The sequence below is a fragment of the Ochlerotatus camptorhynchus genome, unplaced genomic scaffold (genome assembly GCF_037179485.1).
Source record: "Ochlerotatus camptorhynchus isolate MF236.1 unplaced genomic scaffold, CSIRO-AGI_Acam_v1.1 ptg000086l, whole genome shotgun sequence".
Classification (NCBI taxonomy): Eukaryota; Metazoa; Arthropoda; class Insecta; order Diptera; family Culicidae; genus Ochlerotatus; species Ochlerotatus camptorhynchus.
Genome location: NW_027040576.1, coordinates 2,075,075 through 2,147,163, shown reverse-complemented (window position 1 = coordinate 2,147,163; position 72,089 = coordinate 2,075,075). Strand labels below are relative to the sequence as shown.

At 41.3% G+C, this 72,089-nt stretch overlaps 1 protein-coding gene across 1 annotated transcript; it reads right to left on the bottom strand.

The window, feature by feature from the left end:
- Positions 1 to 23,795: 23,795 nt before the first annotated feature.
- LOC135698427 (uncharacterized) lies at positions 23,796 to 40,510 on the bottom strand. The gene is made up of 9 exons (XM_065218403.1): positions 40,490 to 40,510; positions 40,386 to 40,423; positions 31,020 to 31,153; positions 30,510 to 30,960; positions 30,355 to 30,450; positions 29,976 to 30,283; positions 24,552 to 26,217; positions 23,997 to 24,489; positions 23,796 to 23,933 (listed from the first exon to the last, which is right to left on the bottom strand). The coding sequence occupies exons 1-9, from the start codon at positions 40,508 to 40,510 to the stop codon at positions 23,796 to 23,798; spliced, it is 3,345 nt and encodes a 1,114-aa protein (XP_065074475.1).
- Positions 40,511 to 72,089: the final 31,579 nt, after the last annotated feature.

The following is a 72,089-nucleotide window of genomic DNA, read 5'->3' as shown; positions in this document are numbered from 1 at the left end:
CAGACGGACGCCTTCAACTTCGCGGGCAACAACACGATGGCCAGCGAGGCCCTCCACTTTGCCGTTACGCAGGGACAGAAGCGCGATCGGCCCTCACCCTCGCCAGTAAAGGGCGCGGCACGCCCTAAGAGATGGAAAGTCTCTGCCCAAGTGGAGTGCGTGGCGGTGGCCCATCAGTCCACGGCAACAGTGGACGATCCGCAGAAGAGGGCTGAAATAGTGAATGGAAAATTAGTTGAGAAAAATGGTGGCTCCAAGCAGGGCGGTAAGCAGGGTGGTAAGCAGGGTGGTAAGCAGGGCGGTAAGAAGGGCACTACCCCGAAACCCCCGAAACCCCCGGACAAAACTTCCCCCAAGAGCAGCACTGCCCGGAACAGGAACAAGACGAAGGGCGAGGCTCTCATCTTTAAGACGGAAGCGTCAAAATATGCGGAAGTCTTGAAGAAGAAGAGAACGGACGAGCGTCTTGCGGAGATGGGCAGCAACGTGAGGTGCATCAGGCGCACTCGTACTGGCGAGATGCTCCTGGTGCTCAAGCGTGGCGTTAAAGACCAGGGATCGACCTACCAGAAACTGGCAAAGGAGGTCGTTGGTAATGGGGTGCAGGTGAAGTCGCTAGGCTCGACGATCACCATCCAGGTCAAGGACCTGGACGAAGTGACGGAGGCGACCGAGATAGTCACGGCGCTCAGGGAGCAGTGCCAAGTCGAGGTACCACAAACAGCGATTACCTTGAGGAAGGAACTGTTTTCCACCCACGTGGCTACCGTCAGGGTGCGAGTGGGCTGGTCGGTTCGCCCCGTGAGTATTCCCCGACCGGTTACAGCTTGCTTTAGGTGCTTCGGTCAGGGCCATGTGGCCCTGGACTGCAAGAACACCGACAGAAGTAAGCTGTGCAGATGGTGCGGCCAGTACGGGTTCCATAAGGGCAGATCCACGGTGGATGTCATCCGCGACGTCATCCAGACGGCAGAGGTGGTCCACCGGAAACGAAGGGGCATTCGTTACAGCGCGGTGGTAGTCTTAGATGTGAAGAGCGCGTTCAACAGCGTGTGCTGGGGGGTGATAGCCCGCTCGCTACACCAGCTCCAAATTCCCGGAGGGCTGTCCAAGATTCTGGAAAGCTGCTTCCAGAATCGTGCGTTGACGTACGACACAGAAGATGGCAAAAACTGCGTAAGAGTCACCGCAGGAGTGCCACAAGGCTCCATCCTGGGCCCGGTGCTATGGAACGTCATGTACGAAGGATTGTTGAGGATAAGATTCCCGGTAGGCGTGAAAATTGTAGGTTTTACCGACGATGTCACGCTGGTAGTCTATGGGGAATCTCTCGAGGAGGTAGAGCTGACAGCGGCTCACTGCGTCAAACTTGTGGAGGAATGGATGAGATCCAGGAAACTGGAGCTTGCCCATCACAAGACGGAAGTGGTCGTAGTCAACAATCGCATGTCGGTGCAGCAGGCGACGTTGACAGTCGGCGGAAGCACAATTTGGTCTGTGCGCTCTCTGAAACTCTTGGGGGTTATGCTCGATGATAAGCTCAGCATCGGCTGCCTCGTCGAGTACGCCTACAAGAGAGCGTCTACGGCTGTGGGGGCATTATCCCGCATGATGTCAAACAGCTCGACAGTGAATGCCAGTAAGCGCAGGCTCCTCGCTAGGGTCGTAGTATCTATCCTCAGATACAGTGGCCCTGCGTGGGCTGCGGTACTGGATATTGACTGTCACAGGCGGAAATTAGAGAGTACACACAGGCTAATGTGCTTGAGGGTGGCCAGTGCATACCGCACTATCTCGAGGGAGGCCGTCTGTGTCAATAGCAGGGATGATGCCAATCAGCCTCATCATTAAGGAGGACGTGGTGTGCTATGACGCGAGGACCGTTCGAGGGGTGCGCAACAACGCGCGAGCTGTGTCAACCGCGAGATGGCAGTTGGAGTGGGAAAACTCCACAAAGGGGAGGTGGACTTACCGCTTGATACCTTCCGTATTAAGCTGGGTCAACAGGCACCACGAGGAAGTAAACTTCAACCTGACACAGTTCCTATCAGGCCATGGCTGCTTTAGGAGCTACTTGTATAGGTTCGGACATGCAAGTACTCCCATCTGCCCCACGTGTGCTGGCGTCGAGGAGACCACCGAACACGTAGTGTTCGCCTGTCCACGCTTCGAGCCAGTATCGAGCGCTATGCTACCGATATGCGGAGCGGATATCAGTCCGGATAACATCGTCCCTAGGATGTGTGATACCACCGAGAACTGGAGCGCGGTGCTGACTACGGTCACCCACATAGTTTCGGAACTTCAACGACAGTGGCGTGCCGAGCAGCAGTTGCCTACTGCCCGACTAGATCGCTAGAGTATTGCTAGAGAAGCGCCATAGCGCTATAGCGGCCCCTCCCACGAAGTAATGCCTTCGGGCGGTTCCGGGGAGATCAAGGGCCAAGCACACAGGGTAAGGTTCAGTGGGTCGGGAGTGAAATTCTCACATCCCCACACCCTGAGTTCCTTCTCAGGTGTCTGTGAGCAGATTCCCACCGGTATATACAAAAAAAAAATATCCCCAGCAGGCCTGGGTACAATCCCAGTCGGCGCCGCCGGGCTGTTCTGAGGCATAACATCTCTAATCACGCTTTCCTTCGGGAAGTAAAGCCGTTGGTCTCCGGTTCATGAGTTGATGGGTCGATAGGTAGGGTCCAGGTGTGAGAGCTGCCTCCCTGGCGTCGGTAGCATTGGTGCTCAGCACGGAAAACAAAGTCGACGGAAAAAAAATCCTTAGAAGCTCTCAATTAGTAATTGTGGAACTGTGATCTAGTACACTAAGTTGAGAGCCGGAAAGCCTAAAAAGCCTAAAAAGCCTAGAAAAACATTAATTTCAGGACCTTAACAAAATTTCTGGTAGGTTTAAAAATCTTTACTTCACAAGGTTAGCTTTTTAATTTTTCCAACACTAAAGACTGGAACGCGCAAAAACTGGTCGACAAAAAATCGTTTCTTTCAGTCAAAGTTCATGTCACAAAAATCTTCTTATTTTGCTTTTGGTAGTTCAATTCATACATTTAAAGGAAAAAAATTCCGCTTATTCTTTTGGTTTGCCAAATCCGAACTGCCGTGCCTTCCGCTTAACTCCTTCCATTAAATTTTGCACAGTGGTCTAATCGACCTTATTCGCCGCCGAACGCCAGTTAGATTTAAACAGCTGCTCGTTTTCCATGGATTTATTAGTTTTTTTTTTAGATTCCATTTGACCAAGGTCCAATACCGTTCGATAGGGCGGAGTTCTGGGCTGTTGGGAGGGTTGAGTCTTTGGGTACCACAACCACGCTGTTCGCATCGTACCACTCGATATTTTTTCGGTAACTTCGATAGTTTGATGTTTTTGAAAATTTCAGCCACCTTCCCTTTTCCTGATGCGGTATAAAACTCCTGTCCCGGAAGCTGCACATCCAGCAATTTGGCCAACTTGGCGTGTGAGAACGTCTGATTTTCTTGCTGCGTGAGCAAAATTTTGACACGCTGCTTCTCTTGCTTGGACGTCACACTCAACTTCCAAATGCAGCATTTCAGGTTTTTTTTATGCATTTTTAACAGAAATTCGTTAATTTGAAGTTGGCCAATTTTTGCGCGTTCCAGACTTAAATTATAATTTTAAGAGTATTCGGCTCGTCTGCTTCTTCAAAAATCGTAATCCAACATCGGTTAACAAACGATGGAATTATGATTTTTGATCGCATTTTTTTGGAAATGAAAAATCAAAGTGTTTGAGTTATTGTGTACATTTGGTTGTATTCCTCATTTCCCTTATTAGTGTTGTTGATCTTACCAAAATTTCCTTTACATTGCTCCACCTAACAGAATACCAAGTTAAACTGAAACAAAATGCCAGAGACAATCGGCTAACAGCATCCAATGAATCTTTATTACTTTATTTGCATCAATTAGTGGAGTAAACTTTACCCCCCGAATACCCCCGGGACGCAATTGGTATTCAATTTAAGAGCTTTCTGTATTTTTTTTTTTTTCGAATGCAAACATTACTACCGATCACCCCCTGCAAGCCGCCATCCATCGAGGACGGCGGCGGGAAAAGGGTCGGGCGTGCGCCGTGAAAGGTTATGTAGCTACCACACTATAGCTAGATTCGAACACTGGAAGCCCTGAGCTCGGATCGTGACAAATAAAAGAAATCAATTTGGATGACATTTTATTGCGCGCGGGGAATTGCAAAACATCGGTTCTGGCCGCGCGCCGCTGTGAGACGTCGAGCAGCGAGCGTTCCCATCCGAATATGGTCCGTTTTGCATCTCGAGGTGGGGAAATCGGTTGCTAAAAAGGCCACGCTTCGGTTGATTTTGTTTTTATTGCCCGCGATGGCGGCAAACTTCTTCTAATTAGGAACACCACTACTTGCAAAGCAACCACCGTTTGTTGTCCCTTCGAATTCGGTGGGATTGCATAGTCACGACGGTCTGACACTTATTGGGTCATAAATTGTGAGCTGTCTTCCCGAATGTGGGTCCTAATGCTAACGACGTCGGAAAAAATGGGTCGCTGGTTGTACTGCTAACTAACCAGAATTTTAGCGGATGTCGAAACAAACTTGCTGCACTTTTCCTTTCGATTCCTATGCACGGTTGACAACCTGCATTCCTGCGACGACCACGGCCCGGGGGTTACAAATTATCTCCTCATTGAGCTTGTCGGCATGTCACTGAGCTGCATTTCTAAATAAAAAAAAAAAGTAAACTAACCTCGAGGGAGCCCGCTGCTGCTGCTGATAACCGGTGGCTGCCACCGAACAATTCTTAACATACTTTGAATTCCTGTCCCCGTCGGTCGCGCTTTGGTAATGGACAAACATATGCTGGTCGGCTGACCAGCTTTGTCCAACCTACATATTTCTCTGTCTGCCTGTCAAAGTGGTCATTTGTTAACCGAACCGAGTGTGTTTTGTATGAGCAGTTCAAGTGCAGCAATCCGAATGCACCTGGTGGTACCGCGGACAAACGATAGTTTGATGGCTTGCAACTCAACTCGCTTATGACAGGCTACTCATACCGATCACATATGGGTCCGTGAAATTGCTTTTTTTTTACCGTTAACATAGCTGAGGTTGCGGAATTATTGTTCGGGGGTTTGAATGGTGCGGAAAATCAATGCGATGCAATATTTGATATGAGGCATTCTGAGATATCAAAATGTATTTCAAGGGTCATGAACTAGTTAGGTAAAGACGTAAGCATGACATTATCCCATGATTGTTACCTCGATTGTGGAAAATTGATTTAATGTTAGATTTGTACTTGAAGCAAATAGTTTTTTTTTATTCAAATGATAATTATTACGTATGCAGTAAGGTGGAGCAAAATTTCACCCTTAGCTGAAAGATTCAAATCAAAGCTTTTTGGAGAATTTGGAGCTGGTTCCATACACCAGAGCCATTTTTTTTTTTTTTTTTTTTTTTTTTTTTTTTTTTTTTTTTTTTTTTTTAATTTTTTATTTGTTCTAAATTCAAAATAAATTACATTTCATTTTAACCTAGGTGCTCCAGTAACTGCAGTAACGTACCAGCCTTAATTGTTATGATATACATCTAAGTGTTTTTACATTGTTCATGTCTTGGCAATTCAGTATTTTAAACAGGTTTTTTAACCTGCATGTCAGTATAACAATTGATATCTTAAAACTAAAAACTAAAACTAAATCTTATCTAAGTATAAAGGGAATTAATCGTTGCAATTGAGGATTGCAACGATTTTTGCCTGAAATTATTAATTATTTTGTTGGACATTTGTGCTAAAGTCTCAACATTCGAAATTCTATGTACTTCGGTAGTACTGTACCAGGGAGGCAACTTCAAAATCATCTTCAGAATTTTGTTCTGAATCCTTTGAAATGCTTTTTTCCTGGTAGTGCAACAACTAGACCATATTGGCACAGCGTAAAGCATGGCTGGTCTAAAAACTTGTTTAAATATTAGAAGTTTATTCGTCAGGCAAAGTTTGGATTTCCTGTTTATAAGAGGATACAAATATTTTATATATTTGTTACATTTGGCTTGAATGCCCTCAATGTGATCTTTAAAAGTTAATTTTTGGTCAAGTATTAATCCAAGATATTTTACTTGGTTTGACCAGGAAATTGGAACTCCGTTCATAGTGACTATGTGACTACTACTAGGTTTCAAAAACGAAGCTCTAGGCTTATGTGGAAATATTATAAGTTGAGTTTTGGAAGCGTTGGGAGAAATCTTCCATTTTTGTAAATAAGAAGAGAAAATATCTAAACTTTTCTGAAGTCTGCTGCAAATAACACGAAGACTTCTTCCTTTAGCGGAAATGCCTGTGTCATCAGCGAACAAAGATTTGTGGCAACCCTGAGGCAAATCAGGGAGGTCCGAAGTGAAAATGTTATACAATACAGGCCCAAGAATGCTACCCTGAGGAACTCCTGCCCTAACAGGTAGTCGATTAGATTTGGAATTTTGATAATTTACTTGAAGAGTTCTGTCAGTTAAATAATTTTGAACTAATTTCATAATATAAAGTGGAAAATTAAACGTTTTCAATTTAGCAATCAAACCTTCATGCCAAACACTGTCGAATGCTTTTTCTATGTCTAGAAGAGCAACTCCAGTTGAGTGGCCTTCAGATTTGTTTGAACGAATTAAATTGTTAACTCTTAAGAGTTGATGAGTAGTTGAATGCCCATGGCGAAATCCAAACTGCTCATCTGCAAAAATTGAGTTGGTATTGATGTGAAGCATCATTCTATTTAAAATTATCTTTTCAAAAAGTTTACTTATTGAAGAAAGCAAACTTATTGGACGGTAGCTAGAAGCTTCAGCTGGATTTTTATCCGGCTTCAAAATTGGAACAACTTTTGCATTTTTCCATTTATCAGGAAAGTATGCCAAATGGAAACATCTGTTAAATAATTTTACCAAGAAAGACAAGGTAGGGAGTTTTTTGATGAGGATATAGAAAATTCCATCATCACCTGGAGCTTTCATATTAGGAATCATCAAAAATATTTTCCCGAGAGAAAATATTCAGAAAATCCCGAGCAACCTGATTCTCAATAGGACTAGTAAGACCCAAACTGAAATTATGGGAACTCTCGAATTGCTTAGCAAGTTTCTGAGCTTTTTCCAAATTTGTGATCAAAATTTTACCACCTTTTTTATGCGCTGGAATAGGCTTTAGGGGTTTTTTCAAAATTTTTGTGAGTTTCCAAAAGGGTTTGGAACTCGGGTTTAATTTAGAAACATTATTTTCAAAAGTTTTGTTCCTCAGGATAGAGAATGGTTTTTTAATTTGTTTTTGTAAATCCCGCCAGATAACTTTCATGGCAGGATCGCGTGTTCTTTGATATTGTCTCCTACGGACATTTTTAAGACGGATCAAGAGCTGAAGATCGTCGTCTATTATAATTGAATCGAATTTAACCTCGCATTTTGGTACTGAGGCAGCTCTTGCTTCAACTATAGAAGTAGTCAGAGATTCAAGAGCATAATTAATTTCATCTTTGGTTTGCAACGGAATGATTGGATCGTAGTTATATTCCATAAATGTTTGATATTGCTCCCAATCAGCTCTAATTGAAAGTAGAGCTGTTGGGATTAGAAATTATTTCTTGGGATATTTCAAAAGTTACTGGAAGGTGATCAGAACCGAAGTCAGCATGGGTAACCAATTGGCTACAAAGTTGACATGAATCAGTTAAGACCAAATCAATAGTGGAGGGATTTCTTGCAGAAGAAAAGCATGTTGGGCTGTTTGGATATTGAATAGTGTAATAACCTGCAGAACAATCACCAAACAGAATATTACCATTGGAATTGCTTTGAGCATTATTCCATGAGCGGTGTTTTGCATTAAAATCACCAATAATGAAGAATTTAGACCTATGACGGGTAAGTTTCTGGAGGTCACCCTTGAGAAAATTCTTTTGCTGGCCTACGCATTGGAATGGCAAATAGGCAGCTATAAACGTAAGTTGTGCAAATTTTGTTTCAACAGAAACCCCTAAAGTTTCAAAAACTTTGGTTTCAAATGAAGAAAGAATTTTATGTTTGATTCGTCTATGAATAATGATGGCAACGCCACCACAGAGCCCATCAAGACGATCATTTCTATAAATCAAGTAATTTGCGTCCTTCTTAACCTTATGGGCAGGTTTAAGGAACGTTTCAGTTATAACGGCAATATGCACGTTATGAGCTTTCAAAAAGTTAAATAGCTCGTCTTCATTATCTTTAAGAGATCGAGCATTCCAATTTAAAATATTGAATGCTTTAAAATCCATTACTGAATTTTAAAGTCATGACAATATTATTTGCAAATTTTACTCCAGTTTGAATAGCATCAAACATGGAGTTAGATTTAAGCATATCAGAAATCATGTCAATTAATGAATTCTGTAAAAATTCCATTTTAGGAGCAGTAATGCTTCCTAAGTCAAAATTGTCAAAATTTCCGTTAGAACGTTGGTTAGTATTTTGATTTCTACCCGCTGCAATAGCAGCATAGGTAGCTCCATTAACTCGCTGAACATTGTTAGCAGCGAGGGGAGTAGGTACAGATGAAAAATTTGAAGCAGGGGTGATATTTGTACCTACGGGTACGAATGTAGAATTTGTTCCTCGCTGACCGTTGTTAACAGCAGAGGAATTTGTACCTGGTCGGAAACGTGGAGCGTTTCCTACCTGTCGCTTAGAACGAGATTGTAGGATCGCTTTGCGAGTCTTACATTCCCACAAATTGGATTTGTGGTTTTCACCACAATTTTAACATTTAAATTTCTTAGGATCTTCCTTCACAGGACAGTCGTCCTTTGCGTGAGAGGAATCACCACAATTCATGCATTTAGCTGGCATGTAGCAATTTTTAGTTCCGTGACCCCATCCCTGGCACTTACGGCACTGGGTGAGGTTTTGGAAATTTCCTCCAGTCTTCCTGAAGTGTTCCCACTTCACTCGGACATGGAGCATAAGGCTAGCTTTTTCTAAGGCCTTAAGGTTGTTTAGTTCACTAGACTTGAAGTGAACTAAATAAAAATCATTAGAAATCCCGTTGCGCGAATCGCCAGGACGGGATTTCATTTTCATTTTGATTACTTGGAGTGGCACAACTCCAAGTAATTTTGCCAGTTCATCTTTGATCTGATCTAGGGATTCACCACTGGGCAGTCCTTTCATGACAACCTTGAACACACGTTCAGTTTTGGTGTCGTAAGTAAAAAATTTGTGCTTCTTCTCAGTAAGATACTTGAGAAGACATTTAAATCCGTCCAAGGTTTCAGCCAATACACGGCATTCACCCCGACGTCCAATTTGTAGTGAAAACTTAACTTTCACGAAATTCAAAAGTTCCATGCGAAGAGCATGGAAATCGGTAGTGGTTATCACAATAGGGGGAATCTTTTCCTTCTTGGCATTAAGCCGGGAAAGTTTACTAGAATTTTTCTTGGATGATGGATCATTCTCATCATCCGTGAGCAAATCAATTTGATTACTCAAATTAATTTCATCAGAAGGGGGGTCAAGAGTTTGCCCCTTTCTTTTGCGTTTAGGCGCCATGGCGGCAGTAAATTTTTATCCAAATCGACTTCCAAGCAGATTACTATAAGAATCTGAAGGATCGAAGAGGAATTTTCCAAATCGATATCCAAGAAGGATTACCTCGGGTAGGGTCCAAACAAGGATCGAAGAGGAATAAGAGTTGAACAAGGTAGAAAATTTTTACAGGTTGAGCACTGAAAAGTGCTGTTTAAATTTGTTGTAGCTTTAGGTAGTAGTAACACTTCCTTCAGCAAAAAGCAAATAGATCCGCACGGCAAGAGAGCACGATGCGGACTGATACACCAGAGCCATGATTCAAGGTTTACAACTTTTTCCTGCAGATCTTTGATGTATCTACAGTTAATTGGTAGATAGAACGATTTATCTGAAAAGTGTACTCAAAATGAACTTTCGCCCCACCTTTCTTTGTTTGATGATGGTTTAGATGTTTGATTTATAAGTGATACAGTACGACTTTCTCCACAGGATGTACACTTTGACACGGATACGTCTATTAACGTCTCTTTAAACTGTTCCCCTACAAGAGCAGAATTTAGTTCATTCGAGACGACTTTGACACGGGTAACTCCGACTCCGTATGGGAAATCACCCACCTGTTGTTTTCAGCCAAATTCCTTAAATACTTGCCATTCCTCCAACGCATTTCCCACGTATAAATCCTTCCAACACCTACAGCTCACACAGCCACACAGTCAATCCGCACCACGTGAGACCCGTTCAGCGGTGACCCGCTCGTAGCATACCAATTTATCTCCAAACCACCCGCGTACATCTGAACGTCCCAAGACTTTGGCTTTCTCATTACTTCAACATTTTTATTCATAACAAATTAACACATTTATTGATATCGCTTGCCTTCGGGCCTCCACACCTGAAGACCGGAGATTTATCGCTAGCGATGAATGGGTCCACCCGCCTTGCCTTGCATTCTCCTCTGCATGTACAATCACTCTGGCTCGCAGACTTAGCCGGCAAATCGACCGGCAAGCAACAAATTATGTATAAATATGCAAAACCACAAATTGAACAGTTGTTTTTTCGCATACGCAGTCATATTTCTTGCAACATGCTCATATCTGCGGTTGATAATTTGCCCCCGATCAGACAGCAGCGGGACTTGAAAACCCGATTCCGATTGGAACTACGGGCAGCACGTGTGTGACTGTCACTATCCATCTGCATCGCAGAGTTGCTGCATAGTTCGGTCGGTCCCAGTCTAAGTAAGTATCCCACAAAGGGAAACGTGGGCGCATGGGAAAAAGGCTTCCCACCGAGAACGTGCTGCAGACAGTAAATTACCTCTATCCACCCCCTCCTTCGCTTCCAGTTTACGGCGGTTTACTACCTCAATGATATGGACGTATCTGGTCAGCGGTTGGGTGCTTTAGAATACTACCAAAATGCTGCGTTAGCCAGCTAAAACAAAGCTCTCCAAAGCATCACCTCCATTGTTGACGTAGAACTACGAGATTACTTTTTGCTGCTCCGTTCAATAATATATTAATAACAAAATAAATGGTTTGGATTGTTAACTACAAAATGAACAATTAATTTTAGAAATTGTTGAAATTGGGCGGTTATTGAATAAATCCTTAAATTAACATTTAATTTTTGAAATTAAAAAATCAGTTCCTTTATGATTTATAATTAGATTTCAAACATTTTCACCCATCTTTCGGAAACTTACTAGTGTTAGCCATAGCCAGGGCTCTACATTTTGGACGTTCTAAAATGAACTCGAGTTTTGTTTCTTTCATAGACGAAAGCACGAAACGAAAATGAAAAAAGGAGAACGCTTAGAACGAAAGGCGAGCTGTGGATTTTCTCGTCGTTGCTTTGCTCACCCCTTTCAATGAAAGTATCGTCGGTTTTCGTGTTGAAACGAAGCCTCATTATGGCTTTCAATCCCTTTTAACCGGCATTTTCACCTGCTCTTTCAATTTCGTTACTTGTTTGACGTAGGACTACGTCTGTGATTTCTATATGGGGGTACACTTTGTGAAAACCAAAAGTGGAACATGTAACGAAATTTTGAAAGGTTTTGAACGTTCAGCTGCCCCTGGACCAATTTCAATAATTTAATCATCAATCTATCAGAAATATCCGACTGTTGATTTTGATTCTGACTGTTGAATAATTTTGATTGTTGAGAGGGTACCATCGCTTGATTTTATCACTACTTCATATGGACGCTAAGATTCAAATATACTGTGGTATGCTTTGGAATAATCTGTCAAAACCTCACCTATAATCACTTTTTCACAATTATTTTTTCATACATTGATTTCTCGCAAAAAATTTGTCCTAAACACTTTTAGAACTTTTGATGGCGCACATTTTTGCCGAAGTAATTAAGATACTATCGTTTTTGTTTGAAGAGTTATGGCAGTTTTTTTTAATATAAATATGAATTTAAAAAAATTAAATTAAATGCTTTAAACAAAAATCGCTCTCGCAGTTTGTTGGGGCCTTTTCCATCCAACCCACAACATCGAAAGGGGATAAAAGCCTCTGGTTGACATATATTTGCCCGGTGAAAATGGGGTCCAATATCCTGTCCTTCATGGTCTCTTACGGGAATGTTTCGGCCATCGTTGGTTACAAAAAACACGGGTTTTACATTACACGGACACTTCACAATAAAACTACTTTATTTAACGCACAACGTATTTACATTTATACATAAAACATTTGATATTGGCGCCCTAGTAGGGCCCTAGAATCCGTTTACCATACCAGGCAGATTGCAACTACTTTTCAGAATTTCCTACATCTACCCGATCACCCGTAATCATGAATCCATGACGCCACCGATCTCTCCAAACCGATCGATGATGTGTATCTTCTCTTGGTGTCCGTCGCAGAGAGTAGAGAGTTTATCTACCCAGGGTTGTATCCTTGGGTGGGTGGTATTCACGCTGCTCCCGAACACAGTTTGCCCACCATAAATGTACAAAATTGATTGTTCCGTAACTTTTCAGAACACTGCATTGGTCTATCTCAAACAACAAAAAAGTTCGCATTTCCAATTCACCAATTTCATGGACTACCCTAATTTCATTAACATGAAAAGATCGGCCAAAAAATATGAAGAAACTTTTCTGAAGACACCATATGCCTAAAACCAACTGTTTTAGCGCAAACATTTTTGTCTTGAAATAATGAAATTGGGTTGTTACCGGAATGCTTAAATAAAACAGCAAAAAAGGTTATCGTCCATTTTTTTTCCTTTGGTTTGTTTTTTTCCATCGATCTTGTTTTCCGTGCTGAGCACCAAAGCTATCGACGTGCCAAGGAAGGCAGCTCCCACACCTGGACCCTACCTATCGACCCATCAACTCATGAACCGGGGACCAACGGCTTTACTTCCCATCCGAAGGAAGGCGTGATCAGAGATGTTATGCCTCAGAACATCCCGGCGGCGCCGACTGGGATTGAACCCAGGCCTGCTGGGGTGAGAGGTAATCACGCTTACCACTACACCACCTGCGCCGTTAATTTATTGTCCATTTAATTTCACTTAATTAATTTTGATATCCATGACAGATACGTATTTCGACTACAATGTGCAGTCTTCATCAGTGTCATTCCCACTAAAGAACTTATCAAAATCTAAGTACTCATCCCCTAAATAAAAAAGTCAAGATCATAGGTATAAAAATGAAACTACCATGTCTTGAATCGGAAGCTGCCTAACTAAAAAAAACCAAAGATTTAAGTAAACTAAAGGAGAAAAATCTTCATTATTTCATTATGATGGTTACCAACCCAACTAACAATTTTCACAATGTAAACGCTTTACTCATTTCATTTATACAGTCTCAAGCTGTATTCAAACGTTATACGATATGAGGAAACCTTTACTCAACCTCTATACAAGCAAATCTGGCGAACTTAGCCAGCTACTTCTGGCTGTTGGAACGGTCGGGAGAAGCTCTTATTGCATATCCATTAACGCTTCTATACAGCTGTTATCCTGCTGTTTAGTTGTGTGTGTGAACTTGTAAGGCGCTTATTCAACCTTTTCCCGGTTATCCAATAATCACTACACAGCTTTCTCTGGAATACTGTTTACGCTTTTTTTTATGAAGGAATTTATTGAGTTTATTTTGCTGTGAATCAAATTAATCGAAATAAGTTACAAATCATCACCAAATAATTTACCCTGCACCGGAACCTGGAATCGAACTCGAGACGACCTCATTGGCAAACCTTGACACTACCAACTGTGCTACGCCAACACTTTGAACTTATGTAAACAAATCAACATTCCCTTCTACAACAAAATCGCTGAGTAGAGGCTTTATAATAGTGCACATGAATCACTTTTCTCGACTAGTTATAAAAGAGCAGAGTAAAAGCTGTAAAACTGCACACGTCTAAAAATAAACCTAGTTGACTGTGAAGTTGCTCTAACACAGTTTATAAGCTGAGTACAGGTTGTTTAGTTGTTGAAAAAGCACTTTTGATGTTTATGTTATTCAGCAAGAGTGGCTGGTTGTATAGAAGCCATCATATGAGTAATATATTCACTTTGTTAGCTTTGTTTTGCAGCTACAAGTTGAAAGTTGGGTAGTGTGTGTATAGAAGTGACACTAGCGTTTATTGGCTGATGTTATTCAGTGCGAGTGACAAATTGAATAATGGTTGTGAGAAAGTTGAGTAAACGCTCTCCAAAACTATTTTGCTAGCTTTTGCTTGTAGCTGTATCTGCAGCTTTTTTTCAGCTACCTTACAGCACAACGCTGGAAAAGTTGGCTTACAAAGCTGAAAATGTTAGTTGGGAAGCCTTTGGGGATTTTCCTTATTAGAGAGTTGTATAGATTTTTCTCCTTTAGTTTACTTAAATCTTTGGTTTTTATTAGTTAGGTAGGTTCCGATTCAACACATTGTAGTTTCATTTTTATACCTATGATCTTGACTTTTTTACCTAGGGGATCAGTACTTAAGGGGGTTAGATTTTGATAAGTTCTTTAGTGGGAATGACACTGATGAAGACTGCACATTGTAGTCGAAAAACGTTTCTGTCATGGATACCAAAATTAATTAAGTGGAATTAAATGGAAGATAACCTTTTTTTGCTGTTTTATTTTTGTCGTCCTAAATACGGCTATGGGACCATTGTGCACTGGCATGGTTACCAAAGTATGGTGATAGAGGAAATGCTTCACCAAACCAGAGCGTTTGCTCATCATGGAGGTACGGCTCAGATAGACGTCTGTTCTCTAAACATAGCTGTGTACGATGGACCCCCGGCGAGACAGTGGGTTGGGGCCGGCCCAACAAGCCGCCCTGCAAAAAATATAAAGTTGCAGATACCGAAGAGAGAAATACGGATCGGTACAATCGGCACAGACCTACGCGACGAAATAAGGACTACGATTGGAAACTCGGAACATGGAACTGCAAATCGCTCGGCTTCACTGGCTGCGATAGGGTAATCTATGACGAACTTCAACCACGCGACTTCGAAGTCGTAGCACTGCAGGAACTTTGCTGGACGGGACAAAAGGTATGGAAAAACCGGCTGCTGAGGTGCCCCGTTCGACACGAGGATAAGCGAACTGCATCGCACCGCAGGGTACAAGACGATTCAGGAGCGCATCGAAGACTCGATCAATAATTGATAGAATTGAATGGTAATTGATTTGTCTCTTAAATTGTTTGATGGGGATGATGATTCACATATCTTGTAACACTCCGACTTTACTTATTATTTTAATTAAATCCAGTTCTAACCCGTGCCATCCCGGACATTTTGTCAGTGTGGACCTTGATCCACGGTGGGTCAAACAAAATCGTCAAGCTGACCATTATGATGACAATGCGAACATTCTGGCCCTTATTACTGATGTCACTTCACGGTGAAGGGACAACTTATCACCCACGGTGTAGTGATTCCCATTTGATTTCCACGGCAATTACTTCACCGTGAGTGACAACTGGTCACTTCACTTCGTTTTCACCGTGAAGTGGCACCCGTAATAAGCAATCCTCTGCCAAGAAGGAGGGTTGCTGAAGCCACTACCATTGGTGGTGTCAGAACTGTAGTTTTTATGCTATGTTTATATGCGCATTGACGACGTGTATGCGATACAAAATCTTATGTGAATAATCATTAATGACACATGAATTTTTCATGATAAGCTTGCTTAATTTAAGAAACAAATCAAACATCTATGTGGATGGAGCATAATTTATCCAAGGGGCAAGACAACTGCACTCAGAGTTAATATATTAGCAGTGAGACATTTAGAGCTACTCATATTTACTCAAAAATAAACAAAGTAGCCATTTTTCATCAAACGATGTTCAAACAATCGCCGACTGACAGAATGTTTTGATTTCAAGATTTAGTTTTCATTCATTAAAAGATCCAAGTAAGATGGATCTTGTCCAGGCCAGCGGATGCTTAGGTATCTTTTGCTTTCTATAAATCCATGGGTAAAGTCTTTGAAGTTTTTGGTGGTGTGGTTATGTTTGTGTTTGAATATCCCAGCCATTTCTAGATACTCGGGAATCTGAAAATAACTGAAGACTCTTCCCGGAAATTCCCGGGAATTGGGAAATATCTTTAGCAAGTGGACCAGTTATAATTTACGGTAGTTATTTATTTAAATTTGAATGTCGCCAGAATTCCCTTCGGAAGATTTTTTCGAAATTTTCTGGAAGTTTCCCCTTGAAAATTTCGACTAGCATCTTTGGAAGGGTTCTAGGAGGTTTCGTCCGACTTTGTATGGAAGTTTCTTCCAACATGTCCCGGAAGTTTTTTTAAACTTGCCCTCGAAGAATCTTCCACCCTCTCCCGCAAATTTCTTCCATCGTTCAACAGAAGCTTCATCAACTGTCCGTTCCAACAGTATCCTCAGATTACCTTTAAAAGTCCTACTGGCTGCCGCTGCAAGTGGAAATTCTTTCCCATTTCACCAACTTCATAGTTGATTATATTCCTAAACTTATATGAAGTTTGTCAATGAGCGATTGCCGATGGGATGCAGGAACCACCACATCTAATTTTTTCATACTGGGACTGTCCAGAATTTTCTTTTGAATTAACTGGATTGTTTGGAATCCCCCCTGGACTGTCATGAATCCCCCTCAATATTGAGTGAAATCCTCCCTGGGATTGTCTGAAATCTCTCTTGGGATAGTCCATCTTCCCTCTTTGGATTGTCCGAAGTTCCCTTTAATATTGTTGGGAAGCTGCACTGGGATTGTCCATCAGAATCCGTACTATGCGGTTGCTAATGTTTGCAGTACACGAACGACGTCGACATGGCAGTAAAGGCAAACATCTCTGACTGTTCAGTAAGGTCACAATAAAAATCTTCCATCGATATTGAGGGGCAGCTTGTAGTTCCAGTCGTACACGTACAATACGAAAGTGCAATTGCCCTTCCATTGGCGAAAGTTGTTGAAATACGTAAATTTGCATTGCTTGACAGTATTGGTTGCTATGAGTTTTGAGCAACGCGAGTTACTCAAAATTAACTCATATATTACTCATGATCAAACGCTGTCCTGCCCCAAGAATTTATCAATGTTTGCATCAGCTGTCTTAGATTGACAGATAATCGAGCCAAAGAACCAACAAGCAAAATGTTGGTGGATGACGTTTCTGCCACCGGAGTGGAAATAAGGCCCTATCATACATCCTAGAAAAAGGGAAATGTGCTATCAATAACAGTGAGTTAGTAGTAGACTACGACGCTACGACTTTAGATATCTACATGGTGAAAAAACATCATGTTCATGTGAAGTGATTTGCTGTTTAGTTTGCACTACTTGGCAAACATTGCAAATCGATGTACAAATCCCTTGGAAGAGATCATATTGAAGCACGATGAAATCAACAGCAAATCACTTCATTTTAGATTGTATTGCACATCATTGTTGATGTGCCGTGCTTTGAAATCGAAATGTAAAGCATACTGGTATTAAAAATCTATCACTTCAAATTTAACTAATTTATCCTTGGAATTCATGTTTACTGAATATGACCATATCATATTACCACAGACAAAATATTACTACCCAGATCACATGTTTCCAAGTGATATTGAACAACATGTCAAGGCTTGTAGTAGTAGTAACATTGAGCAATCAATTTGATAAGTTTGACAATGTTTTGTAACGGCGCCGGTGGTGTAGTGGTAAGCGTGATTAGCTCTCACCCCAGCAGGCCTGGGTTCACTCCCAGTCGGCGCCGCCGGGATGTTCTGAGGCATAACATCTCTGATCACGCCTTCCTTCGGATGGGAAGTAAAGCCGTTGGTCCCCGGTTCATGAGTTGATGGGTCGATAGGTAGGGTCCAGGTGTGGGAGCTGCCTTCCTGGCACGTCGCTAGCATTGGTGCTCAGCACGGAAAACAAGATCGACGAAAAAAACAAACCAAAGGAAAAAAAAGACAATGTTTTGTAAAAGAACTTATGTGAATAATACACTGTTATTGAATTCAGCAACAATTTCTTAATACTCACACTCTAGAATGCAATTGATTCCGGGTGAAAATGGAGAATTATTGCTTTTTTGCTCCTAATTAATTTGTTGTTGACTTGCCATCTTCGCGTGTAATGTTTGGCATGTGCGTTTCCAAAAGCAAAACTAATCAAGTTCAATGGATGAAAAGAGTGGTGCCAATTCAAATGATAATCATTTTGATTTAAAGCTATTATACAGTACATATTTTTCAACGACAAATCACTTTCTAATCTAATCTAACACCAACACAGCCAGTTCTTGAAAGCATCCTGGAAAATAATGGATATACCTCCATAATTTTTCTTGTCTATTTGATACATGTTTCACATCGACGATGCGTCACAAATATCAAAACGGCCAGGCCTACAGTGCAGCATTTAAGGGTCAAGATGATTCAGAAGCATCGGGCCTGTTTAAATCGAAGATTTAAGCACGATGCTTCAGAATCCAATAAATGGATGAAACGTGGACATCTCGTACCGTACGTTCCGTTTTTGGTAATTATATGATTTGTTGGTCGTTGGAAGCATCAAAGCTAGAAAGGTTAAGTGATGCTCCATTTTCTTCTGACGGTTGGGGCATGAGCACTAACTCTTGTCCTAGCCTTTTATGACTTATGGCTATAGCGCCATTACTCGCTTTCTGAAAAGAGAAGAGGGGAAGGAAAAGGAGAAGGACAAAGGGAAAAGGATTATGTGAAATCTATGAACATAAACAATATTTTTGATTTGAAATATACAATATAGAAATGAAGAGCGCGGTGATCACTACCCGAGTCTCGTCACTATTATCAAGTCATAAAAGTAACAAGGGCTAAAATGTGACCTTTGATTACTGGAAAATCCTAATGCTTGGGACTAGCAATCATCCTCAATGTGTAAAAACTGGTAATCTTAAACTAGGCAATACCAGCACCGGCCGTGCCCTAACGTAGGCCAAGAAAGGAATAGGTAGAAATGTGTTGACGTGACACTCGCTTTGATGGAAGCCAAGAAATGCTCTGCACTTCCACGAGGAATCACTGGGATGTTGGGTAAGAGGGTTGGGTTTTCGCGAACAAGATTAGAAAACGTTTATTAACAAACTTTTAATCCACCTATTCCTTTGCAGCTGAATTTTACCCGTTCAAGTTTGGCAGCAAGCCCGAAAATTTAGTGTTGCCTTTATCGAACGGGCTTATTTTGAAATTCAATCTATGATTTAATTGACTGCGGACTTTATTAAAAGTTGTAATCACAAGGAGCAAAAACACAATATTTTCATATTCCGTTCAATCTTGGCACGTTGCCAAAATTAAACCCCGTGCCAAAAAATGAAAAGTTTTGTGATTTTGTTGCTAAAATCGAACCGTGCCTAAATCAAACGACTACTGTAAAAATATTTAAATTAAATAAATGGGAAGCTCTCAACAGATTTTGCAGTTGTTTGTGACCATTCAACACTGTTGACCATCATAATCACAAGTGTTAATAAGTAGGAACGAACTCACCAAATGAATCCATGAGCAATGTCAACAGAATGAAAATGCATGGCGCTACTGGTACTTTCATGGTCCACCTTACTTGCTTGAATCAGAATGATATCCACCTGGTACTATTCAACGAATTAACACGTTGCCTCTCCTTGAATACATTTTGATGCCTGGTGATTCCTTTTCTTCAGGGAGAATTTCCTGTAATCCTGTATCTCTTATCTTTTTGTAATTTTCACATTTTGATCATCCAGATCAGGTTCAGCTAATATGAAATATTACTAAAAGAGTCCCCAGGATCAGCCCTTGTGGTTCGCTTCTCCGTGCCGTCGTCGCAAACTAAATAACGTCGGGGCTTCACTGGAGGAGTTTGTTTTCGGAGCTGCTGCCCTCTGAAGCTCTGAAAAAACTTCATGACACGGGTTTTGTTGAGAGTCATGGAAAGACAGCCCCAAACTTGAATAACTTTAGAAATCACTATCATATTGGTTTTTTATACTGTTTCATTTCATTTGATTTGAAATCATTTCTCCGAAAAAAATAACAGCGCAGAAAATTCACGTCAAACTTGTTAAAAGGCAGAGCCTACTCCGGCAATTTTTTTAAACGACAAATCACTTTGTTTCAAAACGCAATGATAAATGAAAATCAATGATAAATCACTTCGATTCGTAGTGCCGTATGACAGACTGAGTCAAGTGAAAGAGCATTTGGATTAGATGTGAAAACTTTTTACAGTGTAAGCTTGGATACACTGATAAATTAAACTATTCCCATTTTGCTTGAAATTTAATCAATTTGACATTAAACTCAGTTTAATCATATAGAAAGATAAAAAAATAATACTCTCTTTCTAAAAACTAAGCATCTGATATTAATCCCAGTTTAATCATTGTAGATTATCTTTTTTGAATTAATTTTAATCATTTTTGATTCTATTTTAATAATTTTTGATTGAATTTTAATCTTTTTTGATAATATATCAGTTTTGAAAAAGAATAATGTTTAATACTGGAAAGATTATTTCGAATTTAATCAAGAATGACTACTGCCAAAGTAATCATGCTTCGGACCAGGGGTTGAAACTGTTGACGTTTTTTACTACACTCGCTTCGTTGTCGTGCACGACAGTCTGTTTTTATTCCTACACTCATGCTCTACCGTCATCTCTCTAACACAACACAACCGGTAGAATAACATTCGAGAGAAAAGAAAATTATCAAATAACTATCACATGACATGGGTAATTTCGGTCTAATTCCTCAATTTGGTGTAAATTAAACAATTTCTGATCAGAAATGTTATTCCTAGGACATCATTGCTTGCTATTTTCAGAATTCACACAAGCACAACATCAGCAACATTATTATGAGAAAAACTAAAATACATACATTCGTGACGGTCTTCGGCGACAGTGTCATATGACAGAGCCTGTCGTATGACATTTGTGTTTGGTACTGTACTATGATAGCTTTTTTTTTCCAAGTGTTGGAGGCAAAAGCAGTTGATTATCACAGAAAATGTGTCGACTACCGTGACCGCTTACAAGACTGCTTCGGACTCAATAAGGTGAAGCGGGAATCTGCATACTTTTTAAGCTTTTTTTTTATTTAATTTATCTTTGAGTGTAGAATAAATTGTGCATCTGGAAGAGTAAGACTTCTTTCTTTACTACTGTGTAAATCCGATTCCATGAAGTGAATTTTAAGTTGGTTCCTATTTCGGAGTACCCCAAAAACAACTGGTTAGTGTTAGCTCCACGTTACTTCAGGGATTCAAGAAACATATTCTAGTCATTTTCGGAAGATTTTTACATCAATAAAAATTTGACAAAAAACAACACTGAAAAAGTAGAAGGGTTTGTGTCTAGGGGCATGAACGGAAGCTTGACGTAGGACCGCTAGTGGACGGAATAAATGTGAAGAGCATTTAGTTCTTTTAATTGATCAATTATCTATTATCTCAACTCTTTCCATTTTTGAATTGTAGGCGTACCAAATTTGTAGTAATTTTTTTTCAAAGAGAAAGTTGATTAAGAGAATCAATCAAAATCACTTGCAATCCTGCTTCCAAGTTTGGTTACAAGATTACAACTCTGGAGAGCATTTTGTGTGGTCGTTGGGGGCTTGTGGTTCTGAATATGGGCAAACAAGCACCAGATAAATTCTATTTCAACTTTTTACTGATGTAAGCTTGATGGCCCTGAAAAGGGCCGTTTTATTGAGAGGTCATCCATGGCCACTTACGCTCGGCGTGTTTAGTGTAGGTGACAGCATCACGGACCTCATTTTCCAGGAACACCTTCAGAACACCTTGTAGACACCACCACGGCGAGCCAGACGACCGATGGCGGTTATCTCGAAGAACTTTGCGATGACGCTTGGCGCCTCCTTTACCAGACCTTTTCCTCATTTGCCACGACCAGTCAATTGTTGCTTGTTAGGTGTGAAGGAGTGGACTAGCCACCACCTTCCTACTGCTGCTTTTGCTATTCACCAAGCCGTCCGAAGCAAAAATGAGCTAATGCCATACAGCAGCGCTCTTCTATATATTTTCAGGTTAAAGCAGAATGATGCGCAACCAAGTGGTATAAAAGCTACAAAGACTCCTCCCATTATGAGTAGTTTGCTATCAAGTAGCGACACTGACTCTTTTCCTTTTGCGTACACGGCGAATGAGAACGACCCAAATTTGAGTTAGTTCACTCATAATCACCAAAACTGCAGGAACTCAACGATGAGTAAATTTGTCTCTTGGTTTCCTGTGGAAAACCTAAAAAAATCTGCCAGAAAATGAGGAAATTGACGAAAATTTTATTCAGTCTTGGAGTAGTACCAATAGACTGAGTGAACCAAATCTTTACTTTTCTCAAATTCGAGAATTTTTCCCTGGAAAATCCTGGGAAAACCTGGGAAAACATGAGGCAAATTTACTCATCGCTGAGTTCCTGCACTTTATTTCTTATTTCTGATATAACTAAACTCAAATTTGGGTCGTTCTCATTCGCCGTGATATCATCTTGAAAGATATCGGCGCCGGTGGTTAGCGTGATTACTTCTCACCCCAGCAGGCCTGGGTCCAATCTTAGTCGGCGCCACCGGCATGTTCTAAGGCATAACATCTCTGATCACGGCTTCCTTAGAGAAGTAAAGCCGTTGGTCCCCGGTTGAGTTGATGGGTCGATTGGTAGGGTCCAGGTGTGGGAGCTCAGCACGGAAAACAAATTTGGCGTCACTTTTCAATAGGTCCTATCTACATTGATCGATTCTCTTCATCAACACTCTCTTTCGTAAATAACTCGACTTCACAAATGTTTCCTGCCGTCTTCGTCGAATTAGATGCTAGATTGTCAAAGTTGTTCAAGGTTGATCAAAATAATTTGTATCCCTGCTTCCAGTTTGATTACATGAGCATTTTGTGTGATCGTTGGTTCTCAACATGGACAAACAGGCAGATGAATTCTATTCCTACTATTTACTGAAATAAGCTTGGTGGCCCTGAAAAGAGCAGTTTTGTTGCCAAAGTTGGTGATGATTCAACCTCCAAAACCAAACAGAGTGCGTCTCTGGCACTTCAAAACGTAGATGACATCCATGGCCGCTTACGCTTGGCGTGTTTTAGGTGACAGCATCACGGATCTCATTTTTCAGGAACACCTTCAGCACACCTCGTAAACCGCCACGGCGAGCCAGACGACGGATGGTAGTTATCTCGAAGAGCTTGCGTTTGGCTCTGAATATGGCGATGAGTGTGCAAAATATTACGCAATTCCATCCTCCCTATTCGCACGCGCCCGAGGATCAGAGGCGAATGCCACTTCGACTTGTTTCGTCTACATACTACTCTCTGACGACTGTGCCGGAGGAAGCAGCATATACATGTAGGTAATTGGGTGATTTGTTAGTTAATTCGACGCCTTTGGACAATGCTGGATATTTACCAGTTTTTCAATAGTTTCTTGTTGAAAATCAACATTCGGAAGCATTGTTATCGATGCATAGCCATATTTATGATCAATTGGTGATATAATTATTGAAATTGGACCAGGGGCAGCTGAGTTATTAACGTTCAAAATCTTTCTTAATTTGTTACATGTTCCATTTTCGGTTTTCACAAAGTGTACCCCCATATAGAAATCAAAGACGTAGTCCTACGTCAAATCACTAATATACGTATATTTCCACTAAACGATTTGTTATTCTGAGGTTGCTCAATAAACTGAATTTCCTGCGTTTAAATACATGTAACATGTCCCGTATTCAGCTGAAACTGAACAAACGTAGCTTCAACAGCAGCTGGCTAACATTCCATTGGAGCATAGTCGGTGTGATTAGGAACAACTTGCGCGACGGTTCTAGCAATTTATCCTTCAAGAGGCTGTACACGTCCGGATTATACTGAGGATAAATAAACGTATTGATTATAATACTCAACTGGATTAACACGGTTCAGATACTAACCGGTTGATTTTCAGGCACTGGGTGATACGCAAGATTGACCTCCTCCAGCGGAGAACAAAGTTCTTCCACAGTTACTGTGGCAGCTTTCAGCGGACTCATCATAACCGTAGCAAACGGTTGCTCTGGAAAATCTTCAATCATTTGACGAGTTAGAAACAGAGCTTCCCTAAAGGGTGCGTACTTATTCCAGAAGCAATGACTGAAGTTGTGTGTCAGGCAAAACGCTGCCATGCATTTGAGGTTGTGAATTTCCATCGACTCGTGCTTCGGTGTGGTCATGTTTGTGATGTAGAAGGGGGCATCCGGCTCCGGAAAGATGATGAGGTTTATTTTGGTTAAATATTTCCCCAATTCTTCGAGGGACATTTCGTTCGGTGGAGGTTTGATGCGTTGCGGAGATTCTTGGAATTCTATTCTATAGCCGGATTCGGTAATGTTTATGAGCAAACGTAAGCCTACGCAATCCAGCTTCAGGGTGGTTGTGAAATCGGAACTGAATAATGGAAATCGATGATCAAGTTGTAAAATGATAGTTTTGGTAAAAGATTAACTCACATTTTCCCAGTCCTTCTCATATCCCACCCTTTAAAGGGCAAGTTGTGATATTTTTCCATAGAAAAACCAAAGATGCCGAGTTTCTCAATCCACACGGTAACGACCCTTGCAGTCGCATCAAACTCCTGCCTACGCACCACTTTGGTAGTCCATCGTCCCGGTTCGTGTGGTAAGAGACTAAATTCCGTTGGTTCTGGCTCTGGGGGTTTATGAGCCTCGTCCGTCGACACATCGGAAGCAGTACTTTGAACCGTTGACTTTCTGCGCCTCCGTTTCCTTTGCCCAAACATTGCGGAACCTCGAGAGGGTGGTTTCTGCTTTCCTATCATCATGAATGATGATACTCTTTTCGACATTCGACTGATGAATTTCTCATTCCACTGATGACGATGGGTAGGGTCTTTTAAGACCGTTCTTCGCCGAGTAACTTCGGGTTCCGGTTCAGGTTCTTCCGGTTCGATCACTTCCGGGAACTGTGGCTGCTCTCGTTCTCTTAACCTGTCCAGAAGCTTTAGAAAAGTTGAAAACATCTTGTACACCGAATCGGCACTGAACTCGTCGTCAGCAATAACACTTTCTTGAATTTTCTGGATCATATCGTCAAGTTCTAGGTCCAGCGGCTCCAAGTCTTCGGTGATGACGAGCAGAGGGATATTTTTGCACGGTGGAAATATATTGGTCGGCGCTTGTTGCTTTGAAGCTATCTCCTGGAGCATTGATTCGATGGGCGTACGAATTTCTAAGTTCATCAATGAGCCTTCTAAACTGGTCATACTCTCCTTGCCGACAGGAATATCCGCAAGACTTGGAAGTCGAAACATTTCCTCAGAATCGCCATTGTTAGCTGCTTGCAGTACAAGAAACTTCGGGAATAGTAGCTGGTTAAGCATTTCTTCCAGTTTTAATTTTTCGTTTTGAATGAATTGCTTGTTGATTTGCACAAACAATTTATGGAGCTCGGCATATGTCTTGTACCTGTGCGGTAGTCTCGGTAGGACATGGTCCACAATAAGAAAGTGAAGTTTCACGTCGTTTGGAATTTCGTTTACATTAAAATCCCGAATTATCATTGGCCGCAGTGAATTCCTTGGGCGTTTTGGAGCGCTGAAAAGTTGTTTGGATTTTTCATCCATGATCGTTTCGTAGTTCCGATGGAAGTCTTGTACTTGTTTGTCTAGAGACTGAAATTCGATGCTTTCTTCCCAAGCTTCCCATCGGCAGACCACTGGTTCGTGCCACCAAAAGCAGTTCTCCGGAAGTTTGATTTCGAGTTTTATCAGTTCTGAATCGACATCACTGGTGAACTGCTTTTCCTCCAGCTTAAGATCCGTCGGCAGAGTAGTATAGATGAAATCACATCGCAACTGCGACGATTGCGGTAGCTTGTTGAAGCAGTTTAACGAGAGAATTCCACCAGTCAGAGTGTGTTGTCGCAGATTTACAGTATCTTCGCTCAAGTTGAAGGAACGGGGACCGATTTGTTCCATTCTCTGTTCGTAAAGTTGTTGCTCTTGTAGAATATACTGTTGGTCTATATCAACGACTGTGGCATCAGTTACAACCGGAGGTGGAGCTTCCAACGGCTCGTCAACTTTCTTGGCTTTCTTCTTCTTGGTAGGTTTCTTTCTTGGTTCAGGGGTTTTAGTTACTTTCGACGAACCTGCAGCTGTAGGATAACACTAGTTTACAGCATTTTTGAACTCGGTAAGGTGATGATCATTTCCAATGCAAAATCCTACGCTGAATTCAATGCCGTGGTCAGAAAAAATTAAAGTAGATCCATTTTTGAGATATACAAAAATTTCGATTTTTTGAATTTTGGACAAAAGTACGATTACTAAAATGTCAATATCTTTGGAACTAGTGCACCAATTTTAAATCTTTTTTTATGAAAATGAAGCTAAATAAATTTGCTATCGTTCACTAGAATATTATGTCTTAATTAAAATTTTATTTTGAAGTCATTTAAAAATTTGTTTTAATCAACATTTTTAATGGGATAAAAAGATTCAAAAAATCATTCCATGATTTATTCTTAAAGTCCATTTAAAACCGAAGAAAATGAGCCTTTAATGGATGAAATCGGTTGGAAATTGTCGAAGTTATGAGCATTTTTGTAAAACACTTAAAAATGTTGCTGAAATACAACAGCTTTAGAGTTCCTTTTCTAGGTGTCGTTGTAAGCATCCAAATCGCATGTAAAGTTTTCATGGGAGTTTCTTTTCTCTACATATCAATTTGATTAAGGCATATCAGGATTTAAAACCGAGTTGATACAAAAGAAATTTATTTAGGTTTTATTAAAAATGATTGAGAATCGAATGACTTTGTCTTCGATGTTTTGAACTTGTTTCTCGAATCAGAAACCAACAATAGTCACCCATCATTGCTTCATCCCAAAACCCTTGGTAACGACGTTCCATCATCTTCATTTGTTGGTGAAAACGTTCGCCGTGCTCATCACTCTCGTCACCAAGATTTTCCGGGAAAAAATCCATGTGAGAATGTAGGAAATGTATCTTCAAAGACATATTCACACCTGTGTTCAGTGAAATAAAAGGATTTGAAATTAATTATAGGTAACAAACACAATATTTTTGATTTATACCTATTTTCTCATAATTTTTGAGCAATTCATTGACGGCTTCCTCATAATCTGGGATTCTGAAATTTCCTAAAAAGGTTGTGACAACACGCTGGAACGATTTCCACGCTTCTTCCTCATCTGGTGTCAAAACTGTATTGAATGCGGAATCATTGAGCAGTTTTTTGATCTGTGGGCCAACAAATACACCTTCCTTTATCTTTGCGTCAGATAAATTTGGAAATACTGATTTCAAGTACTGGAATGCCGGCCCTTCTTTTTGCAACGCTTTGACGAAATTTTTGAATAGCCCAAGTTTTATATGTAGTGGTGGAAGTATTATGCGTTCTTTTACCACAAGAGGATCATTTTTAACGTTGTCTTTACCAATTGTGAAATTATCCCGTTTTGGCCAATCTTTTCGGACGTAGTGTTCCTTACGAGCTCGACTGTCCCATTTACACAAAAAACACATATATTTTGTGTATCCCTGTTGCAATCCAGTCAACATGGCAACCACTTTAAGATCGGAACAAATTTTCCAATTGTGTTGATTGTAATTTATCAAATTGAGCAATAGAGCCATTGATTCATACGTTTCCTTCATATTAACGGCATGAGCTAATGGAATAGAAGGTTTCTCATTCCCTTGATGCAGTAAAACGGCTTTCAAGCTCAACTTGCTGCTATCGATGAATAAACGCCATTCAGCTGGATCATATGGCTCACCAAACTCTTCAAACAAGCCGTTTACGTCATGGCAAAAACATGCCTTGTCCTTTGTAGAATAATATTTGTCAAATTTCTTGTGACGATTCCTGTGACAAGAAATTTTGACCTCCTTGCTCAGCATGTTGTGTTCTTTCAAGCGTGATGCCAGCAATTCGGATTTCTCCTTCGATAAGTCGAGATCGCGCACCAAATCATTAAATTCGGATTGTGTAAACAGTTTTGGGTTTCTTTCCAATTCCACCTCGAAGTCTTCCTCGCATTCCTCCTTGAATTCCTCCTCACTTTTTGTAACGGTCGATTCAACAGAGGGCGCTCGTTTCCGCTTTGGATAAACAGGATACGGGACCGAACTTGAATGTGGAACAGGTTTTGTCATAGAAGCCACTTGTGGATACTCAACTGTTTTGTGACGTCCTTGTTGCTTAACTTTTGTCAAGCAGAAATAACAATCCGTTGCATGACAAAACGGTCGACGCCATATGGTGGGCATGCCAAAGGACAAATAGCGACTGACAGATAACAAATAAGTGAGTTAGTAAGTAAGACTTTAACACTTATCAAAAATAGATGAAGTAAGATAATGTCGATCAGGAAAGAACAAAGCACTACCATGCTGTACATAAATTGTTTATATGAAAGTTATTCAAAAAATCAATTTACCTTGCGCCTGACATCCACCTAGCCAAGCACGTTTTGCACGAACTACATAATACTTTTGGAATCCACGGTTCGTCAAAGTCTCCAGGATCAATTTTAAAATAAAGCCTGTATGCAGTTTGCAACGAAGCAGTGAAATTGACCAATTTTGTAAATATATAGTTGCCACACGCGTAACAAAACTTTTGAGGATCATTTTTACACTTGAATTCACGTTTTGTCGTATACATCGTTAAGCAATGTTAAAGAAAGAAAGCTGTCAAATTGAGTTGGTTGCGTTAGGTTCTCGCCGAGCGGTCTCACAAACACTAGCGTAAATTATATTGTTGAAAATATCCCATTTAATTTTGCGTGACAGCTGGTAGTGTTAGTGAAATGCACCGTATGCGTACACGTCCGCAGAAAGGCTTACTGGAAGTGGTGCATGAACCTAGGAGCGGGACAACGGCCAATCTTGGAACATTCAATTACCATGATTTTACAAAAAAATTCATAACTTCGACAATTTCCAACCGATTTCATCCATTAAAGGCTCATTTTCTCCAGTTTTTAATAGACTTTAAGAATAAATTATGGAATGATTTTTTGAATCTTTTTATCCCATAAAAATGTTGATTAAAACAAGATTTTTATGGAAAATTCACAGGAAAAAAAATGCTGTAAATTTTTAAATGACTTCAAAATTAAATTTTTAATTAAGACATAATATTCTGGTGAACGATAGCAAATTTATTTAGCTTCACTTTCATAAAAAAAAGATTTAAAATTGGTGCACTAGTTCCAAATATATTGACATTTTAGTAATCGTACTTCTGTCCAAAATTCAAAAAATCAAAATTTTTGTATATCTCAAAAATGGCTCTACTTTAATTTTTTCTGACCACGGCATTGAATTCAGCGTAGATTTTTGCATTAGAAACGTTGGTCAACCACTAAAGTTCACACTTTTTATGTTGTTTTGTAAACTAGTGTAATAGTATGTTCAGACTACAGAGTTATAACATGTTATAGCGCTATCTTGATGGTGGTTTCTGTTTTGCAATTATTTGACAACCATTGTAACATGAAGAGCTTTTTGAGTGTGTTGATTTATTTCCTTTTAATTCCGTCGTCTTCTACTTGCAAACTTCATCAGTACCAAGTACTCAACACCACAGAAGAATCCATCTTTTATCTACGACTTATATACTAATCAATAGTTGAAGTCTGCAAGTAGTAGACGAAATACGCGTATCTGGCAAAGGATAAGTAATTATAAAGGAATTAAAAGGAAATAAATCAACACACTCAAAAAGCTCTTCCGTTAAGAGGTTTGACAAAATTAAAAGATAGTTATAATTTGTTATAACTACTCGGTCTGGCCATCGCTTAAGTCTGAGTTGAATTTAATTTGAATTTGGTTGAAAAGTTTGTGCTGACATTCTAGAGGAAGGAAATCAATCAAAATTTACCTTTCACAGCTTCCAGTTTTTCCAGTTCCTTCTTCTTCTCATTCGTATCATACTTCTCCCTGTCCGACTTCAATTCCTGCAATTTTTGCATCTTCAGTCGATTCCGATCGGCCCACTCGATTTCCTGCGAAGCATTTAGATCCGGAACGGATTCCAGAACGGAACAACGGAACGATGAATCCAAATCGGAATAGTGATCAAATTGCGCCCACATTCCTCGCAGGGAGCAATCCTTCAAATCGAATGACGGTGGCTTGAAGAACTTCACTTGCAAGGTTTTCATTTCAATTGACTTTACCAGGTAATTGCTTGGAGGATGAAAGATTGATATAAGATATATTGAGGTAAAATCTAATCGAATATGCAAAGAAGAACTCACTATTCCGGTGGCAATGGAACGTTTTGGAAACTCCACAAACAGAAGTCAATTATGTCCGATGAATACATATACTCGGCCGAAATAGGATCCAGTGGACTACAATCAAATGTATCACTATTAATTTAGACTTCTCCAGTGATGAACGTTGTACTCACGTCATATCGCGCCATATATTCCCTCCAACCCGCAAGGTTAGTTCATCCAACTGCTGGGTTATTTTTGCTCGTATTTCATCCCTCACTTTATCAACGTCCCTTTGGGAAAAGCTTTTTCGGGCCGAATTTTCTATAAGAAAGAGAATTTTGAGCGCATTTCTGATTCCCGGAAGATATAATTGCTCAATGTTTTTATTCTTGGCAAATTGGTCCTTCCACATATTCCGACCAATAGTTTCATCTTGCGTTAGTAGACATCGTTCGTTCACGTCCAGTGTCCAGCTGGTGGATTGTTTGAAGCGTTCTTCCTGCTCGTAGCTCCATTGGTAGAGGAAATCTCGTAGCTCAGCTGGACAAGCCGGATTGGGAAGCTTCTTACAGGTACGATAGTGCTGCCATGCCTGATCCTTCGCAAGCCGTCGATTCGTTTCGGCTGCGGATTTCTCAAGTCCTACAAAAATAATCGATCGTGAACATTCGCACAACAATGAATTGCAAAGCTATAGTTACTTCTGAAGAATTTGTTGGTATCTATCAGCCCAACTCGCCTTTGATTATACTCTTTGAGGTTTGTATGGGTTTTCTCCAGCAATGCCACTTGTTCAGCATTCCACTTCGTTATTGTTTCTTGTTTAAGTATTTGCCTTGGAAAATTAGGAAAATTAGGAAAATTAGTTTAGAGCTAGGTGTACGCGACGGAGCCCAGTGAGTTCAGTACCACCCGTATAGGTACTCGAATGACATAAACTCGAGAGAATGTCAGAGGCAGAAAAAACTCCCACCATATCTATACGCTATCTGGATCACACAAAACAATACACAGTGACAAAACAAACACGTTGAAAGTTGAATTGCTTATGCTAAGTTTAGATTTTATTATATTAAATACATTAAAATCGTAAGTAAAATGAATTAAAATGAAATCTATTGTAAATTAAAACCTACATTCTACAGCACAACACAAAACACTGAAGAATCTTTGTTACAATCGACGGAAAACAGACAAAGGAAACTAAAACTGTAAGCTAACCTAAAAACTAATAATTACTTATTACTAAATAAAAACCTTTGTAGCTTGAAGCTTACTCCGATAAAAACGAGTTTGTCTGGAAGAGACTTCCGAACGTCCGTCCCGTAACAAATCTTCAAGAGTTTTAATTTAATCAATAGATTGAATCCTGGAGAAGACTCGCGGCGCACAGACGGATGTCAATAAAGCACCAATGGATCCGATTTGTACCTTTTGCGAGCATGCAGATCAAGTCGATTCGATGCTCAGATGTAACAGGTGTAGTCGTTTTGCCCATCATTCTTGTGCTGGTGATCGTGAAAACACGCTGGGAGAAAATAGCCCATATTACTGCCAGTTGTGTGCCCATAGGCATCCGTCAGCTGCTTTGTCCATAGCCTCATGCGCTACTACCTCGGCTAGTGCACGCGAAGCGAAACTGCAGCTAGATATACAACTGCTGGCTGAGGAAAAAAGGCTTCAGGAGATGTTGCTGGCGGAACAGGAGAAGAAGGACAAGGAGTTACAGGAAAAAGCGCTGCAAATGGAGAAGGAAAGGAGTGACAAGGCCATCTCCAACAAGATTCAGTTGGAAAAGGTATATATAGCCCGTAAATATGATTTACTTCGTGCTCAATTGGAAAGCGACGATGGTGCAAGCGTGAAGAGTCTACGAAGTAGCCACAAAAGCGTTGATAAGGTGCGCATCTGGATGGCTAACCCTGAGTGCCAAATCTGGGAAACTCAACCCCACAGGACTCACGTCACAGGAAGATGGTTCAACATCCCAGGAGCAAGCGCCAGTAACACAACACCGGACTACAAGCGAACCACCAAGCCCCAGTAGAGCACCGGCAAGTAGTGCAAACGTACCACTCGTCCAGTCCAGCGTCTCATCAGATCAATCGCCAGGTAACATCATGGCTTTGATTTCACCCATTTCCGCGAGCCAGCAGGCTCCAGCAGTGAGTATCGCGGTATCATTTCCAACGAGCCAATCGACTCCAATCAGTTGGTCAACAGGTGGTGCAAAACAGCCAAGAAGTCTACCCATCAGCATCGATATGATTCCTGAGGATCATCAAGAAAATGGTCCACCATCGCACCAGGCTGGCCGCACCAGCTCAAACAACGTATTGGAGGTCGAACCAAGTATGTATATAAGTTCGGGTTCGGCTCCGGTAAGTACAGCAAGTAGCTTAAGTAGGGTTGAGGCTTATGGGAACCTAGGTAGGAGTGTGCAAAATTTACCTCTTTCATACTCACATCCCAACCCAGAGACACAAATAAACTCAATTAGCTCCTTGTATGTACCTAAGACCTATCCAAGCAGAGGGCAGGCAGTCTCAAATCAGTTTAGGAGTGGAAACAATTATATTTCTGTCACCTCAGCTCCCCATCCCAACATCCCAGTGGCACCATCACACTGTCGTCCTCCAGTGCTGAGTGTGTCGAGCTATCAGGGCCCAATATTCTCGTTCCCAATAGCGGGTTCCTCAGCTCCTCCTTTACCACTCGCGTCGAATACGCAACATACCATAAATCATACGATACTTCAAGATCGGAGACACGCGATACCTGTTCATGCTACTAGTGTTCCGGAGTGGTCTACTGTAACAAACAACTGTGGTGTTTCTTATTCGGTACCAGTGGATTCCGGTACCAGTTCTGGTGGACCAGCAGCGTATCTTCCTCCCATGGCGGGCAACAGTTTCAACAACGTTCCTGTTCCAGAGATTAACTCCAGAGTTGAACCTCAATACAGTTCATCACAAATTCCTGCATCGATCGATCTGGTACCAGTGGATTTCGGAATGAGTTCTGGTGGACGAGCAGTGTACCTTCCTCCCATGGCAGGCAACAGTTTCAACAACGTTCCTGTTCCAGAGATTAATTCCAGAGTGGCACCTCAATACAGTTCATCACAAATTCCTGCATCGTTCGGTTCGGAACCAGTCTATCATTATCCTGTGGAAAATCAGGCAGCCAACCAACCAACCGCTCAGCAACTTGCAGCACGGCACGTCGTTCCTAAAGATCTTCCATACTTCTCGGGAAACCCTTCGGAATGGCCGCTATTCTGGAGCAGTTACGAAACGTCAACACGAATCTGTGGGTACAGTGGAGCGGAGAACCTTATGCGCCTTCAGCGCTGCCTAAAAGGTGAGGCCAGGAAAGCAGTCAACTGTTTCCTGCTCCATCCGTCGAATGTTCCGGAAATAATCCGTACCTTGGGCATCTTATACGGACGACCAGAAGCTATCATTGGAACGTTGCTAGCTGAAGTACGATCAACTCCGGCTCCAAGATCAGAGAAACTGGAGAGCGTTATCAATTTCGGACTAGTGGTACGGAATCTCTGCGCCCACCTATTATCTACTGGACAAGTGCTGCACTTCGCCAATCCAATGCTACTCCACGAGTTGGTAGAGAAGCTTCCTGCTAATATTAAATTAGACTGGGCATTGTACACGCAAAGAGTGGAGCATGTCGATTTGCAGACTTTTTCCAGTTACATGAATGTAATCGTCGACGCAGCGAGTAGGGTGGCGCCAGTAATGGAAAAACACGAAAAACCTAAGGGAAAAGCTACCGTAAATGCCCACTCGTCGGGAAGCTATGCTGGGAAGAGTCACACGGAAAAGGAATTTACGACTGTCAACGCAGAGAGTGTCAAGTCAGCTGTCGCGTTTAGTGACCGCCCATGTATTGTCTGTAAAGCAAGCGGACACAAACCAAAGGATTGTGCTTCGTTTAAATCCAAATCACTATTGTGTCGTTGGAGAACTGCGCAGGAGCTGAATCTTTGCAAGAGATGTCTCTATCCGCATGGAAAATGGCCTTGCAAGGCATCGCTATGTGGCGCCGATGGCTGTCAACAACGTCACCATAAACTCCTGCATCCTGGAAACCCAAGCCAAGAACGTGAAACCAGTTCATCTTCGAGCGCTGTGACAGGAGTAGTTACTGTTCATCAGCATTCTCATCACAAGGTGCTGTTCAGAATTATTCCAGTTGTTTTACACGCCAACGGGAAATCCGTTCAAACCTTCGCCTTCCTCGATGGCGGATCGGACTCAACGCTGGTGGAGAAGTCGTTAATCGAGCAACTTGGAGTACAGGGACCAGCCTCACCATTGTGTATGCAGTGGACGAATGGAGTAAAAAGAACGGAAGAAGATTCTCAGCGAGTGCAGTTCAATATTTCTGGAGCAGGGCAATTCAAACAGTTCCAGTTGAGAGGGGTCCAAACCGTGGAAAGTTTAGGATTACCTCGGCAGTCGGTACAGTTCAAGGAGTTGGAGAGCAGCTTTTCCAGCTTATGAGTTACAGTGACGCTGTGCCCGGTATTCTAATAGGATTGGATAATACAAAAATGAAGAATACGCTAAAGATACGTGAGGGTAAGGCCAATGAGCCAGTCGCCGCTAAAACAAGGCTCGGATGGGTTTTATACGGGCAGGCAGGAGTTACGAATCAAGGGTCAACTCATCGGATTCTCCATGTATGCACAAGTCACCACGACGATGATCTCCATGAGCAGTTAAGCAGTTCTTTTCGATAGAAAGTGTAGGAGTTTCAGCATCCAATCCTATGGAGTCAGCAGATGATCGACGAGCACGAGAAATACTTGAAGCCACAACGGTTCGCACGTCTTCCGGGAGGTTTCAAACAGGATTATTGTGGAAGTATGACGAAATTAACCTTCCAAACAGTAGGCCGATGGCAGAACGGAGGCTCAATTGCCTAGAGCGCCGTCTGTTGAAATCACCAGAGCTATACGACAAGCTGAGACAACAGATAGCGGAATATCTAGGAAAGGGCTATGCTCACCTAGCAACCGAGCAGGAATTAGCAGAATCGGACCCAAAACGCACGTGGTATTTACCGTTGGGAGTATTTAGTCGTGAATCCGAAGAAACCTAATAAGTTACGTGTGGTATGGGATGCAGCAGCCGTTGTAAAAGGAATTTCGCTCAACTCAGTTTTACTGAAAGGACCGGACTTATTGACACCGCTTCTAGCTGTACTTAGTCGTTATCGGCAAAAGCAAATAGCAGTCAATGCTGATGTTATGGAAATGTTCCATCAAATGTTGATCAGACCTGAGGACCGGCAAGTGCTGAGATTTCTTTTCCGGAATAACCCCGGAGATCCAATCCAAGTATTCGTGATGGACGTAGCTATATTTGGAACATCCTGTTCTCCCTGTTCCGCGCAGTTCGTAAAGAACATCAACGCCGAGGAGTATTCGGCAGAGTTTCCGAGGGCAGCGAAGGCGATACAAGAAAACCACTACGTCGACGACTATTTAGACAGCGTTGACACTGTAGGCGAAGCGATTCAGCTGGCATTAGACGTGAAAGTGGTACATGAACGAGCAGGGTTCGTAATTCGCCATTGGATGTCAAACTCTCCTGAGGTTTTGAGAACAATCGGCGAACAAAATACTCAATCGGTGAAGCAATTTGTCATGGATAAGGGCAGCAACCAGGAGCGCATTTTGGGAATGGTTTGGTTACCTCAGGAGGACATGTTCTCATACACAACGACTTTCCGGAGTGATCTGGAGCGCCTCTTCGATAGTTCTGTCATACCTATCAAACGCCAAGTGCTTAGTTTGGTAATGAGCGTCTTCGACCCACTAGGACTGGTCGCATCTTTTGTTATCGAAGGCAAGGTCATCCTACAAGAGATATGGAGGAAATCCGTTGGCTGGGATGATAATATTCCAGCTGAACTGCTACCACGATGGCATCAATGGTTGGGTGTACTACGGACACTGGATCAAGTGAAAATTCCTCGATGTTACTTTCCGGGATACGGTGAGAAAGCGTACGAATCACTTGAACTCCACATCTTCGTGGACGCTAGTGAAAGCGCTTACGCGACCGCTGCATACTTCAGAGTCGTCGACAACGGGGAGGTTCGTTGTTGCTTAGTTCGTGCAAAAACCAAAGTGGCTCCGGTGAAACTTCTTTCTATACCTCGGTTAGAGCTACAGGCAGCTACGATCGGGACACGTTTGATGAAGGCTATAATCGCTGACCACACGGTTCAAATCAAACGTACAATTCTGTGGAGTGACTCAAAAACTGTGCTCGCTTGGCTACGTTCTGATCAGAGGAGGTACCGCCAGTTCGTGGCGTTCCGAGTTACGGAGATCTTGGAGGAGACAGCAGTGACAGATTGGAGATGGGTGCCTTCGAAATGGAATGTGGCAGACGAGGCTACCAAATGGGGCAATGGCCGTAACTTCTACGAGAGCTGCAGGTGGTTCAACGGCCCTGAATTCCTATATGAAGATGAGGATAAATGGCCGAAGGAAGACATTACGACGGACGACCCTACAACAGAGGAGTTGAGAATCATCCACGTCCATCGGCATTTCAATCCACGTCGTGGATTTCAAACGATTTTCGAAATGGGAGAGGCTTGTCAGAACAGCCGCGTATGTCCGCCGCTTCTACAACAATTGTCAACGCAAAAGAGGTGGTTCTGTGTTAGACTTGGGAACCATCAGCTGCGAGGAACTGAAACAAGCGGAGAATACAGTGTGGAAGTTAGTTCAAGAGGAGGCCTTTCCAGATGAGATTACGCTACTTCGAAGGAATCAACACAATCCACCCAACCAGAGGAAAACCGTTGAAAAGAACAGCCGTATCTACAGATTGTCACCATTCCTAGGAACGGAGGAGATACTACGGAAAGATAGTCGTATTGGTGCGGCCCTTTACGTTCCGTATGATACGAAGTTTCCTGTGATAGTTCCTAAAGATCATTATGTAACACATCTTCTGGTTGATTGGTATCACCGTAAGTTCGGTCATGCCAACGGAGAAACCATTGTCAACGAAATTCGTCAGATATATCACGTTCCGGAGCTTAGAGTCGTCGTACGGAAGACCGCTAAACGATGTACCTGGTGTTCGGTATACAGAGCAGTGCCACAAATTCAAAAAATGGGTCAACTTCCAGTAGCTCGGCTCACACCCTACGTACGAGCGTTTACGTTTGTAGGACTGAATTATTTTGGACCATTGACTGTCCGCGTTGGTCGAGCAAGTGTCAAGCGGTGGATAGCACTCTTCACATGCATGACAACCAGGGCGGTACATTTGGAGGTTGCAGCTTCACTATCAGCGGAATCCTGTAGAATTTCCAAGCAGTAGCCAACGACCTATCCCAGCAGATCCGGGCGATCAACGAAACGCTTGCTGCGACGATTACCAACCATAGAACGCAGTGGAAGTTCAACCCTCCGTATGCGCCTCACATGGGAGGCGTATGGGAACGGCTCGTACGCTCCGTAAAAAGTGCTCTTCGATGTCTACTGATGGACAGAAATCCAGACGACGAAACATTGGTCACTGTACTGGTGGAAGCGGAATCGATGGTCAATTCACGCCCATTGACCTACCTGCCTCTTGAAAGCGAGGAACACGAAGCTTTAACGCCCAATCATTTTCTGCTTCTCAGCTCTACAGGAGTAGTTCAACCAGCTGTCAAACCGGTAGATGAACGTGGAGCACTCCGCTCCAATTGGAAAGCTATTCAGGATATGCTAAATCGTTTCTGGGCACGATGGATCAAAGAATATCTTCCGGTGATGTCTCCTCAATCCAAGTGGTTCGGGGAAGTACGCGCTGTCCAGGTCGGTGATCTGGTAATGATAGCTAGCGAGAAGGAGAGAAATAGCTTGACGCGAGGGCGAATACTGCGAGCGTATCCAGGCAGAGATGGACGAATCAGACGAGTTGACGTGCAAACGGCGGTGGGAATACAACAACGGCCAGTGTCTAAGTTAGCTGTACTGAACTTCACTGAAGATTCTGGTATAGCTGGAAGAAATGGCAGCAATACGGGCGTTGGTGTACGCGACGGAGCCCAGTGAGTTCAGTACCACCCGTATAGGTACTCGAACGACATAAACTCGAGAGAATGTCAGAGGCAGAAAAAACTCCCACCATATCTATACGCTATCTGGCTCACACAAAACAATACACAGTGACAAAACAAACACGTTGAAAGTTGAATTGCTTATGCTAAGTTTAGATTTTATTATATTAAATACATTAAAATCGTAAGTAAAATGAATTAAAATGAAATCTATTGTAAATTAAAACCTACATTCTACAGCACAACACAAAACACTGAAGAATCTTTGTTACAATCGACGGAAAACAGACAAAGAAAACTAAAACTGTAAGCTAACCTAAAAACTAATAATTACTTATTACTAAATAAAAACCTTTGTAGCTTGAAGCTTACTCCGATAAAAACGAGATTGTCTGGAAAAGACTTCCGAACGTCCGTCCCGTAACACTAGGTCTGATGAAGAAACATCGTAGTCACCCTTCGGTTGCCACCCCTCGGTTGCCACCCCTCGGTGTCAGGTTGCAAAGCAAATCAGTACACGAGCTGTGCATGACTCTCTTGTAACGACAGTACCTGGTTGTTCTTTTTTTCGTTTCTCGTAAGCAGTTTAAATGTGATATTACGTGAAAGTTTTTCATCTTACACGCATTTAACGAACAATTTAAATTTTTCGTAGAAGGTTGTACTGCCGTTTGTGCGTACCAGAGTAATTTACATTACGTTTGACGTTTAAACACTATCGTCATCTGTTGAGCGTGCTATCCATGATAGTGCACTCAATAGATGACGGTAGTATCATAGAGGTAACTCTAAGACCAGAAGTTCCCGAAGAAACGTGCTCAACTTTTTGGGTCAGCTCTGGTACTTTTTTCGGTTCCAAGCTAATCGATGCACCCCTCGAAACATAGGAATATCCATGAGTTCCTCATTTTATCTGTCAAACTTTCATAAGGAATCAAAACAAACATAGTGCAGTACTGGAATTTATACTAGAATGGGATACGTTAATCGATTTACTTGGGACCAATAGGCTAGTCAAGTAGTGAGCCAATTAAAAATCGTTAGTTTCGTATTGATTGTTGGTTGTATTTTTGTGTCGACGTTTTACCACAGACAAACAGACATAATTCTCACAATCACATTCTTCGCAAATAAGGTTTTAGTTGGGAATGTGCTCCCATGTGCCATGGTGAGGCCACTGAAGCGTTAAGCAAGCCACTACATTTCGAACTTATCAGTGATGCTAGTTCTTATTCAGCTCAATTTAGTAGATGTCAGCTCTTGAGAATGATAAGGGGGCCAAAGCATCCCACTGGAGACATATACATACCACATACTAATCCGACAAATACAGAAAACAAAAGTTTTTGAATATAACATCCAAACAGTTGATTGGACGATGTACACAGAATTTGTGAACAAATCATTTTAAAGAGTGTAATATGTATTGTATCTCCTTTTAGTAAATGGTGTTTGCTATGTACACATTAAAGTGATGTCAGTTGGTCGAAAGGGCACTCATTAGTGATGCATTATCATGTTTAAAAGCTTGTTTCAAGCAAAAGCAAAATCACACTTAACAATCAAAAAAAAAATCCACAAAAAAGACTGACCTTCTGTGAATTTATCCTACGGATTCGCAATTCTACGGAAAATTTCGTAGAACCGACATCACTGACCTCCATCTGTTTTGTTTTTATTCAACACAGCTGATGCGTTGACATAACGAGGGAAAAGCAACTAGTGAAAAGGTTGCATGAACGAGGGATGCTCCGGTTGCAAAACAATGCTTGGGAATGTGCATGATAAAGGGTGCTAGTGTGCATGCAAAATACGCTTGACGATATTTTTGAAGAAAAAAAAAATCATTTAAGAGTTATGTCTGTTTGTCTGTGATAATAATATGCTAAATAATATGTTAAGGCATTACCGAAGCCGTTATTGACACTAGCTAATTTATGAGGTAACTTCCAGATAATTTAACTTACAACTGTTCTTCGCGTGAGATTTTCGGCGCTTTTTTCTTCTGTTGATGGAAATCGAATAGGCTGTGAGCTGTGAGATTTTATTTATATTAATGAAAATATCATACCTTTGACAATTTCCTATTCATTGTGTTTGACCTGGTTGGAATTGACGGGAGCAGCAAAATTTCGGTTGTCAATATCTACTTTCGGGTTGCATTTTTCACGGCCTCCTTCGAATGATTTAACAAACACGAATTGTACCACAGAAAAAGCAAAAAACTTCTTCCACAGTTTCCACGTTTACTCTTAGTCAAGGGGTGAGACAGCTTTACCCTGAGTTCTGTTTTTGCTGCGAATAATTCAATGTACATCAAAATTAAATCGAAGTTCATCGATTTACTGTCTGTTTACTCCTCGGCTTACTCCGCTTATCGCCTTCATATATTAGGCGTCAGTCTTGTTTGTAAACATAATAAAATTCTCGCGTCACTTTTCGATAGGCCTTTTCTGCATTGATCGATTCTCTTCATCGACTTTCTTTTTGGATTGTCACGGCCGTGTTAAGATATTTCCGGATATTTTGGACACCCAGATCGATGGAAGACGCAACAGTCTAGCATCTAATACGACAAAGACGACAGGAAATGTTTTTGTAGCCGAGTTGTTTACGAAAGAGGGAGTCGATGAAGAGAATTGAGAATTGAGAGAATGTAGATTGGTCTATTTGAAATCGGAATAGGTAACCTTAATGACACGACGAGAGCGTCAGCATCTAGACTGATCAGTGGCCGGTAATCCGAAATCATTTGCCAGGATAAGATCTAGCAAACGTCCGTTTCGGTTGGGAAAAGTGTTTACTTGACTAAACCCGTGTAAGTTAAATCCGTACAAAAGAGTACAGCAAGCCACCGGCATATGCGATAGCAGTGGGTCAATAAATGGTGTGCCGCTGTTGGTAAAGCGCCACTGTAAACCAGCTTGGTTGTAGTCGCCAAATTGTAGTGCGGGAGAGCGGGGCTCAATCAAGACCTAACGATGATGCTCACGGATGATCGTGCAGTCGGCAGGTAGACAGCGCCAATACTGAGAATGTTTTGTGGAAGTTCCACGACAATCCAGAGTTGTTCCAGCAGACTGGAAATGGGCGAGGTACTTAGGTAGCTGGTTAGTCTAGTTGAGACAGCAGCCAGAACGCCATCACCGCGCGATCGGTCACTTGAAGACGGCATAAAGTGATCCGAGGTTGCGATGCATAGATCCGGTCATCCAGTCACGTCATTACGATCAAATCCAACAGCTAAGAAAAACGAGTCGATTTTATTCCTCACCAAGATCCCGGGAGCTGGAAACCGAAGGAAATTTAGGATCGAAAGTTCAGAATCGCAACCATACTCGCCTGGAGTTTTTTTTTTTCGCCTGGAGTTGTAGGCCGGTAGTCCCCGATTTTTGTTGTTGTTTTGCTTGACAGCAGATTTACGGCATCGCACCTCCATATGTTGCTGTGGTGCGAAAAGTGAGAAAGCAAATTACAGTGATCTGGGTCGCTGAGCAATGTGAGTTACTCGAGGAACCTCAAAAGCAACTCTGAAATTGCTCATGATTAGGAGCTGTCTTGCCCCTTGCTCTTGTGACAGGTTCTATCATTCCAATGGAGAAGGACTTTCTTTCTTAGTAGTATCCAAACTATGGTGAGCTGAAAAGCTATCACCAGTAAGGACTACAGTCAAGAGTCTTCAAGTGATTGGTTATGAATCTTTATTTTTGGGTTTCGGTTTTGTTTATATAGGGTTTACAATTCTTTACAGTTCTTGGCTTAACGTAATTAACCTATTAGTCAGAGTGAGACAACTGGAGTAGCGTGCCTGGAAAATGCATCTTCGCTAGGTCGGTAATTTCGGTGCCCGGTGGTCCTACCCAGTTGTGCAATATGACACCTATCGGTATCGAGACTGCATTGGCATGGGTCGAACGGTCGAACACGAGAAGAGAGAGAGAGAGTGTAAATAATTGTGTTCTAACGCCGTGGCGCAACCGGCACATTTGGTCGCGTTTGGCTATGCGTAATATGACCTGTGAGTTTTGGTTCAAGTGGAATGACTTGCTGTGCTTACATGGAGGTTTTTGACTTGTACTTATTTATGGGTTGAAGATGTAGGGATGCACATCACACTCTGAGTTGCCTTTTGGCAGCGAGTAACTCGTGAGTAATTCAATGTAACTCAATATTTACTCTGCCTACTCCGTTCGCTCTTTTTAAGCATATACGTCTCATATTAGACGTCAGTTTTGTTTTTAAATCATGAGATTAGCTCTGGCAGATTATGCAGGAGTACGGATTTCCGGATAAACTGACGCGATTGGTCAAGGCGACGATGGATCGAGTGATGTGCGTTGTTCGAGTATCGGGAATACTCTCGAGTCCCTTTGAATCTCGAAGGGGGTTACGGCAAGGTGATGGACTTTCGTGTCTGCTATTCAACATCGCGTTAGAAGGTGTGACCAGAAAAGCTGGGATAGACACGAGTGGCACGATATTCAGGAAGTCCATCCAGCTTCTTGACCTCGTCGATGACATCGACATCATGGCAAGAAACTTTGAGACGATGGCGGAAACGTACATCAGACTGAAGCTAGGCTGATTGGACTTGCCATTAACGCATCAACGAAAAAATACATGAAAGCAAGAGGTTCTAGGGAAGACAATGTTAGTCTCCCACCCCGAGTTCAGATTGACGGTGACGAAATTGAGGTGGTTGATGAGTTCGTGTATTTGAGCTCACTGGTGACCACTGAAAATGATACCAGCAGAGAAATTCAAAGGCGCATTATGGCAGGGTATCGTGCCTACTTTGGACTCCGGAGGACGCTCCGGTCGAATAAAATTCGCCGCACGAAGTTGACTGCCTACAAGACGCTGATTAGACCGGTGGTCCTCTACGGCCACGAGACCTGGACTATGCTCGTGGTGTTTTCGAATGGAAGGTGTTGCCTACCATCTACGGTGGAGTGCAGATGGAAGACGGAACGTGGAGGAGGCGAATGAACCACGAATTGCACCAGCTGCTGGGAGAACCATCCATCGTCCACATTGCAAAAATTGGGCGACTACGGTGGGCTGGGCACGTCGTAAGAATGCCGCACGACGACCCAGTGAAAATGGTTCTAGAAAGCGACCCAACAGGAACAAGATGAAGAGGCGCGCAGCGGGCAAGGTGGATCGACCAAGTAGAAGGCGACCTGCGGACCCTTCGCAGACTACGAGGCTGGCGAAGTGTGGCCATGGATCGAGTAGAGTGGAGACGACTTCTTCGGACAGCAGAGGACAACAAGGCCTTAGCCTGATTGGTAAGGTAAGTTTGTTTTTAAATAAAGTAATCCCAAGTGTATTCTGAGCCTTTCGAATAACTGGAATATTATGGAAGAACCTGTGCTGGTGCCTGCTTACTACCAATAACAACCTACACTTCCAACCAGCTTTAAGGGTTGTTCTTCCTTCTCAGCAGCCAGTCGCAGTCGTCACTCCGAAAGGATCATCTCCGATCAAAAAAGCTCTCCAAAATTCTCCTAAACATCTGAAATTCCACCTATAATGCAGCGATCCCAGCATCTTCGATTTCTCCAGTCGTAACCGCAGTCCCATTGGAAAAGGCATCACCAGTCAATGTGGTAATAACTATCTCCGATCCCCTTTCGACTAACACTTGCCCGACTTTCCCGTTGGCACCATGGCAAATATAGAGTAGTTAGTAATATTTCAACCATGACCCCTCCAACGGCACCCGCCGCCACAGTTTCCGGTATAGAAAATATCTCCCCGGTGGGGCAACAACCGATTAACACCCAATTCCAGCTCCGAAGTTAACACTACAAACCATTACCCCGTGGAATGTTCAGCCAGAGCATCAGTGCAGCCGCTGCCACTGCCGAAGCCGAAGAGAAGGATGACGATGAAGTAGCTGCTGTTTCCGGTGAGTGCGATCATCGTTTGAACTTCAAACCCTTTAACGATCTACCGGACGAAACCGAAGTGAAAACCCGTCAGGAAGACGAAGCACAGATCAAGCCGACAGATTCTCTTCGTGGACTTTCTCCTGGAGACTTCGGTCGACGGCCGCAGAAAAATCTCGGTGGTGTATAGCAAAAAACGGGACCAAATCACGACCATCCGGAAGGCCCAGCAAAAGCGTGGATGGATGTCCCCCGTCAGCAGAAAGGCGCCGTGGTAATTCAGAGCTCTGTTCGCAGTTCCATCCAACGGCGGTTTGTCAAGCGATGGGACGGAATTGCTTCGACGAGTATCGATTTTGAGTATTTTATCAACCAGTTCAGCATTCGACCGTCGTAAGTGTATGGTTGCAACAGGTTCCTTTCACCTTCACGGTTTTTGTTTTTTTTTCCTTTGGTTTGTTTTTTCCGTCGATCTTGTTTTCCGTGCTGAGCACCAATGCTACCGACGTGCCAGGAAGGCAGCTCCCACACCTGGACCCTACCTATCGACCCATCAACTCATGAACCGGGGACCAACGGCTTTACTACCCATCCGAAGGAAGGCGTGATCAGAGATGTTATGCCTCAGAACATCCCGGCGGCGCTGACTGGTATTGAACCCAGGCCTGCTGGAGTGAGAGGTAATCACGCTTACCACTACACCACCGGCGCCGTTACACCTTCACGGTTGGTAAGGATCGAACGAAGGCTATTAAACTGAGATGATTTAAATGTCTCCGAGTTCCGCTTTTATTGTTTTTTTATTTGACAGCAGCTTTTCAGCTTCGCATGAAGGTGCATCTTCAAATGTTGCTGTGATGTGAAATGTGAGAAAGCAAATGACAGCGATCTTGCTCACTGAGCATTGAGAGTTACTCGAGGTGCCTAAAAAGCAACTCTGAAATTGCTCATGATTAGGAGCTGTCTTGCCCCTTGGCAGTTTCCAATGTTTGTATTGCCATTTCAGGGAAAACATAAGAACGCAACTGCCAATCGCAGCATGCTAGTACCGCTGATAATCTGATTCCAAATGCTAATTTTTCCCTACATTGGCAATATTTTATCTTTTTTTCTTTTTAGATTAACGCTTTGTTTTGTGTTTGCTCACACGCTGAGTAGATTAAAAGAAGATTGATAACGATTCTGAGGATTTCCTGCAATAAGATGATGCGTGATTTAAGTAGATGCGAAAAATGATAGAAGATTTCTTGAAGACTCATTCGCTAGATTGAGATTTTTCGAGCATCTAGAATTGAGATTTAGATGTGTCGCCCTCTTCGCCCTTTACTGACCTGTGAACCTACACAATTATACTCTGTAAGGGTATTGAAGTAAACGCATTGGGTTCTTTAATTTTGAAAAAAAAAACGATCTTCAGGAAGTCCATCCAGCATCTTGGTTTCACCGATGACATCGACATCATGGCTCGGAATTTTGAGATGATGGCGGAAACGTACATCAGACTGAAGACTGAAGCTAGACGGATTGGACTTGCCATCAACGCATCAAAGACAAAATACATGAAAGGAAGAGGTTCTAGGGAAGCCAATGTTAGTCTCCCACCCCGAGTTCAGATTGACGGTGACGAAATCGAGGTGATAGATGAGTTCGTGTATTTGGGCTCACTGGTGACCGCGGAACATGATACCAGAAGAGAAATTCAAAGATGCATTATGGCAAGGAATCGTACCTACTTTGGACTCCGGAGGACGCCGGTGGAATAACATTCGCCGCCGCACGAAGTGATTAGACCGGTGATCGTGGAGGTGTTTTCGAACGGAAGGTGTTGCGTGCCATCTAAGGAGGAGTGCAGATGGATGACGGAACGTGGACAAGGCGAATGAACCACGAATTACACCAGCTGCTGGGAGAACCATTCATCGTCTACATTGCAAAAACTGGGCGACTACGGTGGGCTGGGCACGTCGTAAGAATGCCGGGCAACGACCCAGTGAAAATGATTCTCGAAAGTGACCCCACAGGAACAAGAAGATGAGGCACGCAGCGGGCAAGGTGGATCGATCAAGTAGAAGACGACATGCGGACCCTTCGCAGACTACGAGGCTGGCGACGTGTGGCAATGGGTCGAGTAGAGTATAGACGACTTCTTCCGACAGCAGAGGTCAACAAGGCCTTAGCCTGATTGGTTTGGTATATTGACATGCAGATTACGAATATTACCTCAATACTCCAATTAGGGTGGCCCAAAATAACGCTTTGTCTAGAAACCTTAAGGCTCACGCTCCAAATGACAACCAATTGCAACAAGCTTCTTTACAAAAGGTATGTAATTCGTACTCATCATAATCAACAAAGCCAAACGAAGCCTGTTCCTGGCACTACCATTCGCAAACGTCCTCCCACTGTGTGGTGGGACCAGGAATGCACCAACGTGAATAACGAGATGTCTACCGCGTTTAAACAATTTCGTAAATACGGTTCTCGCGAATAATTTGAGCGGTACACGGAGCTAGAGGAAAAGTTTAAGAGCTTGGTCAGAGCCAAAAAACGCGGTTACTGGCGTCGGTTCGTCGAAGGACTATCGCGTGAGACTTCCATGCAAACGCTCTGGAATGTCGGCAGGAGAATGCGTAACGCGGCATCGTCGGTCAATGAGGACAAGTGGATTTTCGACTTCGCGCGTAAGGTTTGTCCCGATTCGGTTCCGGTTCGATCCACCGCTGGAAAAGGATGACATGGAATCCCCGTTTTCGATGGTAGAATTCTCAATTGCTCTTCTTTCATGCTATAGCTCGGCTCCGGGAATGGATCGAATCAATTTCAACCTGCTCAACGTCCCAGACGTCACATAGAGGCGATTGTTGAACTTGTTCAATCGATTCCTGGAGCTCAACGTTGTTCCGGATGATTGGATACAAGTGAGAGTTATCGCCATCCAGAAGCCCGGTAAACCCGCGTCGGATCATAATTCGTACCGTCCCATCGCGATGCTGTCGTGTATTCGGAAGCTGTTAGAAAAAATGATTCTTCTTCGTCTGGACAAGTGGGTCGAGGCGGATGGCTTACTCTCAGATACGCAATTTGGATTCTGTAGGGGGAAAGGGACGAACGACTGCCTTGCGTTGCTGTTTAATATGTTGTCCGAGAAACGAATGAGCTTCTCTCATGGCAACTCGGAAATTTCACGAATCAGCTACATGGGTCTTCCACAAGGCTCATGTTTAAGTCCCCTCCTGTACAACTTCTATGTCAAATACATTGATGATTGTCTGGCCGAAAATTGCACGCTAAGACAGCTTGCAGATGACGGCGTGGTTTCCGTGGTTGGACCAACAGCACCGGACCTGGAAGGACCATTGCGAGACACCTTGAATAATTTGTCTACTTGGGCAATGAATCTGGGTATCGAATTCCCTCCAGAGAAAACAGAGATGGTTGTTTTTTTTCTACGAAGCTTTATCCAGCACAGTTTCAGCTTCAACTCATGGGTAGAACAATCACTCACAGCATGTCGTTTAAGTATTTAGGTGTCTGGTTCGATTCCAAGTGCACTTGGGGAAAACACATAGCGTATGTGAGGCAGAGATGCCAACAGCGAAGCAATTTCCTTCGTTCTATTACCGGCACTTCATGGGGAGCCCATCCGGAAGATCTGGAAAGACTTTACAAGACCACCATTCTCTCGATTTTGGAGTACGGTAGCTTTTGCTTTCAATCGGCGGCGGGGACGCACATATTGAAGCTCCAAAGAATTCAATATCGTTGCATTCGAATCGCGCTAGGTTGTATGCAGTCGACGCATACCATGAGTCTTGAAGTTCTTGCGGGCGTCCTCCCCGTAACAAATCGTTTTGCGGATTTATCGTTCTGGTTCCTCATCCGCTGTGAAGTCATGAACCCGCTGGTGATCGAAAACTTTGAGAAGCTGCTAGAGCGGAATCCTCAAACACGATGCATGAGCTTGTACTACGAGTACATGACTCTGGACATCGGCCCCTCCTCGTTCAACCCCAATCGCGCTGTCTCCCATCATTTCAGTTGTTCTTCCGTGAGATTCGATCTCACAAAGAGGCAGGAGATTCTAGGAATTCCAGAGCCTCACCGTTCCCTGATGGTCCCAACTATTTTTGCGAACAAATACCGCCACGTCCCCACCGAGAAGAGATTTTTCACAAATGGGTCGGTGATAAATGCGTCCACTGGTTTTGGAGCATTCCACGATCTTCATAGCGCCTCATACAAGCTTCAAAAGCCGTGTTCGGTATACGTTGCTGAACTAGCAGCTATATCGTACACGTTAGAACGTATTGCCTCACTTCCACCAAGTTTTCGGAGATCTCTGAACACCTGAAGATCTTTGGAAAAAATACTAGTCATCTGGTATCCTGAGAGATGTTTACGAAATAAAGCAAATTTATTTGCTCTTCAAATTTGTCGACTCCGAACAATAACAGAATGACATTTCGTTTCGTCACCTCTTTTTCCCCTGGCCATCTCCCATCCGTCAGATTAGAAGCTCTACAAATACATCCATAGAAATTTGAAACAGAGTTCCATTCACGCTCAGAAATAAAACAGATTATTCGGGCAGTTGCAAATCTGGTGCTAACTAGTGCTCAAATAATGAAACTGCAACTCAGCATTGCGAGGGGTGCGTTTCTGTTCAGATTGAAACAGTCCATGTAAAATACAACAGCATTGCGAACGGCCTAAATATCCGTGATAAAATTTTCACATTCATACCCACACACTTATCGGACCCCAACCGTAGGCGTCCACAAAGATTTATGCGTCGATCTTGTCACCAACGCTTGATGTGCCCTTGATGTACCAAACAAACCCAAAGGCTCTCTGGGAAAGGTGCGAACATGCGCTTTAAAATACAACCAAGACGTCCGATACAGCCTCGGCGATTATCGTGGATCACCGATCTTGCATCTCATCAGCAGGGCAGCAAGCAAGCAAGCAAACGAGCGTGCTAAACTCCAGTAGTTGGTGTGATTCAAGCTCATTAATGCTTAATTGAGATGCATTCAGATCGACAACCGGTTCCCTGGGTGATCGCCACGCGCACACTCTGCAGGAGAGATTAGCTGCGAGCTTTCCGAGCCGTTCCAGTAGTTTATGTTATCCCTGTTTGTAGCAGCAACAACAACTGCAACGGTGGCACCCTCGCTCGCCTTCTCTCTCTCTCTCTCTGGAAAGTGGTGTTGTGCCGCGCAAACCGATCGACCATCTGACTGACTGATGGTGATTATTCCGGGGGCGATTGGCGTGGGCGATCGGCACCACCAGCTATAGAGTGGTTTGGCCTTGTACCGCTGTCAATATACACAGCACCGCACGCTCGCAGTTGACTGCTTTATGGGTGGATGTAAATCAGTTTACCGTGCAACAACGATCGAGTAGCGTTTTTCGAAGCTGCACCAAGTGGTAATTATCCCTCCGGCTTTTGCGGAGGAGGGCTCTCCAGATTTCCGATGCATGGGAAGTGTTTTGGATCACGACGACGACGACGACGACGGCGAAGGTGACTCCCAATGCTCGTGTGGGTGGGTGTGAGTTATTGGGAATCTCAATGAAACTCCCAGCTAGATGAACCAAAATTGCCTACTCGAAACACGTATCAAACGACTAATTGCAATCAAGCCCAATTGGTCGGGTCTAAAAACGCAATAAACAAAATAACTGTGATTCCACCGGCTGCGAGATGGCAAATTAACCGCGTGCAAATAAATTATCATTAGACCGATATCGAAAATCACCCGCTGAGCCAAAGTCGCCGTCGCAAAGCAGCCAGCAGTGGCGAAGGCGAAGGAGCTAGATAGCAATTTGTTACGCTACAACGGCATCATTAAGGCTCAAAACAAATTCACGCTAATCTGTTAATTTTCCACTGGCGGAAACAGATTGCTTCCTGCGGAGGACACGAGAAGTGCAATCTTAATGAAGCACGACGACGATGGGGACGACGATGTCGCGGACCCATGACTTCATATAGGGGAAGGGTAATAAAAGATAGCCGCTATCTAGAATTGAATGGTAATTGATTTGTCTCTTGAATTTTTTCATGGGGATGATGATTCACATATCTTGTAAAACTCGGACTTGACATTTAATAGCGACTTTATTACCTTTGTTACTAGCGTAACATAGGTATTAGAATCGATTTTCACACGTCCTGCCGTCTGCGCCCGATAGCCATCCACACAAGCTATCTCACCTGTATAAAACATTCCCAATCGATAGAACTCGGCGCGATCTGGCTCGACAGTTTGATTACGATATCGTAAAATCAAATTAAACCTTAAAAAATCGACCCGGCAAGGTGAAATTTGCTGATTTCTGTATGCGCGTCTGTGGACGCGTTTCATCTAGGCAAGCTTTTTTCGAGATGGCTCATGCGATCAATATGGTTGATATCTCGTTTGATAGGCCCCATTGCGCCATTGATCGCTATTGAATTTTTTCTCGATCTGACTTCCGGTTTCGGAGATATATAGGCCAGAATGACTTTAGTGAACGATTTTTTAAAAATCAACGGTACACTTAATCAACATGATTTCTTTAACAGTAGAAAGACCTTATCCATATGTACTTGGGGAAAAAATTCATACCGATCTGACTTCCGGTTCCGGAGATTTACAGGATAGAATGATTTTAGTTATCGATTTTTTACAAATCAACGGTACATCCCATCAACGTGAAATTTGCAGCAGTGGAAAGACCTCATTCATATCTACCTGCAGAAAAAATTTCATACCGATCTGACGTTTGGTGTTCGAGATTCCGCCGTATTACCTTTGTTACTAGCGTAACATAGGTATTAGAATCGATTTTCACACGTCCTGCCGTCTGCGCCCGATAGCCATCCACACAAGCTATCTCACCTGTATAAAACATTCCCAATCTATAAAGCCCAATCGATTCCCAATTTAATCAAGGCAAGATTTTTTCGAGATGGCTTATTCGATCAATATGGTTGATACGTGCATGTCGGTTGACCCCTGTCAGTCAGAAGAAGGCTTTATGTTTAGCTTGGGAGTTATGATCAGAAGAAGAAATCGGACGCAAAATAGTGGAATGTAGGGGAGAATAGCCCATAATGCACCCCTGGGTTAAAATGGCTCCGTGCAGTTTTTCGTTGCTTATCCATTACTAATTCTGGAAATATCATGTGCCAGAATGTTAGCTCAAGCGCTGAACTAGCAATGCTGATTTTTAAATTCACGAATTGACAATCGGAAAGCTATGAAAAACAGCGCAGGGCCATTTCACGCCAGGGGTGCGTTGAGAACCATCCAATATTCCAATAGACCTTTTCGATGCTTAATCGTCTTTCTCTATCTATCACACATGTATGAATCGGCGGTGTATTTTCCCACTAATATGTTTCCCTCTTGCGCGCACTCGTTGGATTTAAATTGTACAGTAGTGCCCGCCGATTAGACGTCGAGAAGCTCTATAAGACCAGTCAGATGTTGTCCCTTCAAATTGTAACAAAGCTGTATCCTAGTCCACAGCCATGGCCTTGTTAGACGTTGAAAAGGCGTTTGACAATGTTTGGCATGATGGACTTGTGTACAAGCTTTGTAACTTCAACTTTCCTTTACATCTTATTAAAATCACCCGTAACTACCTCCAGCAAAGGTCGTTTAAGGTATCGTTGAATGGTTGTCTCTCAGACACGTTTTCGATCCCAGCAGGAGTCCCGCAAGGTAGTCTGCTGGGCTCCTTGCTTTACAGCATTTACACTTCCGACATTACCCCCTCGGAGACGGTTGCGTGTTTTTCCTGTTCGCAGATGATACCGCAATAGCCGTCAAAGGAAGGATGCCTCACGAAATAACGAACAAACTTCAACGATGCCTTAACGCCTTTGCTGATTATGCCACCACGTGGAAAATCAAAATCAATGCCACCAAAACACAAGCGATCATGTTCCTCCATCGGCAATCGCCCAAACTGAAACCGGCTCCATCTTGTACTGTAATCATGGATGGCACAAGGGTTGAGTGGTTTACCGAAGTTACCTATCTCGGGATGTTGTTCGATGAAAAGCTCCTCTTCCGTTCGCATGTAGAGAAAACAGTAGTCAAGTGTTCTGCCTTGGTTAGGTGTCTGTATCCGCTGATTTGCCGCAGATCCCGCCTCTCAAGGGTGAAGAAACTGGTCGTCTACAAACAAATCATAGCACCTGCGATCCTCTACGCAGCTCCGGTGTGGGAATCATGTGCACAGACTCACAGGAACAAAATCCAGGTCGCTCAGAATAGAGTGCTGAGGATGGTTTTTGATCGTCCTTTCGACACTAGAATAACAAATTTACATGAAGAGGCAGGCATTGCCAAAATAGATTCCAAAATTAACGAAATTAAGACTAAATTTGCACAAAAATGTAATTTATCAGAACATGCTTTGATAAGCAATTTGTATATAGTAGGATAGGTGTACATAGTAGTTGTAGGTTAGTTGTAGTTGTAGGTTAGTTGTAGTTGTAAATAGTAGTTATAAGTAGTCTCCTTTTTCAAATTTTCAAACAAACCAATCCCACCAAGGTGGTCATTCGCTAAAACAGGCCTGATAGGACTAGGAACTGTAATTAATAATACAGTTGTACCTCGATATAAAGCAACGTTACGTTATATCGAGTTACGTTATATCGAAGCAAACAAATTTTTTTTTTTTTAATCGAAAATTGTTTATCGTAACCCAAAGATGACCCAATTTTTTTCTTGTCATCTAACAGGTTTACAAAACTTTTCTTATATAGCTTTCCCCAATTTTATTAGATAAGTTCCCAAAGCTTACATGAAAGATATGAAAATGAAAACAAAAGTCCTAGAGTCTGTGCCTAGGGGCACGAACGGAAGGTTGATGTAGGACCGCGACCGCGTTCACTTGTTTTTGTGCTTAGTTCTTTTCGTTGTTTAAAATCTATATCCTTAAAACTCTTTAAATATTTCCAATGGTACCGTTGTGTGAACATGGAATCGATGCCAACAGTAAATGAACTGCGGCACCGGTGGTTTAGTGGTAAACGTGATTGCCTCTCATCCCAAAAGGCCCTGGCTTCAATCCCAGTTGGTGCCTGTGGGGTATTTCTGAGGCATAAAATCTCTGATCATGCCTTCCTTCGGATGGTCCCCGGTCCATGAGTTGATGGGTAAATATGATAGGGTCCAGGTGTGGGAGCTGGCTCCCTGGCGTCGGTAGCACTGGTATTCAGTACGGAAAACAAGATCGACGGAAAACAAATGAAGGAAAAAAAGTAAATCAACTTTTTAGTACAACCGCTGCATTGTTTTAATATTACCGATGAGTTTTCTACCGGGGTCTCATAGCCTAGTCAGTAAAGGCACGGTATTACCAAGCCAGAGACGGTGGGTTCGATTCCCGGTCCGGTCGAGGGAATCTTTCGGGTTGAAAATTTTCTCGACTTCCCTGGGCATAGAGTATCATTGTGCTTGCCACACAATATACAAATTCATGCATTGATAATGCATTGAGGCGAATCTAGGAACCTAATGCTGAGCTACTATTAGGGTGTTCAACACTGATGAAGCTGACGAGCTGTATGTTGTTTGGAACGAAGTTGACGCACTTGGCATAAATGGTTTACAGTGGCTCACGACGCGCAACTGAATCCGATCAGTAGCAGTGCGGCTTCTTCCTCTTTCTTCGGTGAATCCAGGGATCTTGTGGGCAGCCTTGATAGTTATCTGCTTGCGGGCAGCCTTTCATTATGTACTGGTAAACGCCACGCGCCGAAAGCACTGCTGCTGCTAATGACGATCGGACACCACCATTCACCACGCACGGTGATTGAGTAAACACCGTTCGGCGAGACAGAAGGGAATTCGATTTTTAAATCTGTGCTAAGGAATGCGCTTTTTGCAGGCAATCGGTGATAATTTTGATCACCATCGCAACAGTTGCACATTCGTTCAATTTTCAATAGTGACCTTTTGTAAATTGATAGTCTTATTCTCATTTGTAGAAAACTTTCCAATCGATTGGCGTTTACGAATTAAAATCCATCATCTCTGGATCAAAATCAAACCACTTTCATGCCGCGACCAACTTTGGTTTTTGTAATTGTGGGTTGTCTTAGAAATACATGGTATGTTAGATTGAAACTTATGTGAACTGATATCCGATTAATGTCCTTGTGAAATGTCCAGAAAAAAAAACTATTTATGGTGGTTCTGAAAAGGAACGTTTTGTCGTAATAGTTGAGTAATGCTGAGCTACTATTAGGGTGTTCAATACAGATAAAGCTGGCGAGCTGTATGTTGTTTGGAACGAGGGCGATGCACTTGGAATAGATGGCCCACTGTGGCGCACGACGCACAACTGAATCCGATCAGTAGCGGTGCGACTTCGTCCTCTTTCTTCGTAGAATTGAAGGCTGAATCGAGAGCATGCATCTAGCTGCATGCCGGCAGGCTTTCATTATGTACTGGAGAACGCCAAGCGCCGAAAGCACTGCTGCTGCTGCTGATGACGACCGAACACCACCACTCACCACTAGGAATGGGCGATGTCGATGCGATTTTTACAGAACCGATTTTTTCGCCTCGAAAAATCGATTTTTTTCATCCGACCTTTTTCTGTTCGATGTTTGACAGAATCGATTTTTCAAAGTTGATATCGATTTTTTACTCATTTAAACTTGTTTATAAAGCATTTAAAAAAACAAAACGCCTAAATTACCAAAGGAGAAAATAAAATCGCCGAACTCTTTTTATGTTGTTGTTGATTACAGGGTGGCCAGTGAATTTTCATTTTGAAATTCCCGGTTTTTTCCCGGTTTTCCCGGTTGTTAATATTCAACAACGCGGAGATGAACCAGCGTCTGGCTGAAAATCTCCTTAATAAAGATAACCAACCAACCAACCATTTTCAACAAAAAAAAAAATTAAGAACGTGCTGAAAGGAATTTACTGAAAACATAAAAAAGTGATTTAAGAAGATTCACAAGATTCTGGAGCTTTAAAATTTGTGTAAAGTCTGAAACTAGCACTAGAAATTTGTGATTAATAACAATCTTCGTTATGCAAGATTTGGAGTGAAAATAATTAAAATGTGAGATTTTGAAAAAAATCAAGATCACAGATTTTAAAAAAAAATATGAGTCGTGGAGTCATAATTGTCACGCTCTGAGACTTGAAAGCATTTTAAGGGTTATAAAATATTACATAACAATCTATAGAATCTAGCGGGAAAACCCTGGAATTTATAGTAATATTTAAAAGAATTCAAAGTGTTGATTTCAAACAAATATTGAGAAGGACTCCCACACAGTTTTCGATGGAGAAGTTCTGAGCAGATTTCCAGAATTATTCTGACATGAAATCCTTAGAAATTGTTAGATGAATTTCGAAGGATTTCTGTGGAGAAGAATGTAAGTTCTGAATTGAATGGTTAGGTAATTTTAGAAGATTTAAAAAGGAGTTGTGAAAAACAAAACTTTGTGGAAAATCCCTACGTGATTCTGAGGAGATTTGTATGATGTATGATTTTAAGAAGAATTTCAAGAAAATTATGATCATAATTCAACAAGAAACAGAGTTCTAAGAGTGTTCTGGCAATAATTTCAACCCTAGTGCGAAAGATTCATCACAGAACTCCAACAAAATTTATTGCAAAAATTTTTCTGATAATTAGAAAGAAATTCTGTAAAATACTCGAAAGATTTCTGCTGTTTTAAATAGAGTTAAAATAATTTTTTGTAAAGATTTTCAAAGAAATAAAAGCCTCCAGATAGGCTCAAGGAAATTCTAAGAAGGATTCTAATTATATTCTTAGAAGGGGTTGCAAGGAAATTCCAAAAAGAATTAAACGGTAATTATTACGCGGAGTGTTTTTTGGTTATTTCCGAACAATTTCAGGATAATTCAGAGCAGAATTCCAAGTTAATTCTAGAATTGATATCATGAGAATTTTGAACAACGAAAAATTAAAACCCCGAAAAAGATTAATTCAGTTCGGTTATAACAAATATTTGTTACCAAAGTCCAGCATCTTCAAAATTTTCTATTAACGACCATGCACTTTACAGCTGAAATTGAGACGACAAAAATCAATTTCCAATATTGCTGAGTGATTAAATTCTAAAAACAATAAGAGAGCCACTGAAGAAAATTATACAACAAATAGAGCAAGACATTCATTTGTTAATGGATCACTCTGCTTTAATGGTTTATTCTGAAATTCTGGTGTAAAAATTTGTTCTTATGGTATTATGGTTAATTAATTTTTCCCGGTTCTCTAACTGAATTCCCGGGTTTTTCCCGGTTTTCCCGGCTACTTTTCAAATTCCCGGATATTTCCCGGTATTCCCGGTTTTCCCGGTTTGCTGGCCACCTTGTGATTATGTTGAATCAAATGTTATCATTGAATTCTTGAAAAAAAATGATAAACAAAATGGTATTTCACTATCCCAAAAATATATTTTTATTAAAAATCAAGCGATTTTAATTTCATCGTCCTCAAATTTTGCTAAGCACCCTTTCAATCTTGGGCTTTATTTATTTGTTACTTTTTATGTTGTGTGTACTTTGGACCCATTCTTTCTAATTCATCCAGCTGATTTTGCTTGCAAAAAAAACACGCACTCCTTGAAGCAAAAAAACTTTGGAAAGGTGAGTTTTAATACCTACACACTAAGATTATTTAACATATTTCTGTAAAATTTTACCGAAATCTCAACAGCTGAACGTTCGGTAAACAATTTTATAGTTTGCCTGTAATTATTTACAGATATCTGTGAAAAATTCGCAGATAATTGTGAAACATTACAGGAAATCTGCGAAACTGTTAACCGAACGTTCAGCTGTTGAGATTTCGGTAAAAATTTACAGATTTCTTTAAAAAATTTCTAGTGTGTACAGAAGATTTTGAAAGCTCAGATATAGAGTTGAAGTTAAATAACACACTTAGAAAAAATCATGTAAATTTAGGTGCTCTGAGCCTGACATATACGAGCGTCAATTTTGACATAAAATTGTGTCATAATAGACGTGAAATTCAACTCAATAAAACGTATTTTTCGTCGAGTAACGAACTTTTCTGTCTCGGAGCATTTAATTTTACATTACATGTTTGTTTACGTCTCATCTTTTATGTCAAAGATGGATTCCGTCACATGTAAAATTAGGTATTTCTAACTGTGAAGCTAAATATTCGCAATATTTCTTAATAATTCGGTTTCAATATTTAAATAGAGTGCAATTGCTTTTGTGAATTGATTTTATACAAATAAATGCTCACACTCATACACTAAAACAACAGGAAGAGGAATATTTCGTCTAATAGAAGATTATAAAGCATAATTCAAATATTTAAAAAAATCGATTTAACTCGAATCGATTTTTTTTCTTTCGATATTTTAGAGGATCGATTGTATAGTCAGTTTTAGAATCGATTCGACAACATCGATTTTTTGTTTCAAAACGCCCAGTCACCACACGCAGTGATTGAATAAACACCGTTGGGCAAGACCGGAGTGAAATCAATTTTTAAATCTGTGTTAGGAAAAGCGCTTTTCGGAGGCAATCGGTGATAATTTAAATTATGATAGCAACAGTTCCACATAAGTGCAATTTTCAATAGTGACCTATTGACAATTGATAAAGTGTTCAACAGATTTGTAGATGACTTTCCAATTGATTGGCTTGTTTAGAATTAAAATCCATCAGATATGGACAGAGTTATAACTGTTCAAAATCTTTCATAATTTTGTTACATGTTCCATTTTGGGTTTTCACAAAGTGTACACCCATATAGAGATCACAGACGTAGTCCTACGTCAAAATTGCTGGATGATTTCTCCGTCGAATGAAATATTTCCCAGTATGTATTGGTTTATTTCTCCATTTATAAACTTTTCGTTACATGCCTCCCATGCCTGAAATAATAAAAATCTGAGAGAGAGGACACAGCTTTACTATCGATCACGCAAACGTCATCGAGATCCAGTCATGAACTGTCACTGCAAACTAGGCCGAACATTAGAAATGGGGCTATCATCCTTTTGCAAACAACTTTTTTCGTGCGGGCCCAGGCTTGCCTTCGCAAACCAACAACACGATTGGGTAGGGGAGAAAAAAAGAAGACAAAGAAAACAGCTGGCTTCTCTCTCTAGGATAAAAATGATGTTTATTCAAGAAGTCGGCTATGGCGTATTCGGGCCCAACCTATATACCAGCAGAGGCCTTCCTAAGCCTACACCGATCTTCTCAGCTGAGGCAGCTGCCATCTTCTCAGCCGTTACGGAGTTCAGTTTTTCCTGGAAGGCCATCATTACCGATTCGGCCAGTGTGCTGAAGGCCCTTGAGAGTCCAAAGAACCGACACTCGTTGGTGCAAGCAATCAGAATGGCTTCGAACAGTAACACCGTATATGTCTGGGTTCCCAGCCATTGCAATATCAGTGGAAACGAGGCTGCGGACAAGCTGGAAGCGATCGGCAGATCGAAAACTCCAGTGGAACCGGAAGTCTTTGCAGCGGATTTAAAAATCTGGATCAAAACGATCATCGCTTTGGCATGGGACAAGGAATGGGCTAATACCCGAGACCCTTTCTTACGCAAAATAAAAGGAGATACGAAATGCTGGTCCGACACCAAAAACTGGAAGGACCAGAGAGTGCTGTCCAGATTACGCTGTGGCTACACCAGATTCTTACACGATCTCGGATCCCGTGATGGATTCCACAAACAATGTATGGGGTGCTCAACCAAAATGTCAGTTGAGCATCTCATAATAAATTGCCCTGCACATCAAAACCTCCGAGACCAATGCGGTATCGGTCTCAGCATCAGAGACGCATTATCCAATGACCCAGACAGGGAAAGATCACTTCTCGACTTCCTTAAAGACACAGGCTATTATCAATATACGTAGAACCCCGCAACGAACAATGACACGACAACGGACGAACGACGGCACTTGGACAACACCAGCTCTCTAAATGACATGTCAAACGGAAGAACAACGATGATAACCCCGCAGGCTACGGACATTGACTCTCTCTCTCTCTCTCTCGGAAATTAACCACAACTTCGTTCACCTTCCTTACTGTTAAAACAATCGACACAGAACTCTGAGATACTTAAACTCTGTAACAAACACTATGTAATTTATTTATTTTCTCTCTTCGGGACCCACTCAGGAGCCCCAATCCTTCAAAGAGACGAACCAGTTACAGGTTGAAAGTCTCTATAATAAAGCAAAAAAAAAATGTTTATTCAACCCAGCGTTATATGAAAAATTTAATAATACTATATATAAAATAATTTAAAATGGATTTGAAACGTTAATAATCGATTGTGAGTTGATATTTTTCAATTTTTAAACTTAAAAAAAAGTTACGTTATATCGAGGTGGAAGTTACGTTATATCGAGTTACGTTATATCGAGGTTGCTTTATATCGAGGTATGACTGTAATTGAAATTTCACAGGAACTAAAGTTGAAAAGACGCATCTGTGTCACTTGATAAGTTATACATGTAAACCACACAAATTCAAGAAATATAGATCATTTAAGTAAAAAAAAAAGTAAGTGTCCCTTCAAATTTGTGCACGACCGATGAGATCAACCTAAATAAAAACCTCAATAATCTGCTGGAAAATGAGGAAAATTTACGAAAATTTTACACTGTCTAGTAGTAGTACCAATAGACCGAGAAAATCCAATCTTTAGTGTTTTCATTTTCTGGTATTCTGGAAAAAACTTTTTGTGATTTATGAGTAAAGTAAAATCAAATTTGGGTTGATCTCGTTGGTCGTGTGCAACGAGTTTTTCCGGGGGGTAACTGGAGCTTTAAACCTTAGTCTATACATCACACTCATTTTTAAAAATCGCTATTGGAACTGCTACATCGTGAAACAAAATTGGAAACTCTGACCGCAGGCTAAGGTGCAACAAGTTTTTCGAATTTTATTCTGTATTTTTGCGGAACATTTGAAAAGGGCCTATCCTCGGTCTCTCTCTCTTTCTTTGATTTACCACGGCAACATAAACGAATTTCTCGCTAGGCTCACAGGACAGTTCAACATAAGATGATGTTAGCTGTATAGTCGCTATATTCATAGCCTGGCGGAGAGAATTTCGGGAACCAATTAAGCTGTCAATTCACGACCAACAACAGAAAAAGGCACATCAGCTATTACGAACAAAACTTCCGGAAGCCGTTTTCTCGTGACTTAAGCCTCGCCTACGCAAACTAACTCAAATGTCCCCTATCCGATGATAAAAGCATAATCAAAGTTTTGTTTATACAACTTGATAGTACCATTTCAATTGTTGGTCTACAATATATTGAAATGGTTCCGCTCTTTGATAGATCGAAATTCTATCCGCCAGACTATAAATATAGCGACTATAGTTAGCTTACGCCAGAATCAACACACTGAATGGGAAATTCATTTGCAGTCGGGTTATTCGCGAAAGAGAAAAGCAATGAAGAGAATCGGGCTGATTGATTATTTAACTATTGGCTCGTCAAATATTGTTGTAATATAATAAGATTGTATATAATAAGATTGTGCTTAAAGTAAGTAGAGCACAATAAAGCAGATTAAGTAAAAAGTCATTAGGCTATGATTTATGTTTTGGACTCCAATTCAAACTAGCAATTGCTGTTTTGTTTGCAGCAATTGAGCAGTGCAGAAACTGAGACCAATAAAAAATATCCATTAGGGCTCGTACATATATCTATGGATAATATCAAAAACGAGATTATACTGGGTAACAAAGGTCCTATTCACCTGCCCGGTGGATCAATTTGGGTTTTTATTATTTTAATTAAACCCAGTTCTATCCCCGTGATATCTCGGACATTTTGCTACTATGACATAGTAGCCTTGATCCGAGGCGGGTTAAACCAAATCGACCAAGCTGACCTTTATGATGACAATGCGAAGATTCTTTCTGCTGGTTCTTCTTTGTCAATATGAACACTTGATGAGAATGTTTAAAAAAAAAAATCAAAATATATTTATCCGCAGAATATGAAACACTTCCGATCCACTATAGGGATTTCAAATATAACGGTAGCATTGCCGCGCAAAAGCTCCTCAGTACGTTGCGGGTGTTCGGTTCCGACATGCGTAAACATCGGGCCACCTTGCCTAGACCGAAACTATCCAGTGCACACACCATGGTCATTCCAAGTCCCCACATGTTTTGCTGCTTCGACGCCAGGTATCCCAATGCCAGTAGGTTTGCTCCGTTGACCAATCTCACCATGCCATTGAAGTATTTCTCCTTCATTTCCGTAGCTGCCAAGGCCGTTGGCACGGAAGCTGCCAAAAGGAATCCATAGTTAGCTTCATTCCACCCGTCCAGCAGTCCACTCTGACGATACAGCTCCGTATTGAGCAAGGTCCACGGAATGAACTTGGCCAGCTTGCGGGTGGCTTCGTTGAGCCGGACCAAAGTTAGCGGTGCTTCACAGCAGTTCGTCTCCAGGGACTTTAGGAAATATTTTGCCATCAGGAACGCTATCGCACCATGGCCGTATGGTTCGGATTCGTGCGAAAGGCGCAACAGCGAAGCGGTGGTGGTTGTTCCGAGGATAAAATTGCTGAGGTCTTCACTGGAAATTTTGCAATAGCTTCCATCGCCAGTTTCAATCGTTCCAACGAATTCCGTCTCGGGTTCCATTGCTGGTGGCGTCGTTGTATTTAGTGTGACTTGGCAGGAAATGAAAAAAAGTATTTGAGGGAAAGTTTTCCACGGTTACTTTGATTGATTACATTATTGAAATTTCAAACCATCAATTCCAAACCAAATTCCAAGGTTTGAGCTCATTTGGATGCAATCTTGTACTGCACTGGCTCATTGAAGTTTATATGGTGATTACTAGGGGAAAAGTGAACTTTTTGACCTCATTGTTTTAGCCTTTATCTCAAGGGGTGGTCACTCTACCCACTTGTTTTGCGCCAACTTTTTTCTCGGTGTACCTCAGTGTGCCGCAGCTGTACCGAGAGCTGTACCGGCAATGCCAAGAAGTCATTGAACTGACTTTTGATTGCTTGTGAATAATGCCTTGTTTGGCAACCCGGTATTTTAACAGCTCTTGTTTTTGTTTTGTTTATCAATGTTTTCAAAAACGACACGGACTCCAGTTGGGACTACACACTGGATGCAGCCGTCTCCAAGGATGCCTGGCCACACGATCCTTCCATCTTCGGCGGAAGGCCGACCCCGCACAACGAACGTCAATCATAAGTCAACCAAGCCGGTGAAGGAAACGGATTTGCACCGAATTTTTCACCACCCGAGCATCATTCGTCGGAAAACTGGAAACCAACACCGGCCGGAACACACGTCGGACTGATGAAAGACGCACCGCTGACCCGAAACGGACGAGCCAATTTTCCAAGCAGAACCACTTGTCAGAGTCCACCAATCCGTACACCTTGCCGGACAATTCGAGCAGTTTCAAGGTCTACAGCGCTTCCAAAACAATCGCTTCCCAGGCCAGCAAAAATCGCATTCTCCACTTCTTCAATACCCCACCCGTATGCCTTCCGAGGATCTGCTGCTGACTGCATTCACCACCAAGGACTGCCACCCGTCGCAAGTGCGAATGTTCCGGCTGAAATCGGAAAGTTCCTCCTCCGGATTGGTCGAGTTCCCGAGCGTAGCCCTGGCAGTGAACGCCACCATGAAGTGCAACCACAGCACGATCGATCACGAATGCACAAAACTCCCGTTCATTATGAAGCTGTTAGTTGGAAGTGCAAAAAGGCAGGAGTAAAAATAATTTGTTGAACTATTTGAGTTTTTGCCAATACGGTCCTCCACCGTTATATGTTGGACGATGGAATGGTTAGTGTAGCAGCCACCCCCATGGATGTATTCGAGCAGTTCGAATGGTCGGATGGTATAGTTTTTGTTTGGTTGTTGACTTTCCGACTAAAACTCAAGCACCGCCCGTCGTGACCGGCCCAAGATTTCCAGCGTCGGCCACGGCTACACGAATTAGCGATGCAACTCCCACTTCTGCGGTTGCTTCCAATGCTGCTGCTGCTGTTCCTTCTGCTGGTCCGTTTCCTTTTAAATTCGTAAAAAAAAAGACGGGCCAGCAGCAGCATTGGAAGCAGCTGCAGCCGTGGGAGCTGCATCGCTAGTTCGTGTAGCCAATGCCCGGAAACCTCGATCAGGTCAAGATACCGCTGTTAACTGTTCTTCGTCTGGAAGGACTGCCGTCACGGGTGTAACGATTTTGAGAATCCATGGCGTGACTTGGTGGAGATTCACGGTTGTTTTGAAAATAATTTGACTAGGAGTGGCAACATCAATAACATTTTGACACATGCATACTGCGCAGGCGCAGAAAAATTTCAGTGTTGCCAGTAACTTTAAAGATCATAAACATTGTAACCATGGGTGCCAAACAACGACAATGACTGCACCCGGGTGTGCCCAAGTTTGATTTTGGCACACTGTGTAGAGTGACCAACCCCTTGCTTTATCTATAATGTGTGTTATAAGTGAGCTTGCTATCAATCACAGAACAGAAGGGGAAGTGCAAACAAATCGGTGAATCAAAAAGTGCTCGTTTTTCTGCTCAACGAGCGATGTGTTGTGGTAGCGTTCCACACGGGCTTTCTATGTGCACTCACACTATCATAGCATGCTGCCTATCTTAACTGCAGGCCGAAGATGCCTTCTACCGCTAGGTGCGCTAGTGTTCGCAAATGACAAGTGGAGCCACTTTCTGATTCGATGTTCCACTCCTGTGTATCAATGCTAATGTAATTTTTTCTCAGCTGCAACTTTGCTGAGAGCCACTTTTTGATTAAACGTCCCGAAAATGAGTTATTAATTGATTTCTAAGACGATAACTATCTCAAATGGTTCATCAAATTCTTTTAGGACAACACTGCATCTTGCACTATGACATAGTAGCCTGGTTTCTTGCTGAGCAGTTTGAGGAACGTGTCAGAAACACACCAGCTTTATTATAAATTAATAACTAACTAACCGGTCACTCCATTAACATGTGGTCTTGAACAAAGTTGTAGCAGAAAATTTGTTAAGTTTTACAGAAGCTTCTATATCCGAAATCTTTAAAATTGTTTATCCTTAAATTGACCAAGGGGTAGGCCACTCCGCACACCAATCTTGGGTCAACATTTTTCTACATTTTTCTCAGTGTGCCGCAAATGTACCGCTGCACTGTGGTCCAAAACGGCAAAAAGTGGAACTTTATTCCTAGAGCCTAGCCTTTACATTTTAGCCATATAGTGTCTTCGGAAAAAATGTTTGTATAAATATCTTACATAATATAAAACTGTCAAAAATTAGTCATGTCTTACTATGCAAAAAATAAAAACAATAACTTTTTTCTTTGAGGATATAGGGGAACGATGTCTTGGGCAAAGTTGTAGACAATGTAAAAACAAGCAACTTCATTCAATACGTCAAAATTCTAAATCCTGTATTTTCAGAGTTATGGAGCTTTTTCTATGGAAGTTCCCTTAAATTTAGTTTTTCATACTTAACTTCTTTAAATTTCATTTTTCAAGTATACAATGTTCTAGACAATTATTCAAACAATCAAAACACACGTTTTTGCTCAAGATCATGAATCATTACAATTACTCCTTGTAAAGTTATAACAACTTTTATCTTCATTTTTCCATTACTTCATAAGCTTTTAGGAGAGAATGGGGCAAGTGAGGACACAAAACCAACTTTTTTTTCTTGAAGCTTAGCTCAAGTACTATAAAGTTGAGAAGGTTTCATTTGTCGCTCCCTTCCCAAATTTGAGTACAATAACCTTATTATTTATGGTTTTTCATATATTTTTCACTTTCTTTTTTAGGTTTTTATACATATTTTTTTAATCTTTAATATTTGAAGTATATAATGTTCTAAATAATCTTAAAACAGTAAAAACGCATGTATTTGTAGAAGACCGTTAGTCTCTACAATAATGCATTGCAAAGTTATAGCTTATTCTATCTTTATTTAGCTTTATTTTTTTGTTTATATGGGAGAATGTGGCAATGGGAACACAACATTATCTAGCCTTCTTGAAGCCCAAGTACCAAAACGCTATGCAGATTCAACTTCACCCTCCCCTCCTCCTATTTGAGTATGACAAGTTTACGCTGTTACATATTTTCTTGTTTTTATAGAAAACTTAATATATTGAACATTCGCTGCAATAAATTAAAGCTCAAAAATAATACACCATGTATTATTTTTGAGCTATACGCGAATAACATAACAGTTTGTGTGATTTCACTGCCTGCTGGCAGTGTTGCTGATATTTAGGTGTATGTGTCGTGAGCATTTGGAAAAAGAAAGAAACTGAATATGTTATTCGCGTAAGTACATGGTTCCGCTCGAGTTTATCTTTCGAACGGAGCATCCTAGCCGAATGGTTTTTGCGAACAACAGAACAACACAACAGACGGGACAACGACGATGGAGCTCCAGTTAAAATTCGTATTTTGATGCGTTGACTGATCTGGTTAGATCTCCAAACCTACTTTTCGTAAACTCGCACAAGCATCCATAGCCTTCTTGATTCGTTCACATGTCACTCTTGATCCCACCGTCTTACGCTATCTGGCTGCTAAGTTATTGGAAAAATTCGACTAACTCCACTGCTGGCCCTGCTACCGTAAAACTGGAAGGGTTGTCCGTGTTGATATCCAACGATTTGGTCTTGCCGTTGATGGTGAGACTCGCCTGGGTCGTTGAGCTTTTCATATCAGAGTACCGTTGTGCTAATAGCGCATTATCATCAGCAAAAACGAAGTCTGCTCGAATGTGGTTGATAGTGATAGGCTGTCAAAGCAGCCTAGGCAGCTCAGGAACGGCATTATTCAAGTTGTGTAATTTGAAATGTTGAGAAATGTTGTCGAAGGCATCGAAACTCTATGACTCACATTAAGCGAGATATCGGACAATTAGAAAAACTAACCTCTAAAATCGCGTTTTTCCTTTTTTTCACCTTTATACGTCAAATGTATACGTTTTATACTCTGATGATCATCAAAATGGTTTGACTCATCCAATAAATACCCATTATTTTATTTATCATGCTTTATTATAAAGTTATTAACATAAATGTCTCAAAAAGTTATGCATAAAAATGTTTTTTTTACAGTGATTAGTGTAGACCTTGCTGGGTAAAATAACGACCACAGTTCTACAGGCAACTGCAGGCATTTTCATATAACATTATTTGAATATTGCATACACACTTAGAAAAATTGACGTAAATTTAGATGCTCTGAGACTGACATATACGAGCGTCAAATTTGACATAAAATTGAGACATAACAGACACGAAATTCAATTCAATCAAACGTAGTTTTTGTCGAGCATCGAACTTTTAAGTCTCGGAGGCCTTAATTTTACATGACATTTGTGTTTACTTCTCATACTTTATGTCAAAGATTGATTCCATCACGTGTAAAATTAATTATTTCTAAGTGTGTATGGTAAATTCTATCAAGTTTGTTGAAATGTTGCTTTTTTGTGATAAAATGCTATTGATCTGAAGAAACACAAGCACAGAAGCACGCAGATTCTTCACTAACGCAACCCAAATAAGTGCAATAACTGTTATTAATGAAGAATTAATTGACCGATGCGATACAATTCTTCGTACGTTGTCTTCCGGATTTTCGATCAACATAACAGCATTTCGAAATTTTGCTGAAGAAACTGCTCGTCTTTATGTTAGCCTTTATAAATGGTATTCAATGCCAGCCTCTGTCCATAAGGTTTAAATCCACGGATCGCAAGCAATCCAAATTGCATTGCTTCCAATTTGTATGTTAAGCGAGGAGGCTCAGGAAGCCAGAATAAAAGACTTCAGAAAATTTCGGGAACGATACAGTCGCAAAACAAGTTGAAAGGACACTATGGAGGACGTCGAAGGATGGACATGTTAAGCCAGCAGTTTTAAGTCTCCTAGTAATCTATTCAGATCAACACACAAAGCAAAATTTCAACAAATTTGAATGGATTTACGATATGCATTATTCAAATGATGTCATATGAAAATGCCTGCAGTTGCCTGTTGAACTGTGTTTGTTATTTTACCCAGCAAGGTCTACACTAATCACTGTAAAAAAATTGGCTGCTACTTTTTGCTACATTTAAAGTAATTGATATTTTTATGCATAACTTTTTTGAGACATTTATGTTAATAACTTTATAATAAAGCATGATACATAAAATAATGGGTATTTATTGGATGAGTCAAACCATTTTAATAATTATCAGAGTAAAAAACTTATACATTTGACGTAAATAGGTGAAAAAAAAAAAAGGTTATTTCAGAGGTTAGTTTTTCTAATTGCCCGATATTTCGCTTAATGTAAGTCATAGAGTTTCAATGTCTTGGACAACATTTCTCAACATTTCAAATTACACAACTTTGCGGTAAAAACCATTCGGCTAGGATGTTCCGTTCAAAAGATAGACTCGAGCGCCACCTATGTGGCGTAAAAATGAACTAATATGAAACTTTCAAAAGATGGCGCTTTTAATATTGAGCAACTTTGTAGAACATTGTATTGCTGTAGAATGCAAATCAACGGCGCTAGAGGTTTTGGCCACGCGAATGGCTTCGCTGCCCCACTGTGGGCCGGGTAGAAACATCCCTCATTAACGGATGAGTTTGGTAAAGGGGATGCTCAACCCGATTCGTACTTTCCTAAAAATTGACCTTTGCTCGCTTTCTATTTTCTATGTACATTTTTCACTCTGCCGTACTATAACGGAACTATCAACTCTTTATGTTCATGTCCTCATCTATCGCATAAAATTTCCACTGTATGTCTGATATTTGACGTTAAGCATCTCCGAATTAGTAAATTGTTTGTTTTCAGAAAAATCGATTAAGAAAAAATGACTGAAGAGTGAAGACATGGAAGTTAGAATTGGACCATGCTATTGCTTATTTGATCGAGAACAAATTCATGGGATCCTTAAACCATTTGTTGTGCTATTCAGTCAGATATTTGGCATTTATACCAAAATACTAACTGATTTTTGGCCATTTCTCTCCTAAAATGTGGTCGATAAAAATTTTAAACTATAAAGCTTTATATTCTGTTTGTCCGAAGGCTATGGTGTTCGAATATTCGGTGTATCACAAGTAGTTAATTTATAAAAGTTCTCAAAGTAGGTTGCAATCAACGAAAGTTTGGAACCATATCTGTTTAATCAATAATTGTCATTATTGGTCACTTTATTATTATTTTAGAGTCACTATTTTTGAAATTTTAGTCACTAAAGTCACAACTATTGTATCACATACCTACCCTGGTAATGGTTAATTGACGGTTATCAACCCTTGTATAAACAGATTTGACTTTCCGGATAGTTGTTTATTCCTATCTTTCTATCCATTTCAGACCTCTAATGAATCATAGATGAGATAATGAGATGCTTAGCGTCACTTTAATCAGACTTAAAGTGGTCATTTCATACGATAGGGTATATGAAAGTATTTATAGAGTTGATAGTTCCGTTGGAGTACGGCAGCGTGAAAATTGTGGATAGAGAGTAGAAAACGAGACAAGGTCAATTTTGAGGAAGGCACGAATTGGGTTGATCATCTCCTTTACCAAACTCAACCCGATTCGTGCCTTCCTCAAAATTGACCGTGGATCGCTTTCTAGTCTCTATATTAAATGTTCACATTGCCGTACTCCAGCGGAACTATCTCCTCATCTATCGTATAAAATGACTAATGGTGCAAATTTTGAAGTTTTCGCTCCACAAGTCTTAAACGATTCCATATTGGGTCCTACCCAAGTAACAATCTAAATGCTTGGAAGATTTATTCTTATTTTATCATTGTTTTATCATAGCATCCCTTCCAGCCTGTGGTTGTATTACGGTTTTGTGTGCTTGTCATAAAATCAGGTCGTCAAGTCGTCTATAAAACTGTTTTATGACTACTAAGTTAAAACTCAGACTTCATAGTTTTAACGGTAGCTGTAAGGTGGTTCTGCATCACTACTTATAACTGAAGAATAAAACCAAAACAAAACATACAATTATGTTTTATGGTACACTTTTTATGACCGATATAAAACTTGAAGCAGTCTTAGACCTTCATTAAAGCTTCATTACAACTATCATCATTATCAGAGGCCTAAGATTCACAGATAAGAAATAGCAGTATATTTCAACAAAAAATACTCAGAAATTTTTTGTCATTATAAAAAACAAATCTATTCAGATATATGAAATGAAAACCCCTTCAGTGCTTCTGAACACAATGAAGATGAGACGATCGACAATATGAAACTCCTTAAGGAACTACAGTTATACGATCCCTACATAAGGCACAGTGCGGTGAAGGAGCTCTTAAAAATATTGAACAAGCGGCTTTCCGATACACTTCCGAAAGATCCACGAACCCTTCTTAAAGCAACGCCGACAGTTTCACTAAATCCGTTTGGAGATGGCCAGTTTTGACATCACGGCTTTAAACCTTGTATTGAAAAAGCTTTTAGTGGATCCAATAAGCATTTCTTACATCTTGATTACAAGCGAAAATAGGAGGATCGCTTGGAATGTTGACTTTTTGACAGGTGGTCATGGTTTTTGTTTTGTTTTGATTTGCTGTACCGAATAAAACCAGCAAGCTAGTTATATAGCTTAAATATAACTTAACGTTCTCAATTCGGACTACGAAATGCAAAGATACAACCATTAGGTTTATGTTATGCTATAGAATTCCAATCTAGGAGAATATGTTATATTGAGGTATTTTTAAGGAGTAGCAAGTTATAACGAAATAAATGTCACCGTATGAACAAATTTAACACAGTATGAATAATTACGCTTTAATTGATAGGCAATAAAACACTTTCATACATCTATGTATAATTAAATAATATGTGACTGGTTATTGCTCAACAGTAGTAACAGTTTTGTACTAAATAGATAATCTTTGAATGACTCTTTAATGCATGGTGCTAATGCAGACAAATTAAAAATATCCCTATATTTTAGTATTCATATGGCGCACTAAATTTATGCTCCTATTTGGTATAATAATAACCATAAATATTGCACGGCATGCTGTGAAGCATATACAGATTGGTTTAAAATTATAATAAAGTCGTCTTATTTTCAATGTACAATAATATCAGCCATTATTACCAACTGACAAGGATCATGATTTCACATCAAACATCGAAAGAATAAAACCACAATAAAATATTTCTCAATATTAACTATCATCCAAAAACCCCAACTTAAAACCTTCAAAGTTGTCAAAATGTTTTGCGTATCATGTTTTATCAACTTCTTCAGGAGCGATTTATGCGGTTGTAATATAGTTTTATGGTAGTCATTAGAAGGCTGTTAAAACTTTCTGACCTGGAGGAGGTTTTATGTTTTCATTTTTAACAATCACGTCTAGAGTGTGATAAAACTGACATAAATCCTATGCTCCTAAAGTAGTTCGCATATCAAGTTTTAATGACTGCATTAAAACTGGGCCAATTGGCCATGACATGGCTGTATTGCGGTTCTCAGGAGATTGTTAAAGCAAGGTGGTCGTCAGTGAAGGTTTTATAATTTGGATATATCAACTGCTATAAAACTTAAATAAAACAAAAATTGTTGCTTGGGTAATCATCTTGCCAAGATTTGAGCCTATTTGGTTACAACCTGACTTCGCACAAACCGTTTGAAATCCATATGGGAATTACTATGGGAAAATCAAGTTTTTCATTGGTATTATTCTAAACACCAGCATGGCAGTTTGAGGACATATTGATCTCAGCTACAACTTTGTAGACGACCCAAATTTTGTAGGACTTATAGAAAAAATGTTATTCAATGAAACTTAAAGACATAACTCAAGACCACATGAACAGTAGAGTGATGCAAAATTTGAAATTTTCGCTCCACAATACTTAAACGATTCCAAATCGGATCCTGACTAACCTCTCAAAATTTTAACCCATTTGGTGAGAAACTAAGATGGCACAAACCATTTGAAGTTTGTATGGGAATTACTATGGTAAAACCAAGATTTTTGTTCATGTCTATCTACTAATTCACCATATCGGTCTGCTTCGAAAACGTTCAACTGTACTTGTTGAAAATTTTCCCAGCTACAACTTTGCTCAAGACAACTTTTTGATTAAATGCAAGGATCGAAAGTTATCAATGGTTCAATGCGCTGATGTCTTATGATCATGCTCAATCAACTGCTCAGCAGGCAACATTGGTATTTCTGGGGTGTTGAATAGGACACACAAATCATGGCTACTATGTCACACTGCAAAATACAGTGTTGCCTACAGAGCAGCTGCTTGATCTTGTCATAAGTTTACCAATCTCTTAAATAATTAATAACTTTTTCCTGTCTCGTTTTACATAGAAACAATTTTGAGCAAAGTTGTAGCTGAGAAAATTTTCTATAAGAATGGCTATCGAACTGTTTCGCAGCTTAATATGGAAAAAGACTAGAAGGCAATGAACAAAAAGTTGAGATTTCCCATAGTAATTTACATGTAAACTTCAAATGGCTTGTGCGAAGTCTGTTTCTAACCAAATGAGTTGTAACTTTGGGAGGCTAATCAGGACCCGATTTGAAACCATTTAAGCACTGTGGAGCGAAAAAGTCAAAATTTGCATCAGTCTAATGAACAGGTAGTGAAAATTCTCCTCTACCTGATTGTGTGGTAGGTTTGCGTATCTATGTTTCGGTTCGCGAGAAAATTGCCTTAGAAGGTTTGTTTACAAAATGGAGTTGAGGC

Bases quoted from the DNA above. Each gene is read 5' to 3' on its own strand.
- LOC135698427 (XM_065218403.1), bottom strand. From the start codon at position 40,510: ATGAATAGGAAATTGTCAAAG. The intron at 40,424-40,489 runs GTATGATATTTT...TTCCATCAACAG, and splicing joins TGAATAGGAAATTGTCAAAG to AAGAAAAAAGCGCCGAAAAT. The intron at 23,934-23,996 runs GTTAGTATCTGA...ATTTATCCTCAG, and splicing joins CAGTGCCTGAAAATCAACCG to TATAATCCGGACGTGTACAG.